Below are 56,228 nucleotides of genomic sequence, written 5' to 3' on the forward strand. Positions count from 1 at the left end.
GAATATGCTTGCAAATCAATCGCGAAAAGAAAGCTGATTAACAAGGAAGACGTGGATGATGTGAGAAGAGAAATCCAGATTATGCATCACTTGAAGGGGCATCCTAATGTGATCACTATTAATGATGCCTATGAAGACGGCGTGGCTATTCATGTTGTCATGGAGCTTTGTTCTGGAGGTGAACTTTTCGATAGAATTGTCAAGAGGGGGCATTACACAGAAAGGAAGGCAGCTAATCTTGCTAGGATCATAGTTAGTGTTGTTGAAGCCTGCCACTCATTAGGAGTCATGCATCGTGATCTTAAGCCTGAGAATTTTCTTTTCGTGGATGAGAAGGAGGAATCACCTCTCAAAACTATAGACTTCGGATTGTCAATATTTTTCAAGCCAGGTATATACCTCTCAAATCTCTCAAGCAAATAATGTTTTGTATGATCTTTCTTTCAAACATGATTGTGAGTCTTGAACATGGTAGTCTTAACTTCTGTTTGTCAAAGGTCAACTTTTGTGGAAAGATAAAATCATGACTATGCCACGAAAGTAAAATGTATATATAGCAGCATCAATGTCTGGACATGCTTTACTAGAAAGAGCAGCATAACGATGAAACAGTTTTAAATATGTCTTGAATTGCTGCACCCCAGCTCTCTAGAAGGCTTTATAATGACCATCTGTAGGAAACAACTTGTGAATTCATTGGAAGAAAAAATATAAACATTCCAAATATTCATGTTTATTTTCCACAAGAGAATTATGCTTCACACAGCAAATGGTGTGGCTTTGTATTCTTTCGAATTCATTCCATAGAAGTGCTGTCAGTTTTCTCAGCTTGATAATGTGGCCGTGGCCCTAAGAAGTTATTTCAAAACGACCCCTTATCCTGGAATTATGTTCCTGTTTATTAAGAATAATTTAGTTTATTCAGTACTTTAGACAATTATCTATAGCTATAGCTATAGCTATAGCTCTATCTGTTGTGGTTCGATATGGAACAGCCTCTTGTATAGGCAAGTTAAGATTACCTAGGACCGATAATAAAATAACTAGAGCTGGTTATATCCCCAATTCCCATTTCTTTGTTGGATGCCTTTTGTTGTTACAGAGGACCATAACTTGCCTCTTTGTGTCCTATGCTGATTTTTTTATTGTTATTTTTTTAGGGGATGTCTTTAACGATGTGGTAGGGAGTCCATATTATGTAGCACCTGAGGTATTGCGCAAACGTTATGGTCCTGAGGCTGATGTTTGGAGTGCTGGAGTGATCCTTTACATTCTCCTAAGTGGAGTGCCTCCTTTCTGGGCAGGTAAGAAGTCATAAGCTATAAATCAATCATTTTATTCTTTTTTTTTTCTACCTTGATTAATTGGTATCATGGTATGTTAGTTTGATTTTCCTACCAGAAGCAATATTATATGACCTTTAATCTTTTGTTGATGTAGAAACTGAGGAGGAAATATTTGAAGAAGTCCTGCATGGTGATCTTGATTTTATTTCTGATCCATGGCCTAATATCTCGGATGGTGCAAAAGACTTGGTACGCAGAATGCTTGTAAGGGACCCTAAGAAAAGATTAACTGCACATGAAGTTTTATGTAAGTGCTACACCGGAAATTAGATCTTAGAGTTCTAATACACTCTTCTTTTGGAAGATACATGGTTTTATATATGTACAAATGTTGACTGTACCAGTACACCCTCACTGACATTTGCGCTAATATTAGATCGTAAATATCTAACTAAGACAGTTTTAATAAACAGAAGCAACTAACATTGTTCATGTAATATCTTGGTATCCCATACAGCAGTCTCTTTTCTTCAATATTGCTTATGTTTTTATCGTTGCTACTGTTGTACAGTCCCTTGTCTTCATGTGCAATCTACTATGTTTTTTTTTTTATACTCACGCCAGTAGTGGTAATTATTGTTAGTACATATAGCTTTACATTAGTGATGTTACATGAAAGCAATACACGAGCGTGAAACAGTTAGTGTCCGTATTGTGCTATACTTTGTTGTTGATGTGAAATGAATGTGTTTAGTTAATGAAGGGTGTGCAGGACTTGGTTACTTGTTATTTCTATCTGAGCTGTTATTTTTTTGACCATTACCTAGTAATTTTTTTCATGTTTTGGAGGTCTGATCCGACTTTTATAATCATGTTTGTTCTTCCTTGAAAGCTGTATGAGGTATCAGTAATCCAGATGGCTGATATCCAATTTGAAAATCATCAAGTAAAAACATTACCAAGCTCATGGTTAATAAAAATTAATTAGCATATTTTGATGCATCTTCATCAAGTTATTTTAGAATTTTGAACTCCTGAATCATATATAAGTTTAATTTTTTCAGCTGTAATACTTAAACCTCCTGATGATTGCTGACTATTGTGATGCTTACTTTTGATCCTGATTCTCTTTCAGGCCACCCCTGGATTATGGCTGATGGATTGGCTCCTGACAAACCTCTTGATCACTCAGTCATTTCGCGATTGACACAGTTCTGTGCCATGAATAAACTTAAGAAAATGGCCCTTAGAGTATGTATCTTGGCACCTTTAATAGGTTGTATGACATAAATTGTGAAAATTTACAATCACCATTTATCAAAAGTGTTATATTCTCATATACAGGTTATAGCTGAGAGGCTTTCAGAAGAAGAGATAGCAGGACTCAAGGAGATGTTTAAGATGATAGACACTGATAACAGCGGGCAGATTACTTTTGAAGAGCTCAAGAATGGGCTGAAAAGATTTGGAGCTAACCTCGAAGAGTCTGAGATTCATTATCTAATGCAATCTGTAAGTTTGGAGGCTAAATTACAGTTTAATAAATCTGCCTTCTGCTTGAGGTTTTTTTAAAAAAATAATAATAAGATTCCTCCAAAATCACATTGATAGAAAGCCTATAAGACTACAGAGGATTAAACATGATAATATGATTCTAGTTATATCGTGAACAAATGTGTGGATGATTAAACATTGACCAACCTAAGCGATTCATTAGCTTGCCTTTTCCTTCTTTGCTGTATTATTTTTGCTTTTAAAAATCTTGGTCTGAATTATGAATTGACAACAATATTGATTTGATGGCCTTTTGTAACATCAAAGTATGTTTATCAAGTTTATAAATTTCAGTCAGCACGAGCACATGGTATTAGGTCAATAAATATCTGTATCCGTTATGAAATCATTACCTTCTTTGTCCTTACCTCAAACGAAGCAATGAGCCAAGGTAAGAAGCATCTAGTTTTTTATTTTAGACTCCCTTGGTACAATGGATTAGAATCAACAATTCTGATACATTGAGCTATTATACTGATTAATGCATTCCATAGATTATACTTATTGCAATAAAAACTGCAGTTATTGCTCATTCATCACTTCTCTTCAGAATTATGACGACTTTGTGACTATATTTTGAAATTGGCTATACCTTAAGATGGCTAATCATATGTATCTTGAAACTGCAGGCAGATGTTGATAACAGTGGGACTATTGACTATGGAGAATTTATCGCGGCTATGTTGCATCTCCACAGAGTTGACAAAGAAGACCATCTATGTGCAGCTTTTGCCTACTTTGACAAAGATGGAAGTGGATACATTACAAAAGATGAACTACAACAAGCATGTCAGGATTTTGGCATGGACGTTGTTCATGTTGAAGAAATCATCAATGAAGCGGACCAAGATAAAGTATGTTCTACTATTCTTCTTTAATTAATTGAAGGGCCACTTTCAAGTCAATTCATTGACCAAGTAGAACAAATTGTTTCTTTAAATTTCTTGTTTCATCTGTGTATCTTGGTAGTCTTACTAGATGTTATCATTATTATTAAAATTTGCAGGATGGTCGTATAGATTATAACGAGTTTGTTGCGATGATGCAAAGAGGAAATGTTGATCTTGGTAGAAGACACAAACATTCAAGTTCTACAATACAGGTTTGTTAATTTATCTTGTTTACAATGCAGCTCTTCATGGCGGTTACTTCTTGCATTCAACTTATTTGGCTGTAACAGGTTTGCTGTTAGATGGTCACTCATTTCCCTAATGCTTGCATATCTTTTTGTTTAGAATCCTTGTGATGCAAATGCAGCTTGTTATCGTTCCTAGAAGGTGTACGTGCTGGATATCCTGATGATGGTAACATGATCATGCTCTTGTGCTCATGTGTCTAACATGGTTATGAGTAGTTTTAATCCAATATGTGAATACTGAAACTGATTGCTGCTGATATCTGAGCTGATTTATATGAAATTTATTTTTTCTTACTCTGCTGCCATTTCTGCTCATCACAGCAAAAGGATTGTCTCATTTGTGGTTTAAAAATACTATAAGAAAATTCTTTTTCTGATGAAATCAAGTTTAGAAGGTTTAATTGTTTAAGTAACGCCTCTTGAATGTAAATGGGGTACAGAGAAGTTATCTATTCCTTCTATCTAGTACTGATGTTAGTGATAGTTTGAATGAAGACATCATTGTACTGAAGATAGCTGCACATTGTTCGTCTATGTTGTATCTGGTAGAGTATTCATTTATGTCTATAATTGGCTTACCTGGTAAATATTTATTTCTTTTATTAAGCCCATATTGATTTTGTTGTGTACAACTTATAAGTGGAAATGAAAGCAAGATTGTGGTTGAGAATAGTCTTTGATGCTTCCCTTTATTTTGACAATTTAATTTACAAATAATAATTTAATTAAAAACTTATTGTAACCATGTTCTCTTCACAGTGAGATGTAGATGGGCTGGATGTAATGGGGACACGCCACAAAAGGTTGAGGAAGCGATTCAAGAGGGAATATGTGTGAGCCTTGGTTTATTTTTCTCCTTTTTAGTTTCATGGTCCTCATTCTTATTGCAAGAATTAGAGCAGTTTGATTGTAGGGGATTTAGCCAAGAGAATTTTTTATTGATGGGCTGAAAAGTAAAGCCAAAATCATATGTTACAGAGAATGCAGTCGGTCAAATCATATATATGTTACACTGATTGCAGTTGGTCAGTTGCTAGTGCATCATTTACTGGTGTGAAGTGTTGTTAATTACGTGATAGAGCAGCAGCAGGTACACTAAACTTGTAATAGTGTGATACTAACAGCCCCTCAGATAAATTTTCTGATGTTTCAGAGCCATAGGACTAAACATGGTAGAAGTTCTTTATAATCAGAAATTCCCTTCAATCATGTCTGCTGTTGGATTTGTGTATAAATTTAGATTTTAAATGTATAAGATAGCTCGATACTTTATAAATTGAGCAGTATGAGAACAGATCATTTTTAAGCTTTTGTGACAAGTTCTTATTGTTAAGATATATAATACTTATCGTAGAGTTTAAGCATGTACATAAGGAGCAAGTCCTTTCAGCCTTTCAGGTGGAATAACATGCTCTGGAATTATAGTGAGTATTTTCTGTAAAATTTTATACAGACAATATTGTTGATAGGTTCTGTGTTTCACTGTATTTATCAGTGCATGCTGGTTAAATTGTTACAAATATCTGTAAGAACATCCTAAGGCAACCTTGTGCTTAGTTCAGAAAGGCTCCCTTGACATTTACTGCTGCTTGAGTCTGTAACACACTAATGATCCAAACATTGGCCTGGGGTGAAAGTACATTCTCAACCATAAATTATTACTAGTACGTCTTGCTTAGGGTATGAGATCGAAGTAATTTAAATGATGAGAATTGTATAGCCTATGGCCCATCTAGAGATAGAAAAAGGCAATCTGTCACAGTTTATCGTGTTTGTTAAGCTGTGGAAGAGCTTTTGATCCAAATAAAGTTCTAAATGTTACAGTTTCACATCTGGTATTGCACACGCTGGTTGAATGTATATATCATATGCCCCTACAAGGCTAGAACTACTCTCTTGGCGGCAATTCAGCATACATACATGATAAACGTTTGTATTTCTGTCAACAACCTGGCTGTGCTGCATTTTTCATTGCTCAAATATGTTTTTTCGACCTTTCAAGAAGCAAGCTTTATTTCTGTCTGATAACTTACTAGAAACATATCAGATCAAATTAAATTTTTTGTAGTATTATGTTTCTCATGGTAAATTGGTAATACAGTCGTAATAGTTCTTCCTATCAGTTACGAGCTGAAACAGAAGTTTAATCAACTCTGCATCATTGTACTCTTATGAGCAATCTACAAATTGTTATGCTTCAGATGAACCATTATTCTGAATTAATTTTACAATTATGTTCTTGCTGATGAATGTAAGGTTCAAAAACCGTGTTGTTAAGAGTCTGATATAGACAATATCTACTGACGGTAACACCTATCCTCCACAAATAGTCTCGTCGTTTGCATGATTTTGTTTCAACAATCATATTTATTATTGTACGATTAAATTTGACACGGGTTTACAATTAGAAATAAGGAAACTTGAGGTATATATTATAGTTGAAATGAAAATTCGATAATGATTAATTATGTACATTCTCTTAATAAATAATGAATGGTAAGACTGTGTCCTAGAAGGGGTATCTAGTCTTAATGAGGTTGATCTAATGCAATCTTTTGATGATTTGATACCCATGTATGTCTCAATTAATTTGCGGGTATAACGACTGTTCTGTAATATTAAGGCATCTTACTTCTGTCTTTTTATGCTGGATGAGCTGAATTTTAGCTCTTTGTAGTCCCACTAATTTACTCGTATCCTTAAACAGTCAAACTAAATTGAGTGAACCCTATGCCTGTGGCATTTGGGTGAATGAAAATGACTACGGGAAAATTGGAATTTTCCGCCTTATATCGGATATGAGAAATTCTTACCTTTTTATATTTTTATTCTTTTGAAACACCCTTAATCCTTAAATTCTCATTTTCACATTTTGAACGACCCCCTATGAGCGAGAGTGTTGTGAGATCCATCCGATTACGCTTATATGTCAGGTTTGCTATATTAACTGGCATTCTATTAAATACTTGCACAAAGTTTTTCATCTCAAATTACAAATACTGTCTTCATTTAAGTAGATGAAAATACTCCGATACCCCTAAATATTCTAAGCCAATTTCTCCAAACATTTTGGAATGTAATACAGTACGAGATATACACTCTCTTCGTCTCTTTACATTCATCTTGTTTTAAATAGTTATTATAATTCATATATAAAACGGAGAGAGTAACGTTTGCTAAATGCAACCATAACTTCCTCAACGGTAGAGCTAAGCACCAACTAATAAATAAATAAATTTACTAAAAACCAAAAACAATGAGGTGCATACAACAATACAATGTGGAATATGATTGAGCAGAAACAAACGGCAGAGATTGTAAAAGAGATGAAAGAAGAGCCGTTGATTAAGATGACCTGGAATATGACTGGCATTAATGCATTATAGTCCTCACGTTGTGACAGCTAATATCAATTATGAAACTTAATTTATAAATTTAATAATTCTTGAAAATAAGAAATAATACTTCATGTTGAGATTTTGAGTTATCGAGAGAGATGGATGGATGGATATATGGGTTGGTAGGCCGTCGACCGTCAACATGATTGGCGGGACGTGAAACCTATCACGTTTCTAGTTTTCACCACTTCACCACCATGCTCACCCCACTATTTGTCATGAGACCTTTTTTTAAAAAAAAAAAACTACATTAAAAAATAAAAATAAAAAACACTAATTTTTGGCTTTTTTTACTATTACCACAAAAAAAAAAAAAAAAAAAAAAAAAAAAAAGTTTTTTTACCACTAAAACTCTTATTTTACCACCAAATAAAAATTAAATATTATTTTTAGGACATGTCAAAAACCTAATGGAATATTTTTAATTCTTTGATTTTCATGTCAAACACATGATTTTTAGTGATTTTGGGGGGCATTTTGGTCCTTTGCCTTCACTTTGAGGTCATAATTGAAAAAAAAAATGTTGAAAATGCTCACCCCACTATTTGTCATGAGACCCTTTTACAAAAAAAAAAAAAAAAAAAAAAAAAAAAATTGCAAATTGGAATCATTTAAAGTTCATGTTTTACAAATTACAGTCATTTAAATTATTTTTTTTTGCAAATTGCAGCCCAAAAGTTCGTATAAATTGTAAATTGCAGTCTAATTCAACTTTTTCATCGGGTAACATGTCAAAAAATCTTCGTTTAAGGTTGTAGGGGTCATTTTAGGGGTCCGAATTGAGCTTGGAATTAGCAACAAAATAATGTAAGTGTCTCATTTTTACAATTTCCCACAAATCGATATATTTTTGTTACGCAAAACGAGACACTTATGTTTTTTTTTTTTTGCAAATTTCGAGCTCTCTTTGGACTCTTAAGGGCTAATATGGCCCCTAAAACCTTAATCAAAGATTTTTCGACATGTAAATCTATGTAAAAGTTGAATTGGGCTACAATTTACAATTTATATGAACTTTTGGGCTGCAATTTGCAAAAAAAAAATTTAAATGGCTGCAATTTGCAAAATATGAACTTTAAATGGCTGCAATTTGCAAATTTTCCAAAAAAAATAAAATACATTAAATAAAATTAAAAAAAAATTGGCTTGTTTTACTTTTACCACACAAAAAAAAAAAAAAAAAAAAACACAAAAAAATTGTATTTTACCACTAAAACTCTTATTTTACCACCAAATAAAAATTTAAAATTATTTTTACCACATGTTGTCAAAAACCTAATGTAATATTTTTAATTCTTCGATTTTCATGTCAAACACATGATTTTTAGTGATTTTTGGGGGGGGGGATTTTGGTCCTTTGGCTCCACTTTGAGGTCATAATTGACAAAAAAATTGTTGGAAATGCCCTATTTTACGTATTTAAACACGAAAATCGTTGGCATTTTCTATCATTTTGTGTCAATTTTGACCTCAAATTAGATCCGTAGAGTCAAATGCTCCTCTAAATCTATGAAGAACATGTTTTGTGCACGAAAATCGAAGATTTTTTTAAACCGTTAATTAAATAGTTAGATTTAACGGTTTTCTTGACGATAGATGGCAAAAAACAATTTTTAGATTTTTTTTTGTGGTAAAATAAAAGTTTCATAAGTTTTGGTGGTAAAATATATGTTTCAAAAGTTTTGGCGGTTAAAAAAAATTGTTTGATTTTTTTTTTTAATTAAAAAATCCTTAAATTTTGTTGCTTTACTTTTACATACTATACTTTGTATTACATTTAGGTACTGTTTAATTGATATGGGAATTTATTTCTCATAATTAACAAATTGTATTTCATTATAATTAAATTCTTACATTCAATTTCTTAGGAATTTTATAAATTTGTTTGGTTGTTAAGAGGAAATTTACATTTTGAGTTACTAAAAGGGCTTGGTTATACTGATTCATAAATGAAAATTCATACGACATCTACAAATAGATTTAAATATAATGAATACATGACAATTGAATCAAATAAAAACATCACTTTAGCAAAGAAATGATTGTTTATTCAAATTGTACATTTTTCATACCGTCTTTCATATCACTATGATTTACAGCCTTCATCAACGAGGAGGTTTATCGATCTGTTATACTCGTGAAGAGAATTTTTGTCTGCTTCATCTGATTGGACTCAAAGGATTAACCTCTTTTTCGACCTTGCACAAATATTTACCCATGAAACAAATTGTACCATAGTAGCTAAACTTTAAAATAAATAAATTAATTAAAACAAAGCCCATCATATAGGGGCACTTTTTACACTCAAACCCCCTAGGGTTTTTACAAGAGTTACAACCTTAAAACTTTTTTTTTTCTAAATTCCCATGATTTTTCAATTTCTATGATTATTTTGTGCAACCAAACAAGGCCTAAAATAAGTATAAATAAGAATTACTACACAATAATTTTTAAAAAAAATCTTTTTTTGAAGAATACAATTAAAAATATTTAATATCACATTTTACTGTTTAATTAAATTCTAAAAATTTCCATTAAAAAAAAACCTAAACATTCATATTACATCAAACGTGTGTTTAGGCGGAGGGGAATAAAACTTTAAAATCATAACACATTTTTAAAAGTTAATTACATTTTCACGTTATGAAAATTATTATCTTCATCATATATGATTATAGAAATTAATTATACTTTTGTTTTAAAGATATGCTACATACTATTTAGATATAAAATGAAGTAGAAAATGATAAAAGTTATGTTAAAGATTTTTTTTTTAATAGCTATATAAATTTTTGTGTCCAATATATGTCAAATATATTTTTATTTTAAGTAATACGGATTAATATCATATAAGATTAGAGAATTATTTAACGAAAAAAAACTTTAATGACACACCGGGAGATGATGACACATATCATTGTTGGTGCGTCTTTTAGTATATAGTTATTGACTCCTCTTATCTGCTAATGCACTAAATTTGTGCGCAATTATTAATTCTTAATGAAATTTTGAAAGCAAAATTAATTTATTATGTCATATAAGATTTTAAATTGTTAGGGTTGATGAGTGCACAGGGGAAGTGAAGATATGTTTGATGGTTTGATGGACAAGTATAAATTGAATTGACAATTGACAAGATAATTAATATAAATGAACACACGATTTTATGTAATGACGAGCACTTTTATTCCACTTTTTGAAAATAGGAGAGTACAAGTATCTTTTAAGGATTTATATTACAATATGACGCCCTCTATATTACTCTCTAAGGAGTATTACAATATGAAATAGTGGATTTGTAAAGAAGGTAAATGGTACAAGGAGGTGTAGTATGTAGGAAGGCTTGTGTATGGTATGGCTTCTTGTGTTGTGTTATATATAATGATTGAATAACATGACCTATATTTATAGGTGTAAATGGAGCTTGAAAGAAATGACTGGAATTTTTAGAAATTCCTCCATCATTCTTGTATCCATAATATTCTAGAAAATTCACGAACCATGTATTATATTCTAACTAAGTGCTTGAAAGAAATGACCAGAATTTTTAGAAATTCCTCCATCATTCTTGTATCCATTAAAGTTGCTTTTAGAGAAATGAATGAGGGGATGTAATAGAGATTTTGTTCAACGATTTCGGTTTTTTTTAAGAATAAGTAATGAGTATATTGTAAAAATAACATATTAACTTTGTTTCATAGTTTTGACATGCTTTGTTTACAATCAAATACTTCATATGAATGAAAAGGGAGTAAAAAAGTGTGTGAAAAGATAGCTATCCCAAGTGGTGTAAGAAGAAAATACTTCCCTTATTTTATTTTACATGCAACATACCTTAGCTTCTTGGCACACACTTTGAGATATACTAAGTAATGTTAATGGAAAAATAATCAAATTAATTTATACACGTAATAACTAACCATTCTTCAATTTTGGAATTAAAATTATTTTGATCAAGTACGTAATTCGTTTACCTACTTTAATCTACACCTAAAAAAGGTGTATTGCATTTAAAAGAAATCGAAGGTGTATATCAAAATAATAGGAATTATAACTTATTTTCTATTTAATGAATAAAAAATATCTTTCTTTCTTTTTATATTATTATTATTTTATTTTTTTTACATCTGCATAACTTAAACAAATTACAAACTAAAATTAAAGCTTATTAAACTAGTACGACTATTGTTGGCGAGGATGTGTGCCTGTTGTACCTTGTCTCTGTCCACTTTAAGGATATTGCAACACTTGAAACTCAATCCTATTTTTTAACTGTCCCGTATAGTTCAAAAAACGCTTATATATTCTATTTCCTTCTTTCGTAATAGATTGATCAAATTCATCGAGTCCGAATAAAGAAGTACTTTAGAGAATCCCATGGAAGTACACCATTTTAGAGCTTCAAGACATGCTTGTGCCTCCGAATGTAAAGCTGAGGTTACTAAACCGAAACTTGCTCCCGCATCCAAGAAGTCCTCCTCATTAAGTTTCATAGCCCATCCAAACCCACTTCTTCCATTATTTTTTTCAAAAGAGCCATCAATATGTAGTGTACAATCCGGCTGACCCCTAATTGGACAAAAAATATAACCTTCCCGTCCAATATGTACCTGGCTGAATCCCGGGGGTTCATGTATTTCTGGTTCTGGAATGTCCAGCATACCTACGATTGGGAGATATGGTTTGTTGAAATCATGAAGAGTTTGCAAAGCCTGTTCAACGTTCCATGTCAAAGTGGTATAACCACCACTATCTCCTCTGAAAAGCCGTTGTTTTCTAGTGACCCATATGGCCCATAAAGTTGCAATAAAGGTAGATATTGCATATGGACACCATCCCGACTATAAAGAAGCAGGATATATGTTTGAATCCATTCCCGAAGAGTACCGGAATAGGATTCATTAGTTGTATAGCCATTTGTTACGTGGACATTATTCCACGTAAATTTGGCCAAATCACATAATCTAAAGATGTGTTTTGTGTTCTCAACATCCAACCCGCAAAAATCGCACAGTATAGTCATTTGCATACCTCGTTGTGCAAGTTTTTCTTTTGTGGGGATAGGATCATAGAAAAGTTTCCACAAGAACATCCATTTGGGCGGAATGCGTAATCTCCAAATGATTTTGAAGAAATCCTCATTTTCCTTACTATGATCCGGGTCCTAAAAGTTAGTCTTTTATGATAAGAAGGCATACCCCGTTTTCACCATGAACTTCCCTGACGAGTGATTAGGCCAATACATGAAGTCTTCCGCCCTTTCATTTGGAAGCTCCATTCCTAAAATTTGTTGTACACTATTCCACTCAAATCTTTCTCTTATAAGAGAAGCGCGCGTTCCAAGAACAAGAAGTTTGGTTAGTAAAATCTTTAACCTTCCATCTCAAACTATCACGAAGAGTCTGATTTGACTTGACCACTGGTGTCGTTCCATTTACCCAATTATTGCTACAAGCAGCAATATTATCCCCATTCCCAGTCTTCCAAGCAAAGCCAGGTATGAAGCGTGCAGCAACTCGCTGGAAACATGATAGGGTAAAGTCGTATCCCCTAATCAAAAGTAAATACCTAAATCCTCTAACTAAAGTAGATAGGGAAGTAGGGTCGATCTCCACAGGGAAACAAGTCTTTTTACTCCTAATTAATTATTATAATCTAAATTATCTAAGTAACCAATATTTATGTTTGAGTATGAAACTAAACTACAAAGAATAGGAATAGGGAGAAAACAATATATAAAAGGATCTAGGGCATAGGTTCACCAATAAATAATTCTCCAGGGTAAAACATAGTAATCAATCATTGACATTGCATAAATAACATGATTAACAGGCTCTCGCAATTTATTAATCAACATAGATCTAACAGGCTCTCGCAATTTACTAGATCTAAGTTCTTATTGAAAATAGCCTTTAATATCAAATTAACATCTGCTCGATTCATCAATTTAATATTGCTATACTTTTACAAGCCGCAATTGTAAAACATTAAAACAATTCAATAAGAAATTATCATGCAATACCAATAATCAATAATAGTCAATCATCAATGCATCAATTAACCAGATTGTAAAGGGCTTTCGCTACGTATTACAATCACGTAATTAATTTACCGGTATTAAATCTCATCTCTCGAATCTCGACTTAACCATTTATAAATTAACCTGCCTATTGAAACTAGACCTAAACATCAATTCTCATCTCTCGAATCTTGAATCAATATTGTCAAACTCATGCATAAAAGATAGGCATAATCAAGTCACAGAGCATTAAATCAATCAATAGGAAATTAATCTAGCATTGATAATCAACAACAATAATTTACCCCTTCAAATTATTTATTAGATCCCCATAAACCCTAGAAATTAAACTACTCACAAATCATCATGACTAAACTAATCAAATAAACAAATGAAAGCATAATCAAGGGAGTAAATAAAATAAGTGAAATTAAAGGGGAAGAAATTGTTACCAAAAAGTAATCTGGAATTAATGGAAGAATTAAGAACAAAAGTTTAGAGAGAGAATTCTAAGAGAATAATTAAGAGAGTGAAGAAATAGTAAAAAGGAGAAGAAGAAGTGCTAAAATCGTATTACGAAGGAGTATTTATACTCCGTACAAAAATCCTAAACTAAAACAAATTAAAACGACGCTAATCGTCTACTAAGAAATACACGCGCCCGATTGGGCGCGGCTTTTTTATCATAGTACAAATCTCGCGCCCGGCCGGGCGCGTCACCGGGCGCCAGACTAAGCTTCTCCCGCCCGACCGGGCGGCTCATTTGGGCTACTATTTGGACTTCGATTGGGCTCCAATTCTTCGGGTCAATCTGGGTTTCCTCTTTGGGTCTTGAATACTCGGTCCAAATGCTATCACCTATACCGAGCCCTTAATCACCGGTTCGATGGCTCTAACCGGCCCTGGGCTATTGAATCTGGTCGTGCTTCTCCAATGCTCATGATTGCTCCAAAATATCTCGGGAAAATACTCCAAAAGCATAAATCCCTGCAAAAGTCAACCAAATCTACGAAGACACTAGAAAACACCAATTAGTAATAAAAGTGGCTCTAAAGAGCCAAAAACACTACCAATTATGACCAAGGGACGGGGGTAAAATACTATATAAAATAGACACATCAAAACCCCTGCGAGCATATGAAACGGTGGCAAGCACTTGATTTCTAGGAATAAAAAATATCTATAATTTCATAAATTGTTGTTAAGGAAATCCAAGTCATTAGTTCAGATAAGACTAGTTCAAAGAAAATAAGAATTTGTAAAGGATTGATATGAGCTACCCAATTTCATTTTAGAACTAAAAAGAACAGGGATAGTTACATGTTAAACATATATGTAAAACATTCGTTATAAATCAGGGTCTGTTCTCTTCATCTTAATTTCAGTTCAGATCAATTTATTTTAGTTCAGTTCAGCTCCAATCAATACAGTTGAGGTCCTAATTTCCTTCTCTCATAAACAATTCATTTCAGCTCAGTTCAGTTCAGTAAATCAGAACAGGCCCTTAGTTGACTATCTATGAATGATACGGAGTAATAATGCAAGTTTATAATAACAATACAAAATATGACGAATTCAACAAATGTCTTAATATGCATGTGTGAAATCTTGTAGAACTACTTCGATTATGGATTATGTTTATAAGTATAAATATAAACCATATTCTTAAGTATATATACACAACAGAATGGTAGTTATTGAAATAGATAAAATCTTAGCCTTCATTTGTATTTGACGAAAATAATTCAACACCTTTTATATACACCCAGGTGCACATAGAGGTAGGTGTATTAAATGATACATTATTCAAGGCCAATAAGGACTACTTGATTTAAATTCTCTACTACGGAGTATAAAAAGTACTAATGTGATGATGTAATTTTAGTTAAATTAAATTTTTTATATTTTCAATATGTTTTAATAAAAGAAAGTCTTGTAACAGTACACTAAAAGAAGAAAAAGAAAAAGAGAAAAAAGGTTATGACATAGCTATTGCTATAAGGACAATAGCACAAAATAAGATTATAAATTGGTTACCTTAAATGGGATTCAATAATCTATAAACTAATTACCCAAATTAAGCCTTAGAAGCATTAGTATGTACAATAATGTGTTAATGGAGTATTAATTTAAAGTTGCATTACTTTTTACTCACCCAATATTTACCATAATGTTCATAACTTATATGGAGTATGAATTTGGGTTATAAAGACTCAACTTACTATAAATTGAGCTAAAATACGATGAGACGATAAGCAAGACTAATGTGTACCTATAATCATATCGGGACTGTAAAATAAGACTAGTATACCACAAAAAAGGGGTTCAAATAGCAAAAACCAGTTTGATAGTAAGAATAACGCATAAAAGTAGTTGAAGCAGTAGCAAAATTGAGTAATTTACGTGCTAAGCAACTGTTAAAAATGAATCAATCTCTGTCCTGTTGTACTACGACTACTGTCCACTACTACTACTGTTAACTTACCATTGCAAACCCCGTCCTACCTCTTTCTCTCTCCTCTATTTTTTTTAGAGAGAGAGTCAGACTTAAAGATCACCTGATTTTCCATTTTCATCAATTCTTTCAACCGTTTTCCACCCCCATTATCCTGTTTTCAAAGGTAGTAGAATACCCTTTAATTATTGTTTCATTAATTTCAATCTACTATGGTTTTTGGGTTTGTTTTTTTAGCAGAAATCTTGCAGATCTGTATGTAAATTTTGACCAAATTCTGGAAAAAAAATTGAAAATTTTCTCTTAGACATTTTAACAACCACTTGGTGTTCATAACATGTATGATTGATATAAAACATTGTTGGAGTGAATTTTTTCTTATGTGGGGTATTTTTCATTGTGGTCCAATTGTCCCTACTTGCTTTGTTTGTTTTATTTTGCATAATTTTTGGCAATTCTCTCTTTCTTTTTTGATGGGTATAGCTAATGTGGTACCATTTCACTTTTGACAACATCGTTTATCTCATGTCTTGTTGTAATCAATTATGATGTTGTAATTGAATTCTGGGTGTGAAATTAGCTAGTACCCAATATTTTGATTTATGGATTGATTTTTGTTTGTGGTTGATATTGTATAGGTATTTTGTAAGCTTTTGGAGTTGTTTTAATGGAGTCTCAAAATGAGGTAATTGTTGAGGAATGTAAGAATGATGGGGTCAATGAAATTGGAATTGATGAGAAACCCATTGTTGAAGAATTGGGGTTGAATCAGAATGTTGTTAATGATGGGAAAATTTCGGAATCGAATGTGGTTTCGAAGAATGTGGTAAAGTCTGATGCTTTAAAGGGTTCTAAGATCAAATCTGGTGGTCCAAAAGGATCCAAAACTGGTGGGATTGAGATCTCAAAAGTATCCAAGGTATAGTTTAATCATACTACTTTTTGATTATTTTTGGAGGGAAGAGGGTTTGAATCTTGCTTTTTTAGGATTTTCAATTGTGTGAGTTGAGTGAACTAAAGTTTGCTGATGTGGTCCATGTGGATGCAGGAATCTGCTGCTACCAAGAAGGTGACTGATAAAGCTAATGGGAAGAGTGGAGTGTCCTCCATTCGTAAACAGAAACCGAGTTTAAGTCAGAGTCTTTCGTTCCCATCAAAAGGCGGTCTTGGCAATTCGCTGAAGAAAAGCCTTGATGTTACTCCTGTGAAATCCAACTCAAAGCAATCACTAGCAAATGTTAAAAAGGTCAATACCTCTTCTTCTGAGGCATCATTGACTTCGGGTTCTGTAATGGATCATACGAATGGGCAAACGCCTATTGAAGTTACTTCAAAAGAAACAAATGCTAAAAAGAGTGGAATATCTGTTAAGCAAACATCAAGTGCATCTACCCCAAGCATTAAGCGCTCTGTGGTAAAATTTGATCTTTTAGTGTTGAGTTTTGTGATTGTATATATTGATCTTTAACATCATTCATATGGCGCTTCTTCTTTGTCTTTTGTATTTGCATCAGTCAGCAAAATCTGGTTCAAAGGCTGCAAATGCAGACGGTCACACCTCCGAATCATCCATGTATGTTTGGGTAACATGTAATTTTTCATGTTGTTTCTTGTTTCTTTGAATGCTACTTTTTTGCACATAAGCAATTTAGGATGCTAATTATGTTCTAAATGACTTTCAGAGTAGTTGATCAAAGTCCTATGCCTGTCAAAGAAGTTTTTCCTGAGGTCGAGGATAGTGATGATTCGAAGGATTCAAATCAGTAATGTTCTTAACCTGCTACTTTATGTTATTCTAATGTTTATTATACCAGTATTTTGATCTGATCTTGTCGATGGGTTATCCTATGTTAACAGAAACCTAGATGATACTTCATCAAAGAAGAGTTGTGCCTCTGGATTTGCATTCAGGTTGGATGAACGTGCTGAAAAACGAAGAGAGGTATTATTCAGGAATGTTGTGTGTTATCTGATATTTTGCTGGTAAAATAGCAACTTTGTTGAGCTTTTATTGTCAACTATAATAACAATTGGTGTTTGTTAACTCCATCAGTTCAATATGAAAATTGAAGAGAAGATAAATGCCAAAGAGGAAGAGAAAATTAACTTGCAGGCCAAGTCTAAGGTACTGAATCTCAGCTTTCTGTACAAACACATCTATTTATGGTTATGGCTGTCTTGATTTTGACCTATCATATATGTAAAGTGAATCTGATCCATATTTCATCTATAAATATATGTTCTCTGATGTGTACAGGAGAGCCAGGAGGCAGAGATCAGACGGCTGAGAAAGAGTTTGAATTTCAAAGCTACACCAATGCCAAATTTCTATAAAGAACCTCCTCCAAAAGTTGAAATAAAAAAGGTAGCTTAGCCATGTGATTCTGTGACTGATTTTTTTTTTCCCAGTTTTACGTAATTAAATGCTCCAATGTTCTAATCTGGATGTTATAAAAGAATTGTATCCTTGAACTTTCAGTATTGATGCTAGTTTAGCATCAAGAAATTTCACCTTAACGTCACCCCTTTTATTTTCTGAGCTTGTATTGGTTGGCCTGGCCAATTAGAAACTTGGATTTCATTTTAAGACTTTAGAACCCTAATACTTTGAGCTGTCCATTTCAACCTCGTAATTGTTAAGGCCTGGTTTAGTTAAGTCTTTCTGTGATTCATCAATATTGTGTAAAAATGTAGTTCTTGAAAACTTTACGTGAGAATTTAACTGCAACTCAACCCTCAAGTATAATGCCTGATATACTTTAGGAAGTTCATGTTTTGTATTGATGTTTAGCAGATGCGTTTAGGCATCTCTTTGGTGGAGGAACAGCTGTCATTCCCTGCTCCATAGGATATTCTTTTCTGTTACCAGGCTGCCCTTTATGTATACTGTTCTTGCTTTGTATGTTGCAGGCTCTAAACTTAAGGATTGCCACACTCGCGGCTATGTGGCCATTATGTGTTGGACATAATTTTGACTGAGTCTCATACCTCAGTCCGCATGTTCTCTGCTAGGTCTTTAGGGATGGCTCTTATCCATCCATATAATTTAGGCTGTTAGTTTGTTGCTTAATGTTCTCCTTGAATCAGCTAAATTTCCTACATTTATGTGTGTGCCTTTTTATCATATGGAGTACATAGTTCTGAAATACTGCCTAAATCTTCACATGGTATCAGAGCATTAAATCATGATCCATCCCCTCAATAATTCATTTTGTTTTCTCACTTCTTGTTACTTTCTTATCACAGTGTAACCCCAATGAGAACTAACAAGAACCATCCAACCCCTTGTGATCTCAATTCCTAATCCTGCCAAGCGTTATGGCCAACATTATGTTGTCTTACAGCTATCACTGTAATCTAAAATTATAAAAATTTCACATTCACGAATTACAATATCCTTTGTATAGAGGCAGAATGAAGGCAATACTATTGCTCAAGTTAGATTGCAAGTTGGAACCCTATTAAGCAGTATACAACACCAATATGTGATAACTTATATGGAGTAGCATAGTAGGTTTAGCAAAATTATCTCAAGGTAAAGTGAAGATTGTATACACAACTTATTATTGTAGTCTGTATGTGTAAGCAAAGTCATTACAGCTGAAATTAGATCATTATGTGTATGGGATGTATAGACATCCAAACCCCGGCTCATACCCCTACTCAACTGAATTGCCTGCTCTTACATTGTTGCATATGTTTAACTTCCATTTAGCTTGTGTTTTTTCTTGTTTTGATAATGTTGTACTTCACAGATACCCACAACACGTGCAAAATCTCCAAAGCTTGGCAGAAATAAGAGCCCAGTTGCAGCAAATACTGCTTCTGAACTCAGTGCTCCTTGTGTAAGTCCTCGTGTGAGCAATGTGGTGAAAAGAGTTCATGCAAATGGTGAGAGAAGTGCTGATGCTGCTAAAAAGTCTGCAAAGAAATCCCAGTCAAAGCTTCAACCTCGAGAATCTGTTAATGCCAGGAGCGAAGAGAATGTGAAATCTAAACCAAAGAAAAAGGAAGCAATAGCTGAAAAAGATAAATCAAGTGGCAACGCAAAGGAAGAAACCCAAAATTCGCCTCAATCTCCTTTTGAGGTTGCCGAGGAAGCAAACCAAGTCTCTGCAGTGGAAATTTCCCAGGACGATGGGCTGATAACAAATGCTACCATAACCGAGGCCATTTCTAGTGAAATTATGGTTGGGGGTTGAGGAAAGAGTTTCTGTTTTCGTGGATGCTGAAACTTCCTGCAGCTTGCTGAGGTTGATGCTGTTTGTAAAAAGGGCATATGTATATTGAGAGTTGTATATCATTTATAATTTGTTATGTTAAGGGGGAAAAGATGAGAAACCTATGTATTGGCACCTTAAACGTCAATATATTGTTGTCTTTCTTTTTTTTTTTTTTGGGGTTTTTTGTTCATTAATATTATAGTTTTTGGGTAAAATATTCAATTCTTTGGTCTGGTTTCCCATCATGTACTCAGCCTCAAACACTAGAAAGAGTATGATTTCAGAAAACATTGATAATTTCTCTGTACATAAACTCTGGTATAATTTTTTTTTTTTTTTTTTTTTTTTTTTTTTTTTTTTGTTGTTGTTTCTTTTAATAGTGATCAGTAGAGTATTGATATTTCCTTCAGTTGGCAACCAATGAGCATGAATAAGGATTAAACTCCTTTGTTTTGTGCCAATAATTTTGTCGAACTAAATATGGAGTACATAATTAGTTGGTCAAGCTGATGATCAATTCTATTTTTCAATAATTTTGATCTTAAACATGTAACAGCAGTTTGTCTTCTAAGAACTACAATCATCAATAATGGTGGATTTGATTGGGAAAATTTGCAAATTGCAACCATTTAAAGTTAGTACTTTGCAAATTGCAACCATTTAAAAAAAAAAATAAAAAAAATAAAAGAAATTGCAGTCCAAAAGTGCATATAAATTGCAGCCCAATTTAATTTTTTTTTCATCGGTTTACATGTCGAAAAAGTATTCAATCAAGGTTTTAGGGGTCATTTCAGGCTTAAGGGATCCGAATTGAGCTCAAAATTAGCAAAAAAATAACGTAAGTGCCTCGTTTTTACAGCAAAAAAGTAGTTGCCAACAAATCGATATATTTTTGTTACGCAAAACAAGGCACTGACGTTATTTTTTTTTGCTAATTCCGAGCTCAATTCGGACCCTTAAGAGCTAAAATGGCCCCTAAAACATTAACCAAATATTTTTCGATACATAAACCGATGAAAAAGTTGAATCGGACTGCAATTTACAATTTATAAGAACTTTTGGGCTGCAATATGCAAAATACAAACTTTATATGGCCGCAATTGACAAATTTTCATTTGAGAAAGAGGATTTTTTTTTTTTTTTTTTTTAAAAAAAAAAAAAAACCTAACGCGCCTCACGCGCTAGCAGCATTCCCCCAAAAACCAACAATATCGCCCCCTATTTCTTAAAAAACCACTCTTCACAAAGCTTGGTTTCTCGACGGATTGCCGACGATCAGAGAGGTTTGGCTTGCTCCTCGATCACCAGCGAACCCCCTTCCCCCTTTCAAGCTCGCCAAGGCATCATCGGAGGCTGTTAATTGAGCCAACGCTCCTTGCCATCCTTCGTACTCTCGGGTGAAGTCCCGATTGCGGTCTGCTGGGAACACTGCCGGCGGCGACTACGTGGTGTCTAGCCCTTTGCGGTAACCACCTAAGTTCTGGTTTTCAAGGCACTCCGTCGGTACTTAAATATGATTCCCTCGTTTTTATCGTTTTCTTCTTAGTTTCTTTAATTTAGTCAGTTAACTATGGATTGCAAGCCTCTAATAGATGCTCTTATGGTCATGCATTTGAATGATGACTATGATGATACTATTGTTAATTTCGTTCTTAATAATTGTCCCCGTAATATCTATATTCAAGCTAAACAGTTGAAGGATGAGGGTAATGTATGTTTTAAGAATGGTGAGGTTGTTTCTGCCGGTGCAAAGTACGATAGAGGCCTAAAATTTCTTTGCTTTGGTTTACCAAGTAATGTGGATGATAGTGTCATGCTCTGGAATCTAGCAATTGTCTTGGAATTGAATCTTGCAGCTTGTGCCCTTGAGGTCCATGACTATAATCAAACTAAGGAGCTTTGTTCCTTAGTCTTAAAGTTCGATGGTAGCAATGTTAAAGCTCTTTATAGAAGGGCCTTAGCAGAGATTAAACTTTACTAATTGGAAGAGGCTTACGAAGACCTTGGCAAGGCAGCCAAGATAGAGCCAAATAATAAGGATATTCTCCGCGAGTTGGAGAGATTGAAGGGACTACATGGTTAAGCTAGCAAACTCAATGGTAAGAGGGGTGCCGAGAATTCTGTCCTCACTCAATGTACTCACACTAAAAAGGGAAAGGTCATTGAACCCCATGTTACCTTGTGTGTAACCCGTCATCTCATAGCGAGGATCAAAGCGGTGTTACTAGCTGCCTACCCACCTCAAATCAAGCTAGTAAAATGGAAGTAGAAAGCACTATTCCAACCCACAACTCTTATGCCCCTTTGGAAGATAAGGAAGAAACCTCTTCCCGCTCTACAATGAATCAAGAAGCAAGACACTCAAATGAATAGGATTGTGAGAACTTTCACTACTTCTCCAATAGAATGAAAAGAAACCAATCCCTTAAACTATCCACCTTATCTTACTCGCAACTCAAACAAGGGAAGACTTTGAAGTTCTTGAACAAATCTGTTGACTCATGGATGACTGTACAAATAAAGGACAAGACTACTCGAGAGAGGCATCTTGAAAATCACAAGCCTACTAACTCACAAGGTCCTTATGCTTTGTGGATGACATCTAGTTTGATGTGTCCGGGTGAGAGGAGCAACAACAAAAAACACCAAAAGGAAAAGGTCATGTCTCCCCATGACTTAAGAGTGGTCAGCTATGATGTTAGGCCCGAAAGTCCAGCCCTAACCGGAACACGAACTTGAGTACAGAGGATGGGAGTGATGTGCCAGCGGAAGATTGTACCCCCACTAACCTTGTGGAAGTGGAATCCGTAGGCTCAAATGAAGATGACCCCATGGCTCTTGAGTTCTCCGCCACAAAAAGGAAGTATGGAAGGCCTCATAAGTCAAGAATGAAGAATAGGAAAGGTAAATTGTTTTTCAGGTATTGGCATTACAGGTCCAAGAAGCGCAAAGGAGCAAGCCTTGGGCATCCGAAGACTACGATCTGTGATGAAGCTTTGGAACCCTCACATTCGCATTGTTTATCATGTTTTGAAGATTGTACCCCCATCCCTCGCTTATATCCTTGTATTAGTTCTGTTAAGAGAGTTAAACTCTCTCTTAGTCCTTATCTGTACGCCTTTAGTAGTTCCGAGTCTGTTGGGAGCTAGCTCTCCTTTTTCTTCGCTGTAAAAAAAAAAAAAAAAATTGACAAACTTTCCATTTGATTGATTATAGAAGAAAAAAAAATCCAAGCAATTAACACCATTAAGTGACCAAGTTCAATGGCTTAAAAAAAAAAAAAAAAAAAAAAAAAAAAAAAAAAAAAAGAGTTACCAAGTTCAATTGTGGAACAAATTTCAATTTCTTTATCTTATTATATTAATGATTCAATTAAGTTAGTTACGGTTGGATCTGGCCCAAATTTAATAAGGCCATTGATTTGGTGGATTATTCATGGATTAAATATAAAATTAGGGTCCATCTTTTTCATTTTTTCATCTTTTTAGACCTCATAGTTTTCGTTTTTTTACCTTTTGAGACCTGTAGTTAGGAATCCGGTAACTTAACCCAACTTTAATCCATCGGAAAAAAAAATGAGTCCCTAATTTAATTATTTGACAAAAAAAGGACAGGCCCTTCATTAACTTTTTGAAAAAAAAAAAAAAAAAAAAACTGAGTCCCTAATTAATTGCCATGCATATATCAAAAAAGATAGGTCCTGTAATCTTATCTTCCAAATATACAATACAAATTTTAAATCCAAAAATTAGTCGTGGCTATTCAAAGCTTAAATACAGTAGCAACAATTCACAGCAACTTCAATCATTTGATCTCCATCTCCAACCTCTGCAAGAAAAATAAAATGACTATTGTAACTAATTTTTTCAGATATAATTAAACAAGGGCACGGGCCGTGCCGGGGTGGGGGCCGTGCCGTGCCGTGCCTGAAATTGGCACACCCCAGCCCACGGCACGGCACGGCCCACGTGCCTTGCGGGCCGTGCCGTGCCGGGCCGCGGGCCAAACCGTGCCACCTTTTTTTTTTTTTTTTTTTAATAAATGAAAAAAAAAATGAATTAAACGATATATATATTTTTTTAGTACAACTTAATATATGTGATTAATTTATGTTTATGTTAATGTTAATATATTTTGTTTTCATTTTTTGAACAACTTTATTTTAATTTAGGTTATATAAATTATTTATCTAATTAATAATTATGTTTAAGTTTATTTAAACAAATAAAAACAATTTTATTAATTTAGCAAATAACAACAATGCATATAATAAAAAAAAATACGAGTGCGATAATCCGAAAACACAAAAAATTGAAGAATAACTTATTTTATTATATGACGGTAGCCGGTACGAATGTACGATAATTCAATAATACAAAATAAGTAATGATAATTAAAAATCGTACAATAGTGTATGAATATTGAATAACTTCATTTATTATACGGAATACGAAGTTCGATAATACAAAAAGAATACAATAGTGTATAATGTAAATATGTAATCATGTAATTATTATTGGTCGTCTTCGTCTTTGCCTTCGTCTTCATCTTCATCTTCGTCTTTGTCTTCGTCTCCTAGAGGTTCAAGTTCATCCGCCAATTGAGTTGATTGAGAAGTATGAGAACTAAAAGAAGTCGACGTTCCTTCATCGTCGTCGTTTTGTGCATAAGTACGATCTTGAGAACGAGTTTCGGCATCCAACCAATCCTTGAAGCAAACACACATTTCAAGTGTTTCGGGTTTTAGTCTTGTTCTTCTATCGTCTAAAACTCGTCCCGACGCACTAAAAGCTCTTTCGGAGGCAACGGAGGAGACTTGGATAGCAAAAATATCACGAGCCATTGCCGACAAAATTGGATGTTTCACGGTTTGTGATTTCCACCAATCGAGGATGTCGAGGCCAAACTTCTCTTCATCGTCCATGCCTTTCATGAAGTCGTAACTTAAGTATTTGCAACTCCGAAACATCGCTTTGTGTTCTCTTACTTGATGATGATTCCGCACCTGAAAACTTGGACATCATGTTAGCAGCTTGTGCAAATAAACCTTTGGCCCGTTTACTTACATTTTTGGATGTTTGAGAAGGGGAAAATCGAGACACAGTTCCATATTTACTTTCATAAACTCTATATAAAGAAAAAAAATCATTAGTCACCTTATTTTTAAAAGTTTCAACATCATCTTCAAAATTCATGTTACTATAATAAATATCAATTAATAAAAAGGTGTCATCATATTTTTGCCTAGGATCTAAAATAGAAGCAAAAATATAAATCATAGGAATATCGGTGTAATATTTACGCCATTTTTTCTCCATGGATGGAAGATATCCACGATAAACATGTTGAGATCGGTGTTCCGCAAAAAGTTGTGCAAGTAAACATGCATTGCTAAGAAAAGAATGAGAACAAGGATTATATACAGAAGAAAAACAATGTGTCATACCATATAGTAATTGTAAAAACTGCATATATTTTTCACAATTAACCCAATCATCTTCTAGTAAAGCACATTGTGGAAATTTCATATTATAAAAAAGTGTTAAATGAACCTTGTACTCGATTGCCCGACTCAACATTTCATAGGTGGAGTTCCACCTAGTTGGACAATCTGGTGCTATTTTTATGGTTTTTATCCGTTGTTGCCTGCAAAAACCTTTCCATTCTTGATATCTCATGTTAGAGCTATTAATAGACATAATAGCATTCCTTATTTTGTGATAAAATGGACCAATTGCTTGTGTTCCATATTTCACACACAAGTTAAGAACATGACAAATGCATCTAACATGAAGTGCATCTCCATCTAATATAAAATCGGTCAATTGGGATTTGACCAAATTCGCACTATATGTCATAGAAGTTGCATTATCGAAAGTCATAGACATGATTTTATCCCTAAGACTATATGCATCAATGGCTTCCATTAAATGATGTGAAATGTTAAGACCGGTATGAGGGTATTCAAGCATTTTGAAATGAATGATGCGTTTTTGTAACAACCACTCATTATCTAACCAATGACAAGTAACACATAAATAGTGAAGTCCGTATCCACCATCACATGCATCGGCGGTTAAAGAAACTCTACTAGGAAGATTAGCTAATTCATTTACTAATTTCAATTTGTACTCTAGATAAGTCTTCATGGCAGCAGATCAAACGGGTTTTCGGGAGATTTTTTTGTGTTTTGGTTGTAGTGCTCGGTTAATATAGTTGTTGAAGGCATCATTTTCGGCGAAAAGAAAAGGTTGTTCTGCATGTACAATCATTCTCTCAAGTTCATCCCTATCTCTCTCGTAATTGTAAATGAAGCCTTGTGGATGGAATTGAGAAATTTTGGGTTGGGTTGGATCACTAGATGGTCCACCACATTTTTTTGTATGTCTACTAAAGTGTCCCGTCCCTCCCTTGGTATCGGCCGAGAAAATTTTACCACAAGTCCGACACTTGGTTTTTTGTCCATTTTTACTTAATTGATAATGTGACCAAACTTCACTCTTTCTTTTGGTTTGAGCAAAATCCTCTTCGGTACACCACTCTAATATGTTAGGATTATGGGTGTTGGGCATTTGGGTGGATGGTTCACTCGACCCGGAGGCTTGTGTTTGGTTACCTTGGGAAGGAGGAGGAAAAGGAAATTCATGTTGTTGAAATTGGCTTTGTTGAAATTGGGTCCAAGGAGCCATATCATCCATTTGTTCTTTCCCTCCCGTGTTTTGGGGATGAAAGAAAGGGGTGGAAGTGTTTGGAAAGGGCATGTTAGGGGAGGGAAAGGGCATGTTAGGGGGGGGAGGGCATAGGCATTGAAGTGTTTGGGTTTGGTGATTCCCTACGTTTTGACTTGGCTTTTCTAGAGGAGGAGGAAGCGTTCGGGTTTGATGCCATGATTAATTAATAATTATAACAATAAAAGTAACAATAGTAATAATAATACAAATAACAATAACAAAGTAACAATAACAATAAAAATAACAGTTAACAACAATAATAATAACAATAACAATAAGAATTAGTAAGTAGTTTTTATATAAATTAAAATTTTAAAAATAACTATAATAATAGTAGATTACTTGGATCAATGAGATCCCAGGTAGGAGAGGTTAGGAGCGACGTTGAACAGAGCCCAAGTCCCGCCTTAGACAGATTTCAACAATCCAAATAACCCACAATTAAAATAGAAAGTAGTTTTTATATAATTAAGTAGTTCCAACTTCCAAGAATATAATAATAATAATAATAATAATAATAATAATAATAATAATAATAATAATAATAATAATAATAATAATAACAAGATTAACAACTAACAATAACAAATTAAAATAAAGTTGAGTTAGATCTTACAATGACACTTCAATGCTTTCCCAAATTTATAATTTCCCGAACTCATAATTTCCCGAATTTATAATTTTCCGAATGTAAATATAAAAATTTTTTTTTTTTTTGGTAGTAGACTAATAAAAGTAATAATAGTAAAAATGTAAAATTTATAAGAGAGTAGGAAATTTTTTTTTTTCACAAAAGAGAGCAAGATTGTAGGATTTGTAGGAATTTGAGAATTGGGAATTTGGGAGTAAGAAAATTAGAGAATAAGAGAGAAGAGATGAGTTGATGAATTGTGAAAATTTTGGAGGAAAATATGAGGTATTTATAGGGAATTTGGGTGGGAAATGGGGTGGAAAACTAGCCGTTTATAGCTGTTGGAAAACGGCCAAAAACGGCTAGTTTTCCAACGGTAATTTGGCACGAGCCGTGCCTTGCGGGCTCGTGCCGTGCCCGGACGTGCCACGTGTCGTGCCCGTGCCAAATTCCAGAAATTTGTTCACGGCACGGCCCACGGCCCACAGGTGGGCCGCCGTGCCGGGCCCGTGCCCATGTTTAGATGTAATAGAAGGGTTGCTAAAAGAGTATCAAGAACAAGCAAGAATCCTTTTAAGAGATTCATTACATGCCAAAATTACAAGAAACATAATGGTTGTGATTTTGAATGGGTAGATGAAGATTATGAATGGGAGGTGAAATATGAAATGATCAAAGTGATACAAATCAATCAGATGCTGCATAAAATGGAAGAGACAAAACATGAAGATTATGATTTATTTTTATAGGATTGTTGTCTTATGTCTACTTATCATTAATTATTTTAATATTTATGGACAAGTGAATGAAGATATGGAAAAATATACCTTATTAGTACATCTAAATTGTTGTAGTAGGTGAAACAGTGTTGGATTGTGGGTTAAGTATTGGCGCATTGCGCCTATACGCTTTATAAACATACAGGACGGTAAAATATACCACTACTGCCTAATAGGTGACATGTTTTGGATATTTTATGAGAAAATAATCGACTTAGGATGAAAAAAAGTACAACTTCATGCATAATAGTACACAAAAAGTACTATTAATACAGCTTATATTTTAATGGTAAATTATAGTACATAAAAATGTACCATTATAGAAAAACATCAAATGAAAAAATTAAATAAAAACCCCATAAAAATGCCCTCATATATGTATGTTTAACAAATAGGTACTATGCACGTATATACACTGGATTGTAACTGAGATGCTTGTGATGCATAACTTGATGCAAAAATTATCAATAAAGCTTTTTTTTTTTAAAAAAATTGACGACGTTTGAATGTTTACCGTAGCTGGTACACCCTTCTAAGTTCTAATGCATAGGCAGATTCACCTGACTCTGTTGGGTGCTAGGCCCTGCATGAGATGATTGTCTTGTCTATAATGGTTGCCTAACTAACTTTGGTGGGGCAAGCTCTTTCAAAGGCATTGGGCATTTCTTTTTGTTATGCCCTGGTTGTTCACAGTTGCTGCACTTGTGTGGTTATCCCTTTTTGGACAACTTAGTCCCCTCAATCTCACCAATTGAGGACTCCCTTCTAATAATTGGCCTATTATGAATGTTTTTTTCACTACTGGTGCTTAAATTGGTTCATATGGTGACTCTGGCCACTACTGAGGACCATTTAAAGGCTCAAATGGATACTCATATGCCTTTAGATAGGTTGTTTTGCTGAACCAGTCAGAAATGGAGCTGATTTTCACCAAAAGGCTAACTCAAACTGATGTTCGTGCTAGATTGTCGTGGCCACCCTGAACATTTGCATCTCTTACACAGTTCATTTATTGATCTTAACCGATCCTCCGGTAGGGATGATGAGAGCAAGTTAATTTTTAAGGTGTATGACATGGAAGGGCACAATGCTTAGTCGCTTACTTGCACTACTAGGAACTCAGGCAAACATCCTAATAAGCTTGTCACATTTGGTGGATGGACTAGGTATGTACTCTTCCATTCTCGTTCCCTTATATACGTAGTTTTATAGTCAATTAAAGATTGAATTGCTAACGTATATTTTGTATCAATGAAACAGGTTTGTTAGTGTTAATGGATTACACGAAAATGATGAAATCACCTTTTACAAGAATCTTGATCCTGAGTCGTATATTAACAAGCCTTTTTTTCGTTCATGTGAGCAAAGGGGACGATCTTCCTTGGGGTTCATAGGGGTCCGACCCCAATAATTTTTGTAAGGTTTATTAGATGTGCTTGAGAAAAATATTATGTCAAGTGATAGATCCAACAACTTTTTCAAGTGAGTCCAAATAAATGAAAATTAAATTTTAATCTTACATAAATACTTTCACTAATTTTTTTTATTTTTAAAAAAATTGAATTTATTTTTATTGAGACCTTTAATTTTTACACTTGAATCATAACATTATAAATAAATTTCATAACTCAAATAACTACAAATCCAAAGTGGTACGTATTTTTAATTTATATTATTTTTTGTACATATATTGTACATGTGTCGTAATATGGGGAAGTGATTTTGGCACACCAAAAATTGATTTTGGCACACCAAAAATTGATTTTGGCACACCCATTGTGAGAGCACAGTTTTCAAAACTCCTCTCACATGAAGGTGTGCCAAAATCAATTTTTGGTGTGCCAAAATCATTTCCCCGTAATATGTTGTTTGTATCTATTGTCTCATATAAATTTGTATAAACTAAAAACTCGCATAAGAGTTAAGTGGGGTCGATTGACTTCATTGCTTTAAATTTGATTTCGGTCATTTTTTCATTTTATTTTTTTGTTAATAGTTAGGTATCTATAATTTTAATTAGAAGTTATTAAAGTTTACAAGTTGACCCCATGCCTTTTAGTCTAAGATCCGCCACTGTTCACTATCACACGAGTTTAAATCTAGTTTAACCTGAAACAAACTTGACTAGACATTTTAATTAACAGGTTCACTTCTGAAAGTGCATACACGATTATTCTTTATTCCGTTTGTTGAATTCAACCTAACAATTATAGCTTGAATATAATTATAGTTAGATAAGTAATTAAGATAAACATGTATACATATTAGTGCAACGATTTGCATGAATATGAATCCTTTGAGATATGCATGTACCCTAATTCCCATGCACTTTCGAGGACACTAGGTAAAGATTGTACCAAAACCCGGACTTTTATAGCACCAACGATATTTCTAGATTATATTTGGTATAATCGGATCTTTGCATGATAAACGACACCAAAATTTTATAATTGCAAATTTGTAATAGAGTATTAATAATTGTTAGTAATTAGTTTGGGCAATCATAAATACAACCTTGCAATTACACAATTGATTCATTCTTAATTTCCTTCTCTCATAAAATATTCAGTACAGTTCAGTTCAGTTCAGCTCCAATAAGTTCAGTTCATTCCAGTTCAGTTAATCAGAACAGACCCTATGTTGATTTTGGAATACATAATAATATTATGCAACATATGAATCACTAATTAATTTTTTGGTTAATGATATGTAATCACGAGTAGATCAGTAGCCTAAACCTACACGTTTTTTTCAAGCCACTGGGGCCGAGCCATTGTAGATCACCTTTAGCAGGTTCCTTTAAAGAACAACCCAACCTACATGTCTTGTAATGAAAAATGATAATGTTTTACTCTAAAAGGCAAAGGAATTTCTCATATTTTTCATTGCATAGATAGAATTACAGCCATAGAAACACATATTATGGAAATTATTTCTCAATAATTATTTGTTTACATCATTATATACATGCATACATATATACATTGGCAAACAATTGATCATGTGAACTCTTACGTTTCATATGGTGTAAAGTTCATTCCATCAGAGTGCCACAGGAGTTTACGACCGCCTGAAAACCAAAAAGAAGTAGGTTAATCTAGTTATTATCTCATCTAAGGCAATAAAACTGCAAGTCTGCAACTTTACTGGCTACTTAATCAAGTTATTCATAATGTTTCAAAGCTCAATAATGTTCAAAGACACTCTATAAGTAAGGCTGAAAAATAGCCACAGCGAATAATGTACTGATGAATGATGATCTACATAAAGTTCTCTCAATATGTTCACTTACAGTTGGCAATGATGCAAACCATAATAAGCACTTAAACATTCAGATATATAACTCGACGCTAGCTGCCTACAGTGATCATCATAAAATCACTTAGAGGAATTGGAGTAACATATGAGTACAGGCTATATTCTTAATAATAGTAAATGCGATTAATAGTAGTTAAATCAACTGGCAATTTACTGTTCAAGACAGAGGGGGAATTTGATGGTAGAATGATAGCAAATTCGACTTAATAACTAGATATAAGGTGAAAGGCTCACCATGTGGAATTAAAAATCCCAAGCAAGTCTGAAAAATGCTGAGCTTGTAGTATGACATTTTGCCATCACTCATTTGAGCTATCATTTCTCGTGCCCCTGCCTGCATGACTGGATTGGGAGGCATGATCGGATCCTTTATTCACTCTGTTATCAAGTCTTTCCATTAAGCGAGAAAGACCAGCAATCCCAGAATTCACCTCCCTCCTAACCTCAGAGCCTAGTTCAGCCACGGAATTTCTCTGAGCAATTAGCCTCTCCTTCAAGCCTCTAGTATTCCTTGAAATAGATTCCTTGGATCTTTATAATAACAAAGAGTTAGCTTAAAGATGCTGAAACAAAATTTCAGTAGCCCTATTAAGTTGTTAAGGAACTTCAAAACATGTGGCTTAGTGTGAGATTATACCTCATTGACCAGGAATTAAAGCGAGTTCTTAAAGATTCTGACAATGACTGCAGATCTGATGGTTCTTCTGTGTACTGACTTCCCAAGGAAGGTTGAGTAGCAAAGTTTCTAGACAAGAACCAAAGATGAAAGAAATCACACACAGTAGCTCAGCAATACAAGTAAAATATGTGTCTATATAATCAGATAGTCCTTATAAGAAAATCTACTTTAGAAAGAAAAAAAAAGAACAAGAATGTTATGTAAGATTTTGACAAAACAAACTCATGTTGAGAAAAAAAAAAAAAAAAAAAAAAAAGTATAAGAAAGGCACATACTACGTATTTCCAACATCTTTAAATATGAAGAAAAAAAAAACCTAAAGTATACGAAAGGCACATATTTTGTCTCTATATGTTCACATCTTTCATTGCATTTATATATGATTCTCACCAATGATATATACAAGTTAGTTTGGAAATTTCTTGCATCTAGCTAGTCTAATGTTCTAGTTTATTTCCCATTGTTGTTTCAAGGATGACATCTAAGGAACAAAGATCAATTAAAGGGTCATGGTACTTGGATACATACTGGGTTTCTGATAATACTCTTTGTCGATTTGCTGGTGCAACATTAGAGTGAAGCCTATAAGAAACATCCTCATCAGTCAGTGGGACTGGCACTGAAGTATCTGGATTACTTCGCCTCAGTATGGACGCACTTCCAAGAGACACTGAAGTTACATGACCTCCACCACCAACAGGATTCATAGCAGACAGAACAGAAGCATCATGAGGACCATTGGGCGTTGAGAAAACAAAGAATGGTTGGTGCCGCTGTGATGATGACCTGTTCCTCTGGCCTTCTCTCCGGAAAACAAATTGTCCACTTCTCATGGAAGCTGCAGCAGCCAAGTGCTGAAATATATGCTCTTCAAGATCAACTTCACCAGTGTCGGTAGGTAACTGCAGTGTTTAGGAATATTGCCGTGATGTAAGACACAATGACATAAAGTGCATTTATGAGAAAAGATGAAATGAAGAAAGAAGCATGGGAAGGCTGATAGAAAACAAACATGCAGTTCAAGATTCTCAAGGATGGGATGATAGACTTCTGTCCGAGTTCGCGACCTATTAGCTCTGAGACTCCTCTCATGCTCTATGGATTCCAGCAACTGTTGACTTTCACAAGATGCAGAAAAGATGTCCATTTATAAATCAAACAAATGAATGCACAAATGAAAATGGAATATGCAAAAAATCCAGAGCTGGAAACCTTGATCTATCTTTCAGGCTGATAGGTTGCCAGCACATTGGGCAATTTGAGCTTCTATGGCACCTTTAGGACACAAAAATAAGAAGGGATGTCAGCAACAAAAAGGCACATTCTTGATAAATATAAGGAGTAGTATTATAAGTTATATATTTTAAGGTTTTAAACTTGTTATACTAGTATTATTTTTTTAATACTAAACTACAATAGTACGTGCATAACGAAAACAAAATAAGCACCAAACTTTTTATCAAAAAAACAAAACAAAACAAATTAGATTGGACATCATCATAAGAATCTACAGTTGAAATTATTAATGCGTATATTCTTAAGAAGACAACATCTCAAAAGAAAATGGCTGCATAAGTTAACCTTTGATTCAATAGTTCTTCTTCTAAGGGTGCTTCCCACAGATATGTTAAACATTATGATAATCCTCAAAGACTTCTTATCATATATACGTAGTAGATTTTTAGATAGATACAAATAAGAAATGTATGGTGACCAATCTGACCATGATAAAGAAAATAAATTGTTGCCACATCCACTGAATTGGAAAAAGATAGGAAATCATTCGTTTAGATATGACCCACATGTGACTATGAGAGTTCCAATAAAGAGTGAGAGAGAGGATAGTTAACTTATAAGCCTAGTAAGTCACTCCATCTATTACCAATTGGCTTTAGAATGGAACCCTTTGTATGCGGTAAGTTCCCTTTCGGCAACAAATCCTTAAGGAAAACTAGTGTCTTTAATTGCGCCTTAAAATCAATGAAGAATGACAAAGCCCCGACTTCAAATGCACATATCTCTCTATCTAGAAATGATTTGTGTAGTGATTTAAGTTGTAGATGAAATCTACAATAACTTTCTAACAGCTGGTCATAAGCCCATTGTAGTAAGAATGAGAGAGTTGTGGTTCTTTTACGATTAGTTGTCGACAGCTGAAAGTTCCTGCCCAACTGTTCAGAAAGACATAAGGAAGTTTGCCCAATCTTTTTCCCGTTTCTAAGTTTTGCATTTAATCCTGATTTTGTTTCACGGTTTGCTCATCACAGCTAAAAGGGTTATTCCTTGGGGAATAATTTAGAATTTCCTTGTGTTATCCAATCACCTGTTCCTTTTTATATTTTTATTTTTATCCAAATACAACAAAGTGGCTAAGTTGGTATTCACATAGAGGAACAAGTAAACAAAAATATGAACTTGGTTAGAATATACAAGTGAAAATGTCTAGTTTGATACCATTCAAGGATGCAATGAAGGTGAAACTCATGCTTGCAACCAGTTACCTGAAAACATTGAAAAAAAATGGGTGATAAGAATTACATATAAGTGCAGCAGAGTGTAGTTATGACAATGGACGAAGATAATTCCTCAGACATAGCCAGAAAAAAAGTCAAGTCATGCTAGGTCAGGTTGATTAATTTGAAGGTTCAAAGGTCAGGTTGATTAATTTGAAGGTTCAAGTCATTTTTAACTATTCCGGTTTGGTTGGATAGCAAAGTAGAAGAGAAAGAGAAGGGAGGAAAAAAGGAAAGGTGACGAATGGAAGGGGAGGGAGAAGATAAGGTTACATTTTCCCTCCAAATCTTTCCAACATTGGAAGGATTTGGTTTGTTAAAGAGGGCGGGAAAATAAATCCTTCCATTTCCCTTCCCATCCCTCCTACTAAAAGGTATCCAAAGAAGGGAAGATGAATCCCTTCTTTTCTCTTCTCTTCCATCCCCTCCAATTCTCTCAATCCAAACAAATGTATATGATAGGAAAAATTGCCCGCAATAATCCGACCTTTTGGCCGTCCGCTGAAAATAATCCCACCTATGGATTATTTTTAAATAATCCCACCTTTACCCCCCCTTCTTTTTTATTCGTCCCAACCGGTCAATTAACTTGTTATAGCAAGTTACTTGACACGTGTCGGCACCTGATTAGTCTAAAAATTAAAAAAAAAAACAAAAAAAAACAAATAATTAATTTTAGAAACCACCCACCACCCACCAGCCAAACCACCATCTCTACCACCGATCCCGGCGCGTTGACCCCCCTGCCACCGTTCCCGGCGCGCCGACCTCACCTGCCACCCTCCCCTGAACCACCGTCGAACCCCCTCCCCTGAACCACCTTCGAACGCCTTCCTCTTTCACGAAATCTCCCCCTTGAACCACCCTCAAACCCTCACGAAACCAAGATTGCCTCCCTTTGAACCACCGTCGAACCCCCTGCCTCCCTCACGAAGCTAGGCGCGTGAACCCCCTTCTCCTCAACCACCCTCGAACCTCCTCCCACTGTCACAAAATCCAGTGAACCTCCTCCCTCCGTGAAATCAGGCGTCGCTGAACCTCCTCCCTCCGTCACAAAACCACGACTTCGGTCCCCCTTGCCTCGATTTCTGCCGCTCAGCCCACCGCTCTCCTTCCACCGTCACGCGAGCTCCGTTCTGATGGTATGGTGGATCGGAGGAGGTGGATTGGTGGAGTATTGTGGTGGCTAGGGCTGGTGGAGTATTGTGGATCGGAGGAGGTGGATTGGTGGAGTATTGTAGTGGCTGGGGCCGGTGGTATGGTGGATCAGAGGAGGTGGATTGGTGGCTGCTCCTTTAATTTTTTTTTTTAATTTCATTTTTTTAATTTAAAATTTAGACAAATTGTATGGTGACACGTGTCTTTTAAATCCAAAAAAAAAAATTTACCTTTGTAACAGGTAACCGGTAACTTGGGACCATTGGGAGAAGATCGGGGGTAAAGGTGGGATTATTTAAAAATAATCCAAAGGTGGGATTAATTTTAGCGGACGGCCTAAAGGTGGGATTATTCCGGGCAATTTTTCCTATATGATAATGTTTTTTCGAGCTATAAAACATTTAGGTTCAAAATGATCAAATAAACTAAAGGATTTTAATACACCCTTTCTTTTTATATTTTGAGTACTATACAATCATATATAAGCTTGTCTTGACATACTTCCTACGTTCATTAAAAATTGCACATTTCTTATTTCACGGTCTCCAATGCAGTGGTTTGACCTCAAATATCTCTATTTGTACAAAAGTAAAAATTGTAAACAGTTAAGATTTTGAAAATATAAATTGAGACAACGCTAACACTACATCACTTTATTATTATTTCTCTTATATATTAATGAGAATTTACGATCACGCTTTTTGACCTTCAAAAGAAATTTGGTGCAATTATAAGTGAACGGAAGAAGTAATTTACAATATATATTTTCAACATAGCAAGTCGAAACAATACTTACATAATCATTTGAAGCCAAATCCTACCATACACGACTTCTAAATTTAAAAAAACATAAATAGTTGAAAGAATGTTGTGAAGGAACAATTCTTGAATGTTTTACTTATAAAGTATGGTTTCTTTTGAAGTCAATTTTAACCAATCCAAATCATTTTGGTTCAGATTAAATTAGCTACAGGCAGTAAATTTTTGTTTAACGCCCACTTTTTTAAAGTCTGTGTGTTTAATGTTACAAAATTAGCAGTTTTGTCATTTAACCAATGACCAATAAGAATCTCCATTCCAGAAAGAGAAAAGGGGGAAAAAAACTCTCAAATCAAACTGTAAAAAGAATCACTGGGTGGTCTAGATTGAGTCAAAGAGTCTATTTCTACAATGTTAAGTTTAAAACTTTGAATCATTTTTTTGAGGGTGTCGACTGTATTGCATTCCGTCAAGAATGGTAACATCAGGGTATTAAATAGAAAATGAGGGATTTTGCACTGTCCAACTCAATGCATTATCATCCACCACCCCCTCCCTTCTCCCAAAGAACATAAAAGAAAGTGTGTGCATATCTCTCCCTCTAACTATTTGTCTGACACTGACTATGAGAGAAGGGTGTAAACACATACAAGGATTTTTTTTGGATAGAGAGAAATGGAGGGAAAGGAAGAGAAGTGAAAAGGAAGTATGCATCATCCTTTGTTTGGATACCTAATGCAAGGAGAAAATGCGAGGGAATTGGGAAGATTCATTTTCCTTCCCCTTTAAAAAACCAAATCCCTCCACTGTTGGAGAGATTTGGAAGGAAAATGGAAACTCACCTTCTCCCTCCCCTCACTTTCCCTTCCCTTTCCTCTTTTTCCTTCCCCTCCCTTTCCCTTCACTATTGACCTATTGTTATCCAAACATAGTATTATATAGGTGGGTATTCCTCTACCTATCTTTCCTGTCATGAATAACATAAACACAACGGAATGCCAATTTTTTATTACTGGTACACTGAGCTATTGGAAAATATGTTGCCTTCAAAACATGCGTAAACTATAACTATTTGCACACATGAGGAGCTTAGAAAACAGATCAGATTTTTATTTGGTTCTTGCATAAGCAACCTAATGGTCTTCCATTACATACAAACTTCAAAGCATACCTCATTTTCACATCTATTTTTAAGAATTCACCTCTAAAATCATACATTTACGACAACATCGCATGGACATATAAGATTAAGTACTCGGTAATTAACACAAGCAAAAAATGGCCATTCTTAGAGGGAAGGTACCAAGGCTCCAATCATGTTCTTCAGAGACCTATCTTTGATTCTCTCAAGGCTGATGTCACTATGTCAGAGTTTCAGTATGATAAAAATATTCCAAATTTTCATCCCCAAATGATCGTATCAATGTAACAGAGCTCTAAAGTTCACAAACTTCGAACTTTTTTTCCTCTTTCTTTTCAACTGGAATTTGGTGGACAGACAACCTTACAGCTAAAGGATGTGGAATGGAATTGATCTTTTTCCTCAACATTTTGTTCACATAAAAGAGCAGATGAATTTGATTCCCCTAATTCATAGCGTAATATCTTTAGGTGTATTGATAAATTTCGAATCCACTAGAGAATTGTAAGGTTTTTTTTTTTAAAAAAAAAAAAAAAAAAAAAAACAATTATCTCAAGTGCAATTAAAAATCTAACTCAAAATTAGAATACGTATTTGACCAGAACTGAGTAATACAATTTGGTCACCAGACATTTGGTTTCAGCTTTATGGAAAAACCTACAATTTTAGCTGTAAAGTTTTTGGAGTGCTGAAGCCCTCATTTAAATAAAACAAGCATTCAGCAAGGTCAAAATGCAACCCAACAGAAATTTGCAAAATAAATCTTTTCTGAGAAGCACTTAAAGAAAGAGTGGGAAAGCATGTAGTATTTTTAAGCTAGAAAAACAATAAGCAATTTTAAACAAGGATGATGGGAGTAGGTGACAGCTACAGAAGGAAAAATAAAGGACTAGCCACTAGCCCAACCAAGTGATCAAATGTATCCTCTAACCTTTATATTTTAAAAAAAAAAAAAAATACCCTAGTAATTTAACCCCCCCCCCCCCCCCCACTTTTTGTGCATAATCTATATTGTATTTACGAACCTTTCACTCTTCCTAAAAAACTTAACTGTTTCATAAATCTTAAAAAACAAGTATCACCTTGTACTAGTCTCTAAAATTTTCTTAAACTAAAATTGTATGATGGTTCCTCTTCCCCAAGGACTTCATATTGTTAAGAAATCAGCTTCACCTAGTTCAAACTTCCTAAGATACTTCTTATTTACTTAAAACTGATCCTTCCAAAATAAACTACAAAGATTTGTTGGCTCACACAGATATCATAGGCCATGGAGTTTCACTAAAAAAAAAAAAAAAAAAAAACTCCTTTCAAGGCTTACGTACTTGGTACCATGAAAGATGATGACTGAAAAGGCCCTTGGTTTATTTGTAAAAAACACAGAGAGAGCCAAAAGTTAGTCATCATTGTAGAAATTAGTTTTGCTAAACAGATACAAGTTTATGTTAGAACGGAATTACGGAAACCATAGAATTGTCCAAATTGTATACGGCTATTCTAGCATAAAGCCATATCCCCTCAAAAAATTTCATCTCGATCGATGTCAAGATCTAGCATTGAAACTCAGATATCCATAGAAATGAACATCAACTCAATTAAAATTTGATCTCACCCTAAGTCAATACTTTGCAAATACACCGAGCAAATAAAAATAATTGCACAATACCGTTGAAGGATCACTATGACAGAAATCTTCAAGGCATATGCAGCAAGTATCATCACATGCTTCTAGCACCTCGCCTTCTACAAAGGTTCCAATAGCCGTTGAATGATTGTTACTCTCCCTAGCAATGTCCATTTCTGAATGCTCCTACAATAAGTCAAACAAAAAGCACATGTAAGAATGGGAAATAAATCTACTAAGTTTTACTGAAATGTTGTTAGTAGGTACTATAACAAAGTAAACCAGCTCCCTTAAAAGTGGTTGGCATGAAGCCAGTGACAACAATGTGATTGACTTGGGGCTTTAGAAACCCATGATGCTAAAAGAGATACATGGGCACACGATAAGCATGTTCCCTATAAGTGGGGGGAGTCTCAAGTGTTTCAAATCACAAACGGTGATACTTGTGAGCACCTCAAGAATTTTTAAGGCCTTTTGCCAAAATGATTGATCATAATTTCTGCCTAAGTTAGCTACTTTAAGGCCAAGTTGGAGACTTCCTAGTACCCTCTGTAGTGGATTCTGTTAAACTGCAGGCACATTTTGTAATAATACAAACTTTCCTATGCTTCTTCTTTTCTAACACTATCTTATCCCTATTGTCCTCATTATACCTTTGACCATTAACATGGTTGGTTGTGTATGCAATATGCATGGCCACCTGAACTCAATTAATTTAAACAGCCATATTGTAGTATACATGTTCCTAAGAAAGTGTACGTGTCAAGTGGAACCCCCTCTCCCCCCATTGACTAGAATAACGTCATGCTTAGTACTTAGACAAATTACTGCATTTGACAGCAAAAGGTTCTTATAGTAAGGTTCGAGTTTGAGACCAGCAAGAGGTATTCTTGATATTTAATAATAGTATTTACCTTGTACTAATTTTATTCAATTCATTTTATGTTACTCCATATGTGCTAATTTTCACTAGTTTCCAAAAACAAAAAAATAAAAATAAAAAAAACCTATGTAAAACACTAAAACATACAGAGTACAATCCGATTATTTTACAGTATGTCATTATTTCCTACAACTAAGTCAAATCATGATATTCAAATTCAAAACACAAGGCAACCCAGACGCAGCTATCCCATTCTAGTTGTGTATTTGGCAGGCAGTTTTCAAAGCTTATAAGTTTTGATGATGATGAACTTAAACTAAAGCAAACTCAACTAAAGGTTTACAAGTGTTTAAGTACAGGAGAAATGGACCTTGGTGAAGGAAGAACATCTTGTATTATGAAGACTTGAAGAATCTTTAGTTAAAGGGTTAAAGCAATAGAAGAAGAGTTCTCTAACAAGAACTAAATTGCTTAATAGCCCTAACAGGAACTTGAAGGTTGTAAGCTGAAGACAAAGGAACTTAGGCTACGAAGTTCCAGTTGTGAACTGGAGACCAAGTGACAGCAGGAACTGTTCCTGGCCTGCGTGAAGCCCAAGATATTCAGAATTACAGAAGCGCGTCATTGAGATATTAATTTAGTTAAGATTTTATCTTCTAGATTTATTGTTAAATATGTTAATAAGATATGCATAAAATCTATTAGAGACGTGACAAGATAATTTGGCAAAAAGATAAAATTGGAAAAATATAAAAAGATAGATTTTGAAAAAAAAAGATTTTGTTTTAATTTATTTTCCTAAAATCAGTTGCAAAACGATATTATTCTTTTATATATATCTTCTTGTATTTTTCGAAAAGGATTTTTCTTCAATAAAATGATTGACCAAAAATCGTATTTTGAGATAAGGAAAGTTAACATCTTTATCTTTTGAAAACCTACTTTCTATACAAGTTATACTTGTATAAATAGTGGAGGTAAAACTGCTTTCGATTTTTGTAAGTTTATGCGTGAAGAAAATCTTGTGAGCTGTATCAAAGTGTAAGTTTGCCAAGCTTTATCTTGTCATATTAGTTTCAGGTTTTATGCATAGCTTGCCTAACATATTCTAGACATTTTACTTACTGTAATTGATTAGGTAATTGGGTGAGAGTGTATGAGATTTATAATCACATATAGTAGAAATTATTTTGTGATAAAGAGTGCATTAGTACTGTGAGAGTACGAGTGAATTCAAGTCAGGGGATTTGAATTGGGTAGGATTGAGTCTTACCGTGCTACAAGTTCTAGTTGGAACTTGTGTTTAAAGGTCTGGATTATAATAGGTTTGTAATTTCATCATTGCCCTATTATAGTGGATTGTTTGTGTGTTGAAATCCCTTAGAAGGGTCGAGGTTTTACTTCCAGTTGGGCCCTGGAAGGTTTCCTTGTAAAACTGTGTGTGCACTATCAAGTTCCTTTTATATTTTGTTTTAAATTTGAAAAAATAGCCAATAGGAACTTAACTACAATTCACCCCCCCTCTTGTAGTGTTCGTTTCAACTAACAATTGGTATCAGAGCAAGGTTCTCTCGTGTAAAAAGTATAATTTTGCTGAGTAAGATCTTGAGGAGAAATGAACTACAAGGAAGAAGGGTACTCAACCCAACATCCACCTATGTTTAACGGTAAGTTTTATACCTACTGGAAGAACAAAATGGAGATTTTCATTAAGGCTGAGAATTACCAAGTTTGGCGAGTTATTGAAGCTGGTGACTATGAGGTAAACGCAACAAATGCTAAAAATGAGGTAGTTCCTAAACTTATTTCTGATTATGACAAAGAAGACTATCAGAAACTCGAAATGAATGCTTTGGCAATAAAGTATTTACATTGTGGTCTTGGACCTTATGAGCATAATCGTATCATGGGGTGCAAGACTGCAAAACAGATTTGGGATCTACTCGAGGTCACACATGAAGGAACAAACGAGGTAAAACGTTCTAAAATTGATTTACTGATGTCTAGATATGAAAGGTTTGAAATGCAGTCCAAAGAAACTATATAAGAAATGTTTACCAGATTTAACGACATAATTAATGAATTGAACTCCCTTGGCAGGCACATTCCTATTGATGAACAGGCTAGAAAGATTTTGAGAAGTCTTCCACAGGATGAACGATGGAGATCCAAAGTTATTGCCATGCAGGAAGCTAAGGACTTCACTAAGTTCAATATGGAACAACTAGCTGGATCACTTATGACCCATGAATTGCATCTGAGTTCCAACAACGAAAGTTCTAAAAACAAGAGTCTTGCTCTAAAGGCTCTAGACTCAGAGGAATCTGAAGTTGATGAAGAGGAGATGGCTATGTTAGTCAAACGATTCAAAAAGATGATGAATAATAGAAGGTTTGACAGAAACAAGAAGCCCACTCAGAGACACTACTTGTTTCAAATGTGGAGCAAAAGATCACTTCATTAAGGATTGTCCACTCAAGGACGGTAAGAACAAACCTAAGGAGCAATCCAAGGAATCCAGAGTGTATAAGCCTTACTTCACCAAAGACAATGTGAAGAAAGCAATGTCAGTCGCCTGGGGAGATACTGATACAGAAGAAGAAGAAGAAGAAGAAGATCAACCTCTTGAAGAAACAGCTCATCTTTGCCTAATGGCAAAAACAGATGAAAAGGCTAAGCTGAAGGAACTTGAAGCTGAGGTATGGTTTTCTGAAAGAGATCTAGAACATTTCTCTAAAAAGAATCTAATAAATGTTGTCTTGGATATTCAAGAAGATCTTAAAGAATTGCATAGAGCCAAACAGCAAAGTGATAAAGCTTTAATCACTTACCAAGAAAATAGTGAGTGGGCTGACAACATGAAATTTGACATTCAGTATAGATTCTTTAGTCTTTTTTATGACAATCGTGTTCTAAAAGAGAACTTAGAAAACTTAAAACATGATAACATACTCTTAAATGTTGAACTTTCTATGTTAAAATCAGGAATAGACTCACCTAATTCTGAAGTTCCTTCTCTAGCTCAATTCACCAATTTTGAAAAACTAAAATCGGATTTAGAGAAAGTCAAAATGGAGAAAGCCAGACTTGAGGGGGAACTTGAGAAGGCTAAGAAAGGTAAGAAACCTGTTGAGTACATAGTTCCTGACTGGATTACTAATGCTCAGACCAAAAGAACAGAAGGTCTAGGTTTCAAGAAGAAGTTCCAAAAGGAAAAGAAGTATGTTAATTTGCCGAGTAGTATTGTTTGTCATTTCTGTAGAAAAACTGGACACAAGCAGATAAATTGTTTAAAGAGAGAAAGTAGCACACAGAAAAATAAAAATTATGTTAAGCAAATTTAGGTTATGAAAAATAATCTCACTCCTATTACACAGGAACCTAAGGAAACCTGGGTTCCTGATACTAATGTTTAATTCTTCATACAGGTTCCAGTGTGGGGGAACAACACTTGGTACCTCGACAGTGGTTGTTCGAAGCACATGACTGGAGACAAATCTAGATTTCTCTCACTGGATGCCTACTATGGAGGAACTGTGACCTTTGGAGACAATATGAAAGGAGATATAATTGTCATTGGCAAAGTAGGAAGGTCAAGTTCCCATGCTATTGATAATGTATTTTTGGTCGAGGGTCTCAAACACAACTTGTTAAACATTTCACAATTTTGTGACAAAGGAAACTCAGTAAGTTTTACTTCAAATAAATGTAGAATCATTCGCAATGACACTGGGAACATTATTTTAGAAGGAACTCGTAAAGGGAACACATATGTTGTGGATCTTAACGAAGTTCCTAATAGCAGTCTAACATGTCTCAGTGTTATTGAGAATGATCTTTTATTATGGCATAAAAGATTTGGTCATGCAAGCTTTTCACTACTCGATAAACTTAGAGATAAGGAACTTGTGGAAGGTCTCCCTTGCATCAAGTTCCTATATGACAAAGTGTGTGATGCTTGTGTTAGAGGAAAACAAACTCGAAGTTCCTTCAAATCCAAGAAAATGGTAAGCACCAAAAGACCTTTGGAACTTGTTCATATGGACCTATGTGGTCCTATGAGAATCCAAAGCAGAAGTGGTAAGAGATATGTAATGGTAATTGTTGATGATTTTTCAAGATTTACTTGGGTTTTCTTTCTTGTTAGCAAAGATGAAACATTTGATGAATTTGTAGCATTTGTAAAGAAAGAACAGAGAAGAACAGGTAATCCACTGATTCACCTTAGGTCAGATCATGGCACAGAATTTGAAAATTCTAAATTTGATGAATTCTGTACTGAGCATGGTATGAATCACAACTTCTCGGCACCAAGAACTCCACAACAAAATGGAGTGGTGGAACGCAAGAATAGAAGTCTTGAAGACATGGCTAGAACAATGCTAATCTCAAGTGGTCTGCCAAGAAACTTGTGGCAGAAGCAGTTAATACAGCATGTTATATTCTCAATAGAGTATCTGTTAGAGCCATCACCGACAAAACTCCCTATGAGCTAATCAAAGGGAGAAAACCTAACATTTCTCACCTCAGATCTTTTAGTTGTAAATGCTTTGTTCATAATAATGGTAAAAGAAACTTAGGAAAGTTTGATGAAAGAAGTGATGAAGCTGTTTTCTTAGGATATGCCTCAAATAGTAAAGCTTATAGGGTTTATAATAAGAGAACAATGTGTGTTGAGGAATCTGTACATATTATATTCGATGAAACTAAACAATTGATTGATGTACAGGAAAGTGATGATGACTTTGAAATTGGACTTATTCGCAAGACGGATCAAGATGAAGAGTCAACATCATTACAAAAGCAGCCGGAAGAAAATGAGGCAAATGCAGAAGCAAATGAAGATCCTACATTAGAAAATGCAACAGGAACTCCTCAAGTTCCAGAACAGAGCGAAGCTGATCAAGAAGTTCCAGAAGAAGTTCAAATTGAAAATCAAGTTGAAGTTCCAAACCAGTCACCAACAATGAAGAAAGATTGTATCCAATTAAAGACTTTACTCCAAAGCCTTGGAAACATCAGAAATCTCATCCAGTTGATGCAATCATGAGTGATATCACAAAAGGAACACAGAAGTTCCTTCTGTGCATTTTATGCGTTCCTATCTTCAATGGAACCTAAGAACCATGTTGAAGCTTTGACTGATGCGGACTGGATTAATGCTATGCAAGCCGAACTTAACGAGTTTGAAAGAAACAAAGTATGGCATCTAGAACCTAGACCTAAGCAAAAGAAGACAATTGGATTAAAATGGGTGTTTAGGAACAAGCTAGATAAGCATGGTATTATTGTCAGGAACAAAGCTAGGCTTGTAGTACAAAGTTTCAATCAACAAGAAGGTATTGACTATGAAGAAACATTTGCTCCTGTAGCCAGGTTAGAAGCTATACGCTTACTCATTGCATTTGCTGCTTATATGAGATTTAGGCTGTACCAAATGGATGTTAAATGTGCATTTTTGAATGGATATCTTGATGAAGAAGTCTATGTGGAACAGCCTCCTGGATTTGAAAATCCAGAATTCCCAAACCATGTCTACAAGCTTGACAAAGCCCGAAGCAAGCTCCTAGAGCATGGTATGAAAGACCGTCAAAGTTCCTATTGAAAAATGGTTTTAAACGTGGAAAAATTGATAAAACATTGTTTTTAAAATCAAATGGAACTGACATATTAGTTGTACAAATTTATATTGATGATATTTTATTCGGTGCAACTAATGAATCTGTGTAAGTATTTTGCTGACTCGATGAGTGGAGAATTCGAAATGAGTATGATGGGAGAGTTAAACTTCTTTCTCGGATTGCAAATCAAGCAAACTGAAGAAGGAATCATGATCCATCAACAAAAATATATCAAGGAACTGATCAAGAAATACAAGATGGAAAATGCAAAAACCAATAAGACTCCTATGGGTATTGGAACTAGGTTGGATGAAGATCCAACTGGAACTTGCATAGACCAAACTATGTATAGAGGTATGATTGGCTCTTTACTCTATTTAACAGCAAGTAGACCTGACATATCTTTTAGTGTAGGTCTATGTGCCAGGTTTCAAGCAAATCCAAAGGAATCTCACCTCGTAGCAGTAAAGAGAATTCTTCGTTACTTAAAAGGAACTGATGACTTGAGTCTTTTCTATCCTAGAAATGACTCATTTGAATTAAATAGCTTTACTGATGCTAACTATGCAGGTGATTTGGTTTAACAGAAAAAGTACTTCAGGTATGGTTCAGTTCTTAGGACCCTATCTGGTTTCTTGGGGTTCCAAAAGCAAAATTCTGTGCATTATCCAGAGCTGAAGCTGAGTATGTGGCAGCAGCAGCATGTTGCTCACAAGTTCTATGGATAAAACAACAGGTTAAAGATTTTGGTATTATTTTTTAATGTGTTCCTATTTACTGTGACAATACCAGTGCTATTTGTATTTCTAAAGATCCAGTTCAACACTCAAAGGTAAAGCATATCCACATTAGGCATCACTTTTTAAAAGACAATGTGGAACAAGGGAATATTAAGTTAGAACTTTGTCAAACAGAAAGTCAAATTGCTGATATTCTAACCAAACCCTTATACGGAGAAAGATTTGAGAAATTGAGATTGGAACTTGGGATGATCAAGCTAACTTAATTGCTTCTGAAGTTCCAAGATATGGCTGATTGAAAAACAATGTAAATAAAGTTTAAAGAGCTTTTGGCGCAACTTTGGTGTGACAAACATAGCTGAAGTGTCACCGTTGTTAATTACTAAAGGTAAGTCCACTAAAACACTTATTTATGTAAGCAATTAATAATATACTGTGCATATGTGTTTAAACCGTGTTCCAATATGTGTATATTTAGAAAGAAATTATGATTTGTAAAATTAAATGAATTTGGAAAGAAAGTGAATTTTGAAAATACATCCTGCCAAATGATTTTACAAATTAATTGAATGTGTTTCAATTAATGACTGAACAGTAAAACCATTCAATTCCCTTGCACCGCTTCAATAAATATAAAAAGCATCTTTCACCCACCTTTTCACTCCACCGTCAAATCACATTCACCCTCTTCAGTAAACAAAATCACAATCAAACACCATGGTTATCATTGCAGAAATCGTTTCTTCTGAAAATTCCCAAAACACCGAACACACCATTCAAGAAGAAACTTCACCTTTAGCAATGGTGAATTATAAACCTTCTCCAAAATCAACCAAAAGTACCTCTGATTCTACCAAACCCTCTGAAAACCCGAAACCTTTACCCTCAAGCCCTAAGGAAGTTGAGAGCAAGAATGTTGAAGAAGAGTACAATACTTCAAGTGTACTCGATAAATTGCGTCAATGGAAACAGAAGAGGGAGAAAGAAAAGTCACTTGAAAAGGAAATTGAAGAAGTTGATGAGTTCGAAAAAGGGGAAAATCAAGGCGAAGAGAAAAATCAGGAAGAAGAAGAGAATCAGGGAGAAAGTGAAGTGGATGCCTCTGCACAGGAAGAGGAAGAAGAGGTTGATGAAGATGATGACCAAGTGGTGCAAGCGCAAAAAGGTATGTTACTGGTCATAGACTTGATAGTACATGGTGTAAGAAGGCTAGGTTTTTAGAATTCTTCGATTTAATCAAATTTCAAGGATGGGAGTATATGTTATCTACTGCTTCAAATAATGTGTTATATCCCGTGGCTATGGTTGAATTTTGTGCAAAATTTCAAGTTAAACAAGGGAAGATTTCTAGCTTAGTGAATAAAAAGAAAATTGAGTTTGATGTTGAAAAATTAGGTAAAATTTTGAAAGTACCTACTGCTGGAATTGAACTGTATGTGAAGGGGAAGAATACTGTGAAGGTAGGAAATTATCTCACTGGAGATATAGTTGAATTTTTGGGAGGACAAAGGGGGAAGAATGTTATGAGCCATAATGATCTTAGCCCTCTTAATAAGCTGTTGTTCAATTTGGTGAGAAAAACCATATTGCCCAAGAGAAGCCAAGCATGCTTGATGGACTTGGCTGTTATCTTCTGTCTCACCAAGAAAATCAAAACCAGAGGATGTGATTAATGGGGAAACACATCAAGGTATAAACCTTGAAGTAGTAAATGGAAAGGTTAGAAAAAGTGAAGTAAAGAAAACAGTGGGTGAAAAAAGAAAAGGGAAGGAAGTTCCAGAAAAGGCTGTGAGGAAGAGTAGGAGGATCTGGTAAGGCTCCTAAAACTAGCTTGGAGAAACCTCTTGAGATAGATGAGGATGAGGACAAAGTCACTGCAGGACAAGTGGCTAACCGGTGGACAGAGCTGATATTGAAGAAAAGCAGTTGAGAACAGCCACAGAGCAAATAAAAAATCTCGAGAAGAAGGTCCAAGGTCTTGAGAGTAGTCTCAAACTACAGAAGTTGGAGTTCCAGAAGGACCTCAAGAATCTTCAAGAGAAGTTGGAGGAGTATGTGCAGCAGAATTTTGAAGACAACAAGAAGATCCTTGAACTCCTTGAAACTTAAACAAGACCGGCCTCATCCATCCTATTTTATCTAGCCTATCCTTAGCCTCACTTTTGTTTCTCTATGTTTTATTAATTCAGTCATGAACTTGTTACATTTCAATTTCTGTTTTAGAATTGCTTTTTAGTACTATAATATTTTGATAACTAAGCAGGAAGTTATTTTTGACTTTAATGAAACATTTTGGAACTTGGTGCAACCATGTGTGTGTTATATTGTGAAAGCTTATGTAGACAAGTTGGACTTATTGGAAGTAAGTTAGCGGCGCTGCCTTCAGTTTCCCACACTCGATGAATTGCTTGTGGAGCTGTTGTCAGAAGCTTAACAATCTTGAAAAAGCAGGACTTTTTTATGATGCCAAAAGGGGGAAAAGAGGAAGCAAACTTGAAGGTTTCAGTCGTTCTGGGTTCCAGTTGAGAAAGTATCAAAACTTCTCTGTTTTGGTAGCTTAGTTATTTCATGTTCTGTTTTTCTTTGTTTTGTTTGTTTTTTTTTCTCATTTTTGTTTCTTGTTTTTGTGTGTTTACTTTTTGTCAAAAACTCAAAAATACAAAAATACAAAAATACAAAAATACGTCCTTCTATGTGTTTTAACTTTTGTCAAGAGTTTGCTTAAGTTTGTCATCATCAAAAAGGGGGAAATTGTTGAAGCTTATAAGTTTTGATGATGATGAACTTAAACTAAAGCAAACTCAACTAAAGGTTTACAAGTGTTTAAGTACAGGAGAAATGGACCTTTGTGAAGGAAGAACATCTTGTATTATGAAGACTTGAAGAATCTTTGGTTAAAGGGTTAAAGCAATAGAAGAAGAGTTCTCTAACAAGAATTAAATTCCTTAACCTTGAAGGTTGTAAGCTGAAGATAGTAAGTTCCACAAGGAACTTAGGCTACGAAGTTCCAGTTGTGAACTGGAGACCAAGTGACAGCAGGAACTTGTTCCTAGCCTGCGTGAAGCCCAAGATATTCAGAATTATAGAAGCGCGTCATTGAAATATTAATTTAGTTAAGATTTTATCTTCTAGATTTATTGTTAAATATGTTAATAAGATATGCATAAAATCTATTAGAGACGTGACAAGATAATTTGGCAAAAAGATAAAATTGAAAAAATATAAAAAGATAGATTTTGAAAAAAAAAAAGATTTTGTTTTAATTTATTTTCCTAAAATCAGTTGCAAAACGATATTATTCTTTTATATATATCTTCTTGTATTTTTCGGAAAGGATTTTTCTTCAATAAAATGATTGACCAAAAATCGTATTTTGAGATAAGGAAAGTTAACATCTTTATCTTTTGAAAACCTACTTTCTATACAAGTTATACTTGTATAAATAGTGGAGGTAAAACTGTTTTCGATTTTTGCAAGTTTATGCGTGAAGAAAATCTTGTGAGCTGTATCAAAGTGTAAGTTTGCCAAGCTTTATCTTGTCATATTAGTCTCGGGTTTTATGCATAGCTTGCCTAACATATTCTAGACATTTTATTTACTGTAATTGATTGGGTAATTGGGTGAGAGTGTATGAGATTTATAATCACAAATAGTAGAAATTATTTTGTGATAAAGAGTGCATTGGTACTGTGAGAGTACGAGTGAATTCAAGTCAGGGGATTTAAATTGGGTAGGATTGAGTCTTACCGTGCTACAAGTTCTAGTTGGAACTTGTGTTTAAAGGTCTGGATTATAATAGGTTTGTAATTTCATCATTGCCCTATTATAGTGGATTGTTTGTGTGTTGAAATCCCTTAGAAGGGTCGAGGTTTTACTTCCAGTTGGACCCTGGAAGGTTTCCTCGTAAAACTGTGTGTGCACTATCAAGTTCCTTTTATATTTTGTTTTAAATTTGAAAAAATAGCCAGTAGGAACTTAACTACAATTCACCCCCCCTCTTGTAGTGTTCGTTTCAAGTAACACTCTTAACAGACAAAACAGCCTCAGCTGCCATTCAAGACAAAGTTGTGTATATGGAATAGATATACTAGCCTTGGCAGCCATTTAACTTCATGTCTTTATCAATATGTTTCGAAACTTCAGATCTTTAGACATGTATTTCTGCAGACTTTATGGTGTGAAATCATATCCAGGCAGTTTTTTTTTTTTTTCAAAGATCATATCCAAGCAGTTTATTATACATAATTTCACACTTCTCACTTTCTATCTCTGAAATTCCACTATTCAACGCTTACATTCCAATGAATCCAAAAGAACATCACTTCAAATTATTTACTCCAAAATTAGAGTTTTTTTTTTCCTCCTATACACGCATAATAGTCAATTATTTTAAAATGTATACTCTTTCTGTTTCTCATTTTACACACCGCTTTTTTCAATCAATTACGGAATATATTGCTATGCTGTTTTTCCTTTTCGAACGGTTCCTTATAACGATTCATGTTAGCCAACCCCAAATTATTTTGCGGCTAAGGCTTTGTTGTTGCTGTATGCATAACAATCAATTGCAACAAAATCTAAGATGAAAGTATATGCCACAAATTCATTAAAAGAGATGCAAACCACACCCCCAATGACCCACAAAAGAGTTTCTATTTTCCTAAATTTATAGACAAGAACATATTCTGAATTTCTGATAAATAACATAACCCAATCACCAAATTAAATGATCAAAGTTGGAAAATCAACTATATACCCAACTTCAGCAAACAATACATTAATCAAACTCAATTAAATAATGTAGGAAATATTTATCAGGCCAAAACATTTCAAAATTAACCATGAATTAGCCTTATAAAGCATTGAATTTTGAGAAAAATGATGTACCTCAACTGGGGAATTCAGAAACGGCAGGGCAAATTTTGCCCATGAAAGGGAGAGGTGAAGGTAGGAGCTGCAGAATTCCCAGACAATGCAATCTTTGAAGGTAGGGAATTTTTCGAAAGTTAAGTTTATAAAAAAGTTTGAGCCTTAATTTTAGGAAGTAACAAGGGAATTTTGGGATTTGCCATTTCATGAGAGAACTTTGAGCCAAAGAGAAAGAGAGAGAGAGAAAATTTGCAAATTTTGTTTATAGGTTTTGCTAAAGAGAAGTTTGGTGTAACAAACTTGTTAAATTGGTGTAACAAACTTGTTAACGCTAATTAATTTAAAAACGTTGTGGTGGCAAACTCTGTTGTAACAAACTTGGTTAACGAATAACGATAATTAACTAGTTATTTGAAAATTTATAATGATCTGAATAACAATAGTTCGGATCATTATAAATTTGTAGGTTTGATCAAAATTACATTTTTTTATTTTTTTTTTTTAAGAAACAAATTAGAAAATTAATACCATGTAGAGTAGGGGATCCTGTTTGTACATATCCTGCACAATGATTCAGTTGGACGGTATCCTAAGATTTCTAACACGACATGCTTATACAGTTATACCCTATGTTTAGTTACTCCGTATCTACTAAAAAGCTTGTTTCAAGTCTCCGGAAAAGTTAGGTAGTACTTGTACTATTGTAGTATAGTTAAGGTGTATGTTTGCCCATTGTTGTTGAAGTGTATGGTTGACAATTTGACATGGCTTGCTTATATACATCTATTTTGTTGTTGAGATTTATCTATGTTCTTTAAAGTAGTTCAATATTTGCTGAGATTTCTTAATGTTCTTCAATATGCCACGTCTTCTCTAAGATTAGATCAAAGGTTTTAAGATCGAAAGGACAAAAATGTCAAAACAAAAACCAAAGCAAAAGGCTGATGAGATGTGAATAAATCGTCATACTTCAAACAAATCGTGATACTTCATAAGACCACTCTACTACACGATTAACCAAACAAATTAACCAAGTTCCTTCCAATCCTATATACATTTCTTTAGCACGATTAAAGGCATGTTCTGTTCAGCTTAATTTCAGTTCACTACAGTTGTTTTCAGTAAATCGGAACAAGACCTAAGTCTGTTTAAGAGTTACTTTTCAAATCTTTTTTCAATGCTTTCAAAATCCAGCTACTCTTGTTCTGGAACAACACGCTAATCAATCAACAGACTCTCAATGGTCTGGAACATTTCTTCTGCACAACAGTCCTTAAGACTAGCAATTAAGGACTGTCCAGAGTTGTGCCATAAGTCCATAATTGATCAACTATACAAGCACGGCAGCTACATCCTGATTCCTGATCACTTCATGTGCAGTTTTTTTAAGTAGACAACATGGACAACTAGACAACATGTCCTTTGAATTCAGAAGATGGTATATTGACCTCGCCAGAATTCAAAAGATGCTATATTCAACCACATTTAGTATCAAAAAAATGGTATACTGACCTCGCCAGAATTCAGAAACACCCCCTGGACAACTAGACAACATGTTCTTTGAATTGAAGCCGTTACTTGCCTACTGGTAAATGGTAAAAAATCAGCCCTAGCCACCAGCTGAATTAATTTCCCTGATGTATGTTGGAAAAATACCTGTTGATTCCATGAATAATAATAGACAAATCAAGAACTTCCCTTGGAACAAATTCGATCGCCATACTCGAAACATAGACCTGTCCTCCTTCTGTTGTGCCGTGGTTTGGAACCCACTGACTTAGAAGCGAAATACGCCACCACCGGTACAGGTTTTCCGATGACGCACGCCCCCCAAGTTTTACACAACGACCTTTGCAATCCGTGTACCCGAATCAAAGGTTGGAATTGCTCAAGAACTGTTCAGATCTCAAAGGGTAGGTTTGTGTTTTTTGTGTTTAGGGTATTTTGAATAATGAAATTAACGTGTATTGATTTTGGGGTATGAGGGTATTTATATGAATATAATGGAGTAAAGAACAAGCCAAGAAATTAGGTCTTTTAGCCCACGCAAGCCCACCGCCCAAAAGCAAACTGATCGACCGAGCTCTCGCTCGCAGTCGAGCGAGCTATCGCTCGGCCTAGCAGAGAGCAACTACGGCAGCGAGCTAGCGTGCGAGCTATCGCTCGAGCTCTCGCTCGCCCCTGTCGCAAGCACATGGCCAGCGAGCTATAGCTCTCTCGTATCCGAGCTATAGCTCGGCCTTGCAGCGACCACGAGCAGCAGCGAGCTATAGCTCTCTATTACCCGAGCTATAGCTCGGCCTTGCCAAAGCTATCTATCCTTGCTAGAGCTATAGCTTGCACATATCACTCCCTCGTTAACTCCTCCTACACTCACTTAGTAAATCTCCGATTTGCATTACTAGAATCGCAATTACTCCAACAATCCCCCACTAATGCAAAACGGACATGAGATCATGAAATCTGAACAGTAAATGAAAGTCTTAGTACTTAAATGCTAGTATCCGAAGATTTGAACTAACATATTAGTGCACCAGGTTTTTCAACACTTCCCTAGTAAGTATCCTAAGATTTGAACTCCTAGGAGCGAGGAAGGGACCTTGTAAACACATACCTTGACTTTAGAGCTTAAGCAATTCCGCAAATTTGGCTACCCTTGGGATCTCATGAGTACTTCAGAAGGATCACGCTCAATCCTCCCTAGAAGAGCGCCACTCTTCGTACCCAAGTAGGTGTTCTCAACATTCCTAGCAAATCCAAGGACTATTCATGCAGACATGTGAAACTTCACTTGTACCTTGCAAATCCAAGGACCATTCATACAATGGAACTAAACATTAAGAACATTTAAGTTCAACCTCCATCATTCAGTAGTGCACCATCTAGCCGCAGCTCAACGAGCTTTCGGGCAAGATGCACTCACTAGTGCACCATCTAGCCGCAGCTCAACGAGCTTTCGGGCAAGATGCACTCATCTTCGGTGTCTCTATCGGTCCCTGCTCAAGTAGTATCTGGGCTAATAGTTCCTGATAACTTAAGATCACTATAACTCCCTACTCTTGAGCCACTGGGCTAGAGACATTAAGAGCTACGCTCAACCTGCCTCTTGAATCTACCTGGTCAACAACCACTCAAAAGGAGTTAGATTCAACATACACCAACAGTGTAAAACAATAATGAGTCAACCAAACTAGGCTCCAGACTCAATTAGAACAAAAGTTCAAGTTAAAGGCACATTGGTGCATCCATGTAAGCTGTCTCATCTGACCACCCAACCTGGGTCATGGACACATTAAGAACACTAAAACTCAACCTGTTAATATCAAGCAATAGGTCTAGCAAGGCATCTCATAACCATAAAAATTAGAGGGTTACCACACCAGATACCTCAATTACGTAGACTCATTATCTGACACTTCGTCACTGGAATGAAAAACCACATGGGAGTTTTAAAACACCATTTCCTTAGACGATCAAGCACTTACTTGTGCTCCATCCTTTTTTTTAAGGAACTGCTTGACTCTTCCTGCTTTTACATACTCTCACCAGAATACCATTTCCACAAGCTCTGTCTTACTAGGTAACTACCTTCGTAGTTCCTATCAACACACACAAAGACACTTGAGAAAATAATGTAGAGAACTTGAGGATCAACTTGCCCCCACAACGGACAAACTTCCATAGTTCACTTTGCAATAACTTATATTCTTGACACTTATCATCCCTAAATAGCAATGATCTTTGCTTCCTACCGGATAGTGCGTCACACTTGCTTTGCAATTAACTCAAACAAAGTACAACCCATCAACCTATAAAACATACACTGGCAGGGTAATCATAAGCTTTGTTGTTTACTTAACCTTTGTCCACTGCATCACTCCAACTCCAATAACGATTGGACAATGCTATCTAGACAAATTAAGTGAACGAACAAATTCCTTTCTGCAAAGCTACATCATGTCAAGAATAAAATCTTAAACCAAAATATTTGCAAATCATTAGCATATTGAATCAAACATCAAAGCTAATTCACACCCAATAAATCTGGTTTTTAACATGATCAACATATTCATCATATTAAATTCTCTACATAGTGAGAATGAGTTCGATACATACCTTGGTTGATTCAATGATCTTATACCATCCAGAATCTCACCACTCATCTCATCATTTCGTACTTTCATCTTGGCATAGATTAAATTAAGACACTTGACCCCCACATGACTTGTCTAGTCCACTCACCACATTAACCACAAAAGTTAATTTAATATATGAAGGTTATTCTCATACCTTGAGTTGTCTCATATGATTGTATCAATAACAAACCCTATGATCATTAGTCAATCATGTTAGGAAGCTTACACAACCTTACTGCAAAACAGACAAACTCATAACACAGGTGAGTAACAAAATTGGGTCAATACCAAACTTACATGTATATTGTTAAAATACAATATCTTACCTTCAACCTCCTTTCAATGTAAACAAACACCCTTCAATTACTTTGAAAGAAACTTACTACTGAAAGACATATCATGGCAAGGCAAGACCTAAACCTCAAGCACATAAAACTCAACAAGAGCTTACTTTCAAACTAACATGCTTCTTCTCTTCAAAACTAGTTCAAGTAACATTTAGCATGGTCTATTTATATGGTTCCGGATTCCTATCCACCATTACTAGAATACCAAGAATTCAATCCATCTAAA

The 56,228-nt window shown here is 34.8% G+C and overlaps 3 protein-coding genes across 6 annotated transcripts in view; 2 read left to right on the forward strand and 1 right to left on the reverse strand.

Moving 5' to 3' along the window:
* LOC145583980 (calcium-dependent protein kinase 26-like) overlaps positions 1-4,936 on the forward strand; it is a 5,531-nt gene extending 595 nt beyond the window's left edge. The window contains exons 1-8 of the mRNA XM_081640925.1: positions 1-391; positions 1,161-1,304; positions 1,441-1,593; positions 2,422-2,537; positions 2,631-2,798; positions 3,470-3,694; positions 3,847-3,942; positions 4,738-4,936. The exon at positions 1-391 is cut by the window's left edge and continues 595 nt beyond it. Coding sequence (XP_081497051.1) covers positions 1-391; positions 1,161-1,304; positions 1,441-1,593; positions 2,422-2,537; positions 2,631-2,798; positions 3,470-3,694; positions 3,847-3,942; positions 4,738-4,740 — 1,296 coding nt within the window. The 3' untranslated portion in view covers positions 4,741-4,936. The remainder of the gene's footprint in view (positions 392-1,160; positions 1,305-1,440; positions 1,594-2,421; positions 2,538-2,630; positions 2,799-3,469; positions 3,695-3,846; positions 3,943-4,737) is intronic.
* Positions 4,937-15,961: 11,025 nt separating this feature from the next.
* Positions 15,962-20,235, forward strand: LOC145597030 (uncharacterized). Of its 2 annotated transcripts, XM_081653214.1 has the most exons (9): positions 15,962-16,016; positions 16,489-16,769; positions 16,899-17,264; positions 17,365-17,423; positions 17,533-17,613; positions 17,708-17,792; positions 17,904-17,975; positions 18,108-18,215; positions 19,606-20,235. In XM_081653214.1, exons 2-9 carry the CDS (start codon positions 16,518-16,520, stop codon positions 20,050-20,052), a joined length of 1,470 nt encoding a protein of 489 aa, XP_081509340.1. In that variant the 5' UTR covers positions 15,962-16,016; positions 16,489-16,517; the 3' UTR covers positions 20,053-20,235. The 2 variants fall into 2 exon arrangements, with proteins under 2 accessions (XP_081509340.1, XP_081509337.1); XM_081653211.1 differs by lacking the exon at positions 15,962-16,016 and having other exon boundaries at positions 16,348-16,769.
* A 10,916-nt stretch (positions 20,236-31,151) lies between these two features.
* On the reverse strand, positions 31,152-51,622 carry LOC145583988 (E3 ubiquitin-protein ligase RHF2A-like). 3 transcript variants are annotated; one of them, XM_081640932.1, is made up of 9 exons: positions 51,538-51,622; positions 39,449-39,592; positions 34,666-34,712; positions 33,424-33,486; positions 33,224-33,329; positions 32,740-33,113; positions 32,170-32,277; positions 31,767-32,063; positions 31,152-31,284 (listed from the first exon to the last, which is right to left on the reverse strand). In XM_081640932.1, the coding sequence occupies exons 2-8, from the start codon at positions 39,578-39,580 to the stop codon at positions 31,832-31,834; spliced, it is 1,062 nt and encodes a 353-aa protein (XP_081497058.1). In that variant the 5' UTR covers positions 39,581-39,592; positions 51,538-51,622; the 3' UTR covers positions 31,152-31,284; positions 31,767-31,831. The 3 variants fall into 3 exon arrangements, with proteins under 3 accessions (XP_081497058.1, XP_081497065.1, XP_081497068.1); XM_081640939.1 differs by lacking the exons at positions 39,449-39,592; positions 51,538-51,622 and adding exons at positions 35,422-35,729; positions 35,763-36,004; XM_081640942.1 differs by lacking the exons at positions 39,449-39,592; positions 51,538-51,622 and adding an exon at positions 35,422-36,004.
* Positions 51,623-56,228: the final 4,606 nt, after the last annotated feature.

Source organism: Chenopodium album, chromosome 2 (assembly GCF_948465745.1).
Source record: "Chenopodium album chromosome 2, dcCheAlbu1.1, whole genome shotgun sequence".
Lineage (NCBI taxonomy): Eukaryota > Viridiplantae > Streptophyta > Magnoliopsida > Caryophyllales > Amaranthaceae > Chenopodium > Chenopodium album.

What these genes read in the sequence shown, in the direction of transcription:
- LOC145597030 (XM_081653214.1), top strand. Translation starts at nt 16,518, where the DNA reads ATGGAGTCTCAAAATGAGGTAATTGTTGAGGAATGTAAGAATGATGGG. An exon ending in CAAGCATTAAGCGCTCTGTG is followed by an intron (nt 17,265 to 17,364) that starts GTAAAATTTGAT and finishes TATTTGCATCAG; the next exon opens with TCAGCAAAATCTGGTTCAAA. An exon ending in CAAAAGTTGAAATAAAAAAG is followed by an intron (nt 18,216 to 19,605) that starts GTAGCTTAGCCA and finishes TGTACTTCACAG; the next exon opens with ATACCCACAACACGTGCAAA.
- LOC145583988 (XM_081640932.1), bottom strand. Translation starts at nt 39,580, where the DNA reads ATGGACATTGCTAGGGAGAGTAACAATCATTCAACGGCTATTGGAACC. An exon ending in CTTCATTGCATCCTTGAATG is followed by an intron (nt 33,487 to 34,665) that starts GTATCAAACTAG and finishes TGTGTCCTAAAG; the next exon opens with GTGCCATAGAAGCTCAAATT. An exon ending in AGCCTGAAAGATAGATCAAG is followed by an intron (nt 33,330 to 33,423) that starts GTTTCCAGCTCT and finishes ATCTTGTGAAAG; the next exon opens with TCAACAGTTGCTGGAATCCA.